Source organism: Maylandia zebra, linkage group LG17 (genome assembly GCF_041146795.1).
Source record: "Maylandia zebra isolate NMK-2024a linkage group LG17, Mzebra_GT3a, whole genome shotgun sequence".
NCBI classification, from domain to species: domain Eukaryota; kingdom Metazoa; phylum Chordata; class Actinopteri; order Cichliformes; family Cichlidae; genus Maylandia; species Maylandia zebra.
This window is the reverse complement of record NC_135183.1, coordinates 10862168-10934256: the sequence shown is the minus strand read 5'-3', so window position 1 is coordinate 10934256 and position 72089 is coordinate 10862168. Positions and strand designations below refer to the sequence as shown.

General features: G+C 39.2%; 1 protein-coding gene across 3 annotated transcripts; it reads right to left on the bottom strand.

Moving 5' to 3' along the window:
• Positions 1-11964: 11964 nt before the first annotated feature.
• On the bottom strand, positions 11965-70637 carry brinp3a.2 (bone morphogenetic protein/retinoic acid inducible neural-specific 3a, tandem duplicate 2). 3 transcript variants are annotated; one of them, XM_004567365.3, is made up of 9 exons: positions 69901-70637; positions 52384-52752; positions 34876-35066; positions 32216-32406; positions 26243-26348; positions 25830-26066; positions 21149-21371; positions 14847-15189; positions 11965-13272 (listed from the first exon to the last, which is right to left on the bottom strand). In XM_004567365.3, exons 2-9 carry the CDS (start codon positions 52602-52604, stop codon positions 12502-12504), a joined length of 2283 nt encoding a protein of 760 aa, XP_004567422.1. In that variant the 5' UTR covers positions 52605-52752; positions 69901-70637; the 3' UTR covers positions 11965-12501. The 3 variants fall into 3 exon arrangements, with proteins under 3 accessions (XP_004567422.1, XP_004567423.1, XP_076732093.1); XM_004567366.2 differs by lacking the exon at positions 69901-70637 and adding an exon at positions 68722-68805; XM_076875978.1 differs by lacking the exons at positions 52384-52752; positions 69901-70637 and adding an exon at positions 36403-36493.
• Positions 70638-72089: the final 1452 nt, after the last annotated feature.

Genomic DNA, 72089 nt, shown 5'->3' with positions numbered 1-72089 from the left:
GATCGCATTCTTGTGTGTCCCGCCGTGTTTCTTTCATCTCATCTGTAAATGTGCGCTTTGCTGACCAGAACGATACGCGTGTTCATTCTGAAGTCTGATCACCTGGAATAATGAACAGCAGTGAAAACAAACACAAACAAGTTGCTGGAATTTATGGGAGCGTATTAGGGTATTGGTGAGAGCAGTCCTTCTTTTTGTCTCTTTTTATCTTCGGCTTTCCGTCTCATCTCTGTTGTTTTATTTTATTTTTTTGCATTCGATGCCATGCAGACTCCGGGGACTGGTGTTCCACTTTCTCTTCAATCCAACAGGGTTCATCAAGCCTAATCAGATGCGTGCTCTGTTGATTCCCCTTCATCTCAACAGATGCGGAGAAACAAGCAAACGTATATTTGTTTGTATACGCAGACGTATAATCCTGCGAAACATGTGGCTGCATTCTGCACGGGCGTTGCAGCCACCACATGTCTAATATTAGCTTACTGTGCAAAAAATAGAGATTATGATAAAGCCTGTATGAATACAGCACTAAAACCAGTGGTCCTTACAAGCAGCACTATGCAACATATGCTGCAACAATCTGACAATTATGATAACACCCTAAAATGAGTTCACAATGTGCTTTTGGTGCCGTGCGAGCAGCATTTCTATTCAAGCATAGTACATTTGTGTTCTGTTGGGTGCATCTGCACAGTTGCTGTGGTGCTGCGTGTGACGTTTGAAAGAATATTTCCATAATAAAAGTAGAAGCAACGTCCGGCCCTGTCTCTCATCCTCCATGCTGACGATTTCATGCTGTTTTCTCCACTCTGTGTGATGTGACAAGGACACATCATTCTGGTGATTTCTCGAGTACACACAGTATCCAGCTTACTTTGGGAAAAGAAATGTGTTAATATACTGGACCAAAAAATAAATAAATAAATAAATAATTGATTTTGAGCCGAGCTGAATAATTAACAGCATTTTTTTGCAGTTGTGGACTGTTTCTGCCTTGTTTGCAGTGTGACTATGCCAATTCAATTTATTATTAATGTGTCAGAAATAGTGCTGTAGTACAATATATACTGTGTAGGGTGCATATAATGCCATAACATTTTGAATAGGCCATTCCTACAGCTGTGTCTGACTCCTTGAGCTCCGTCTTCTTGGACTGCTGTTAATGATTCCAATAACCAGCCAAGTCGTTCTTCTCATATCGTGTGTTGTGCCGCCCAGTGCTTTTACGCGTGATCCCTAAGTACAGTATTTTAATCATATACATGAATTACATATTGGATTAAACACTTTTTAGTGAAATTTTGAATGTAGCTTTTTTACATAACCCAGTGTAGTAAAGTAGTACTGCTCAAAGGCTCAAATTCTAAAATGAAAGCACCTGATTGACTTTTAATAAGCCTACATGAATAGTCATAAATAAGTTATTTCCCTCCTGCTGCATAAACCCTGCAGAATGCGTTATGACAATCTTTCTTTGAAACATATACCGGTATGTTACACTACATTGATTTTCTTCTGTCCAGCTTAAATGTTAAACTTAAAAGCCTGAATCACGAAAAATTCTGATTTTCGAAACTGGAGTATTTTTTTTTATTAATTTGCATATAATTAGGGGAGAATTGCAATGATGATGTAAAAGTCTAAAAAACTGATCAAATACCAGTTAAGGGGTTAATCTTCAAATTAATATTGTCCTCTTCTACGCCTTGTAATCTAGCTTAACACTTATTTCATCCCCAGTACAGATAAATTCAGCCCAAACTCCAGAACTGTTTTCTTCCACTTGCCTATGTCTTTCACTCACTCGCTCTCATTCTCTGCACATCCACGGTCGATGCAGCCTCACCTCCTAATGAATGGCATTCATCTAGCACCCTGAGTAATGTCATTTTACAATGCATCATAGTGGCTAATAAACTCGGGATTGATTTGTGCTTATACAAAAACACATCAGGCGGAAACCATCACATCAGTAATAAATTGATGCTGATCTGGTCGTAGGGACGGAGCAGCCAAATGCCAGGAGAGTTTTATTTATTTATTTATTTTTCTTATCGGAGGCTCCTCAGAGGTGCAATCGATCTCAGTGCAGAGCCTTTTGTTCTCTGAAGTAATAAAGCAGCGTATTGATTTATTGGCGGGCGACAGTTACCTTTTGCCTTCTCCTCCTGTTCTCTGTTTCATTCCAGTGTCGGATCTCCAGGGAGGAAAAGTTTGGTCTTTACAGAAGCTGAAGTCTTACACTATGCTACAGTAAATGCACATCCACACTGACATTGAGATTTAAAGTCTGCAAAAATACAATGGAAGGGATATTGATTTGAACAAGTAGATTTTTCTGGAAAAGGTGTTAGACAGAAGTGTACAAATATGTTTGTTGATTCTGAGTCTCTCAAATGATAAATCACATACCATAGGATTCTCTATTCAGGTGATCTGCTCTAGCAGGGATTAAAAAAAAAAGGGGGGGGGGGGGGATAATACGTCAATTAGTTGCACAACTTTTTACTTTTTAAAGGTTTATTTGAATTTGTAGATGAGAAAGGGAACATTATATTACAATATGCATGTCTTAATCATTAATAAAACTATAGTGTCACAACTTCCCATCTATAGGTTTTGTCTTAATAATGGGTGTATAAAAAATATTTTAAATCATCTGTGCTGGTGTACAGAACAAAACTGGTGTACAGTAAAACTCAAGGAAAAAAACGTACGGATCTAACTGTGGACACATACATATATTAGTACTGTATAACCAGCTCAGTACATGACATTCACTCTCAAAAGCTGAAACTATTTCTTGGAGGGTCACTACCACACAACACAATAACTTAAATTCATTCTAGTATAACTCCAGAATGGGTATTTGCATTTCCCACAGCCATCATGTAGTTGTTATGAAGGGAGGAAACAAACTGGTTTTTGCACCTCTGTAGTTAGCCATCTTATGGTGGGTTTGTAAATACAGTGGGAGTCGGAAATTTCAAGTTCCCTATCAGATTTTTTTTAGGGACCGCTCCCTCAAGTCGGATTTTCCGCTCGGAAAGTCCAACATACCAAAAGTAAGCAGCAGTAAAACTGTAAACCTTTAATCTATACTTCCACTATTGACTCATTAAGTCATACGGAGAGCTCTGTCTATAAGTATTAAGCAATATTCCTATCACTTTTTCTGGAATATAATGTGCACCCCTGAATAAGTCAGAAGTTGGGATTTGAAACTTGAATGGGCATGTAAAACGCCAGTGGGGCCTGACTTGATTTTGAAGTCAGCCTCAAGTGGCCATTAGAGGAACTGTGTTTCACATTAACCAGAGGTTGCTCTTTGGAGTAAACAAGCATGCAAACAAAAAAGGCTTAACTGTGTTTTTGTAAAAACCTTTAGATGAATAGATGGAAATCTATTCAATGTGTTTGTTAAAGCTCAAGGATGTTTACCAAAGAACCCTGAATGCTAGCATAAATTTGGTTTGTTTACAACAAAACTCAACAAGGTACCCTTAACCGAGACCATGATCTTCCCTTGTAGTTAATTTTATTCTGCCACTGCTGCTAGAGTTTATTTTAATAGTAGCAAAAACACAAAAATAATGATGTTGATCAGAACTTTTTAGAGTTCTGATTTTTCATTTTTCAGCCTAGAAAAATTATTTAACAATGTTTGCTCATCACGTTGATAGAATCTGAGATTTAGTGTAGTCCTGACTTCATACCTAAAATTCACCTCACAAATAACCACTTCAGTTTATAGCCAGAATCAAGCAATTTTGTAGAAGCAGATTTTGTAGAAAAACTACTGAAATATACTAAAAACTTTTATCTATAGTAATGAGATTTTCTCACATCTTTGTGAAAATCAACTCAGACACCTCAGATGTAGCTCAATAAGAGCACCGTGTCTCTAATAAAGTTCTCATCGCTCCAGTTCTCAAATATTTGCTCTGGGGTTCATTCTGTCAAAAATTGATTTTAAAATAAAACCGCTCCTTATAAATCACTACTCTAAGTGGTTTAGGCAAGGAAATACAAATCAGACATTGCACAGGGATATTGACCCACCAGACCTCTGAGGATAGATAGCAGAGATCTCTCAGGTGTCCAGAGAAGTACAGCAACACATATGGTAAGAAAAAAAGTTCTCTTTTATCCATTCAGTATGCTCAAAATGTGTTTGCAATTGCTTTTAGTCAACTGAAAGCCTCTACAAATTACCTTACCCGTCTTGTCTGGTTTCTTGTTTTGAGTGATTTATTTTTTTAAAGGTTTATTTTAAATGTCCAAGGTCATCATCTGCATAACTGTTCTGCCTTTGGGCAAATTTCTCTTCAAATTCAAAACAGAAAATGAATGCACAAATAAAGGTGAAGCAAACATCTTCAGGAAACTTCAGATGGAGGCTTTAATCAAGACACTTTACAGTGAATTAGACACGCTTTTCTAGCCTCTGATGCCTCTGACTGACAGATTACTAAAGGTCAAAGCTTCTCTAATCAAAGCGCTCTTCTTGCCACCCACTCACACTGTCACATGGGAGGCTAGAGTCATCTGTGGAATGAAAAAAAAAAGAGAGAGAGAGAGCTATTTACAAGCTTGAGGTAATGAATTATGGCTATAGCTGCCTCTGCTGGATGAGTTTTTAGAACCGAGTGTAGTAATTGCACAATGAGCAGAGTGCTGTTAAACATCATAATTATGGGCGTACTACCTTGGGATCTTTTCATTTTGCTGGAGGAGGAATATGTACCGTAGGGCAGAATTATTTTCACTCCTCCATTTCCATTTTTCTTTGAAAATCACCCTCCAAATCCCTAATTACTCAGGCTGTGTGAATATCTTGTTGCTATTTTATGTATTTCTTTTTCTTTAGTTTGGTGAAGATGGGGGAAATGTTGTAATGCCTTTCCCTCCTGTACACTGGGTTACAACCTATTTAACAACTTCAGGATTGCCTACTCAGTTGAGTCGGTTTTTGGACATTCAACGACCTCAAAGTTGAAACTATGTCATAACCAGAGGTGATGTCTTTCAATCTTTCCGAGCTGCATATTCCGTGCAGTGGTAAGCGCTCATTTCCTGTGTGTAATTGACACGGCTGTATCCAGGAAAAGACATGCTGACATTTGGTAATACATTCCACCACTCACATCTCATCAAACGCTACTCATCCATGTAGTCCTCATCCACCGTAGCTTTTGACACGAGTTGGAGTTGATGGGAGGAGCAGACAAATTGAGGTGATGACTGTTAACCTTCACAGGTGCTTGACTTCCCTTTGGTGTGCGGTGTCACTGACGCACGTACATTTGAACAGATCAGAGATGACATCTTGCACCTGAGATTAATAATGCAGGCAGGATCTTTGACCTAGACTACAGACGCATAACAGGATTTAATCAGCAGCTAAACGTAAAGCCCATATGTTTATTTATCTCTTTAGCATTATTTAATCCCACCTAAACGGGAGACATTAGTAATTAATTAATGTGAGGAAAAGTAAAAAGCCCGAGTCCACTCATGTGTGAAACACAACCTACACAGTGAAGCTTGGCTGCCTAAAATTAAAGTTTAAACTCATAGCTAATGTAACATTAAATTTACAGCATGCTTTCATCACACATCAAGTGATATTTGACTTTCTTAACTCTGTAGTTTTTTTTCATGCTCACTGTCTGCATGTACGCATTTTTTCAGAAGCAGGTGTAGTTCAGCATTTACTATTAACCTGACAGGTGACGGTTGACTGAACCAAATGAGGTCATGCACTATATAGTGTCTGCAAATTATGGCCTCGGTTTTTTAAAAGCCAGAAGAGTTTTACTATTTGTGCATTATTCCAGGATTAATGTTCAGTGCCTCTGGGTCCAGTTAGTTTTGTGTGCAGCGCATATAAATGATGCAGATTCCTGGTTGGAAAACTGTTGAAGGGAGTTGTGAAAGGTTTATGGGAAACGCTTCTATGGCATATTTATATGTGCACTCAATAGGTAGTTTCATATTCATACTAATTTTGCAAATTATAATCCCCAATTAGTGTCAAAATAGAGAGAAATAAATGGCATGGTCACTTAGCTACTTGTCATTCAGCGTGCAGTGTCCACTGTTTCATAGTCAAATCTTCCCCCACATCTGTGATGTCTGGTATTGAAAAACAAAGATGCCCAGACTGAAGGCCCTCCAACACTGAGCGTGTGGCAAAAATATAACACAAAATTTTGCCTTGGCTGTTGGTGGCTGGCACTATCTATCTATCTATCTATCTATCTATGAACTGATCTGAATAGAATCTTCTTTCTTTTTGTTTTTTAACATCAGGTCATTGCTAACAGTCGTTTTAGGTGTGATTTATTATAAGTTTGTCCTCCTCTCTCACAGAGGAGAAAATACTAGCAAAGACCATGTAGAAAAAAACATGTTGTAGTAAATGTGTGAAATCTTAGACTGTTTCCGGTAGAGTGTTCCCAGCTTAACTGAACTTTTGTTGATTAAAACACAAATGGCTACCTGCTGCTGTCGTGTTGACAGCCTCCTACCATCATTTTACACATGCTCTAAAGAGACAGTCTCTCATTGAGCAACAGTAAACTGCCAGCCGGATAGTTCACTTGCTCACTAGCAAGATTGCATTCGGTGTTTAAATAGACAGGTTCTAATTTTGCATCAGAGCGGCCACCCCTTTAATTCCAGCTATTAGTTGCTTAGACCAGAATGTACCCAGCATAGTGGTTTGCTTTGTCTCATCAGGCAGCACTGGGATTCTGCAATTCTCTTTTGAACTGAAAAGAGCAGATGATGATGAGTACATTTCACTTTGACGAGTGTACCTCTAATTCACTAAAGGTCATGAAAAGATTGAGGTTGTACTTAAATATTTTTGAGCGCTGTCTGTACAAAATGGCCCCTGATGTTAAAAGTAAAGCTCTTGTTTTCTCCCCCTTTGCCCTGACACACTGACACAACCCCACACAGGCATTTCTTGCAGGCACCATTTTAATGATGGTTTTGCTATGCACTTTAGTTGAACAGAAAGTGCTGTCTGCTGCCTGAGCTAATTGGTATTTCGTCCCATCACCTTGTCTAAAGCGGCCACACAGCGGAAGCAGCATGTCAACATCACAATAGCAGCATCTGCTATCCTCTGTTAGGGTCTACACTGGATCTGTTCGACAACAGTGCACCGCTGTGCACTCAAGACTTATTTGACAGAGCTCAAAGCCCAACACACAAGCATATCTGTTTGTTTAAGAGGCCTGAAAGTGTTGACAAAGGCTTCAGCTTGCAGTTAAATGTGTAAAGCAGGAGGGAGGCCACTACACAGCTGGTGTAGCCAGCTGCATAGGTATAGTGTACCTCACATCCCATCCATCCACCCATCCATCCATATCAATCACAGAGACAGGAGGAGAGACTGGAACGTTAAACTCACACATCCATTGCTGATGGGATGTTATCTTCTACAGGCGAGAGAGAGATTGACATATTTCTGAAAAACCAAACACACTGAAATATTTATGTTCCTAAACCCGGCACCTGACACTGGATGATTAAACAAAGCTACGAATCCACTCTTTATAAAGCTTAGTCATTGTTTTACACATATGCACATCATTGCTACTCTTCCCTTTAGCCAAAAAATGATCATCATTTCCATTTCAGCAGAAAATACAGATAAAATATAGACCCATAATTAGTCACCTTATAAGAATTGATACAACACGACCTGGTAAAAAAATTGTAGGTTGAAAAGCAGGAAAATAGGGATAATATCACAGTAATAACTGTCTCAGTATAAATCATTTGTTCTGTTTTAACTTCTGTTTATGTTAACGAGCGTATATGTGTACTGAAATATATGTGCGGCCGGCACATTTTTATCACACTTGTAAATAGCAGTTTATGTACATGGAAAGGCACATGCATTGTTTATATATCTGGCCCTCGGGCTTTAGTCAAATACTGCAGTGGCCCTCTGCCCTTGACTCACCTGTGAGTTCCAGTGTTGATTGTGCGTCTCTGCATCTACCACTCCTGTTTTTCAGGAAATCAGCTCAGCAGGTCTACGTGCACAAAATTGCGAGTGACTAAACACACAATTCCTTTCTGCAACTTGAACCTCTTCATTTCAATTTCACACTGTTCCCCCTTGTTTTGTGTTTTTTTAACACACGCTGTTGTTTAAAGAGAAAGTAAATAAGGGATTTTCTTCCAAACCAACCAAATATTGTTCAGAGAAAATGTACTGTTTAACTTCTGCAGATTTACCTACACAAATAAAATAAAAGGGAACACATCCAGCATGGTCTTGGAAAACCCTACTAGACAAGTGACAGCAAGCAATCTAAAAAACAAAGTAACTATATGTATCACCTTTTAACTTATTTGTTTGAAATAATACTATAATGCTAGTAAATGCAGCAGATGTAATCAGATGTGGAGCGCATTTCTCATGTCTCTGAGCTTTAGTTTTCTGTTAAATGAAGTGGTTTCAAAACCTTGAAATAAATAAACAGACATAAATGTGTGGCACACTCTTGGCTTTCTACTTTCTTTCTTGTGTTCTGGTGCTCAAGTCACATGTCACCGTTCAGCCCTGCTACTATGCGTCACGCTAAGATTCCCGGGTGATGGTCATCTCTCTGGCCGCTCACAGTTTGTTCAATTACTCCCTCACAGATCAGTATCTACTCCAGTTAATTCCGGTGTACCCCAAGGCTCTGTCCTGGGTCCTTTACTTTTTATCATCTATCTCCTACCCCTATGTAATATTTTTAGGAAGCATAACATCCAGTTTCACTGCTACGCAGATGACACCCAGCTCTCCTCCAAACCCACAGCTACTCTCCCACCCACATCCATTTCTGACTGTTTAAGTGAAATCAAGCTCTGGTTTACTCATAACTTTCTTAAACTTAGTGGCAATAAAACATAATTCATTTTAATAGGCACCAGATCAAAACTGACTACAATTCCAACCAGTCTTTCGTTATCCATTGATAACTCTGTTGTCACACCCTCCCCTCAGGTTAAGACTCTTGGTGTCATTCTCGATAGCACTCTGTCCTTCACAGCACATATAAATAATATCACTCGGTCTTCCTACTTTCATCTCCGTAATATTAACCATCTTCATCCCTCACTCACACCACACAGTACCGCCATACTTGTCAATGCTCTTGTCACTCTCTGCTCATGCTCTGTCATTTTTCTTATGTTTTTTATGGTATGTTTACATGCTACTGTAAGGTGACCTTGAGGGTCTGAAAGGCGTCTATAAATAAAATGTATTATTATTATTATTATTATTATTGACTACTTTCATTTTGGCAAAAATACATTAGCATTTACAAACCACCTTGGCAAGTAGCTTGGGTGTTCTAATCACAATTGAAGGCTTAACAAGTGTTCCTAGACATTTAAACCCAAAACCGTGGGAATCGCAGGTGCTGAAGTCCATGCAGCACACTCTGGGGGAATTATTGAGGGCCTGCATCTCTACTAATTGACAGCTGAAAGAAAAATTGCAGTTTTTTTTCTCTCTTTTTACATTTTCAGTTGTGTTTTAGCAAGAAGGGCCTGGATTCGAATCCGCCATCTTGCCTGTCTATGTGGCGTTTGCATTTTTTTTCCATGTCTTTGTGGGTTCTCTCCTGGTACTGCAGCTTCCTCTCACAGTCCAAAGACACGCAGTTAGTGGGGTTAGATTAAGTGTTGATTCTAAATTGGCCTTAGGTGTGAATCGCTATCTATCTTTCAGTGTTAGCCCTGCAACAGACTGGCGACCAGTCCCGGTTGTCAGTCTGCCACTTGACCTATGGCAGCTGGGATAGGCTCCAGCCCCTTCCCATGACTCTGAATTGGATAAGTGGGAGAAAATGGATGGATATATTGCATGTATTTATTTAATTATAAGTGAGTGAGTCTTTATTCTTTAATGGTGGATCATGGGTTGTTTAGTTCAAGTAACGTCCCTGACCAAAGTGTCCTCAGTTGTAAGCAGGCACTTAAGTGTACTAGAAATGCCAAAGGTGATTATTAAGTTTCTCATTTAATTCACAGATAGCAAAATCAGTGCATCATCAGAATCAACGTCTCAACCCACAGCCGCTGGCAAAAAAGTAAAGAGCTGCTGTTGTGTAATACTGTATTTATATAATATGCATGTACTTTGTAGCAATAACATCCACTAGATATGATTTGCAAACAAGCAAACACAAAGGGAATTTTTCAGAGGTAACAGATAATTTAATGCATAAATGTTGTTTCCTGTGAGCCACTGGCCAGCTCTTTTGTTTGTGTGTAGATTGTATTTTCTGTATATGTTCTTACATTATTACTTTTTAAACTACTACAATGGACATAACACTTCTGCACACTTTTCAGAACTTCTTTCATCTTACCTATAACTTGTATAATTCAGTTTTATAATCATCTTTTATGGTGTTGAATAATGTTTGCATATCCCTCTTACTGCAGATATGTCAGTGTTTGTCAAAATTAACCAGTCCCATTCAAATCCACTAGTTACGACATGTAACCAATCAGTCAAAGTTACAGATTTAAATCAAATATATTTCAGATGTTCTAGTTTAATTAGTTAGATTTTTCTGACATTTGCTGACAGTTCCAAGTCATAGTTAGTTCTGAGACAAAATCTGCTGAAAAACTTAAGACAAAGAGATGTTTCACCTATCAGCACATCAACTAACCAAAAAACCCAAAGGCTCCACCAGAACAAGTTTTGGAATAACTTGGCAATTGCACAGACCTGAATCCAGGGTTGAGGTGACCTGAGGACTGTACCAAGATGACCCAAATTTGAGATATTTGGGATGTTTTTATAAATAACACTGCCCTAATCCAAATTGCTCCATGTTGATACACTCTCAAGGTTTTAATCTGTTTTTCAATTGAATTTTACAGGTTATAGGTCACAATATAGGTGAAAGAATTATAAAATTATTTTTACAGGCTATACCAAATACACAGCTGTGGGTGCTAAGGGGGCTACCCTTAATTCACATAACGTTATCCCCACAGCATGCCCTGCATGAATTATTTTTAAAGAGGAAAGAATATCTGAGACAAATGGAACATTTTTACAAGTATATTTAAGAGCCCCTTGAAAGAGTAAATAACATTCTAATATAAACATATCACAGGTGTGGCACATTGCACCATGCATAACATTGCACACAATGTCAAATTAATTTGCTGAGTGTTACTGACATATCCAGTGCTAGTACCACCTTGTGTCCTTACAAATTAACATCTTGTGTAGGACGACGTTATGCACTGTAATCGAGTTCTTGGGGTTAACCGCTCTGTTTAATGAGGTCTCACTCACCTGAGAAACAGCCTGAACAAAGGTAAGTCTACTGAGACTGCTGAATGGTTTGTACAGTGGACCACAAGGACAGCCCACCTGCAGCCCACCTGCTTGTAGATATGGCACAGACATGCTGTGTTTCCTTATCTGGAAAGCTGACATAGAAAGTCATTTATGAAGCCCAGTGTAAGATTTGAAATTCAGACAGGACCTGCTGTAATGTATTCTTCCATTCTCCTTAATATCAAGTAACAGCCTAAACAACACTTAATTTTGTAATCCAAGTACTGCAGAGTTGCGCTGGTTAGTGCACCTGTCATTAGCTGTACTTTTTAACCTGCTTACTTACAATTTGCCTAAATGGATGGCGACTGTTGTCTGTAATATCATAGAAATCAACATTTAACTGGTGTTGTGCATTATGAAAAAAGTAATGATTAATTTAACTGACTAAGGTTCTTGGTGCAGACTAACAACTGTCTGGTCAAACTGGTTGTACAAATCCCTAAATACATGGTACTCTGTACTCTTGACTGTCATCCTGATCACCCCCCGAAAATTTGAACCATGCTTACAAAAAGTCTGTGATGCAATTCCTTAATACGAAAGGGACCCAAGAATTCTTCTGACAGCTGGAATGTGTTATAACGTGATGTTTTAATATCAATTTATCTACAAAATCTTGACTGACACCACTGTATTCTGGTTTCCATGGAAAGTGCACTGTCACTAAAGCAAAGGAACATATAAAAATTACAAACAAACAGACTGTACCATTTTTAACATAAATCATTTGTCATTGGTACTTACAGTATAAATGAGCAGAGTCATTTCGAAACAGGATGGTTCAACTTTATGAAGCGATATCTGAATTTCTACTGTAGACATCTTTTGTAAAGAGTTTTTGTTCTGGAGAGTTGTGTATTTCCTTACTGATCCTTCCCATTCATTATACTATAGCACTGAAGGTAGTTGCCACAAAAAAAAACCAGAACAACCAGTACAGTACATTCTTCAGCTGTCCACAGCCAATCAACTCCTGATTAATTGTAGAGTCTGGTAATCCATAGACAATGAGCACAAATATAAGCATCTGTATCACAATGGGCACAAATCCTATGTCCATGAGTTCTCCTTCTAGCCATTTACAGACTGTATTTCCTTTCAAGCAGCTGTTAACTGCACAGCTTGGTGGTCTCGTAATCCACTGAATTGGGCAGACGTGAGCTGAAGGCCTGTAAGGAAGCATGGATGCGAACCACCTCGCTGGCAGTCAGTTTGAGTCTGTGCCGGAGAAGGCAGGCAAACAGGTCCAATCTCTGTTGACCGGGAGGGGACAGCCGGTTGACCCGGTCTCGTATTTCCAAGAGCTGGAGCATAGCTGTGTCCTGGGACCCTTGAGTGTATGGGTAGTCCAGTTGCAGAATCAAGTCACGGATTGCCTCCGGGTCAAAATGCATGCTGTAGCCAAAGACCTGGATACTGTTTATCTTCATGTAGCCCAGGTTCCGAGCAGGATCTGCCATTTCTAAAGGCTCATAATAAATGCTGTCATTCAGTCCATCCTGAGTCTTTATCCTGCTACGAAGGTAGATGTGGATGGTTTCAAAGAATGTCTTCCACTTGTTGCCCAATGTCAGAGTCCAGTTGTAGCAGTCAAAGGGCAGGTCCAGTTTGGTGGCCTGCCAGTCTGGAAAATTATTCTCGTTGACAGTGATGTACCAGCTCTCTGAGTGGCTCCCGCCAAAAGGATTGATATAGAGTGTAAGGGCAGGCTCCAGGGTGCTATTCTTTGTAAGGCAGATCTGAAGGGATATTCCCAGCAGCATGTGGACCATGTTGGTCTTATACTTGTTGCTCTTAAGCGTCAGCAGCATCCTCTTCCTCCATGATGGATCAAACCAGCTGTTGAGTCGCATGTCATTGCTGATGAAGATTGCATGGACCTGTCAGACAAAGTAAATACATACTTTCAGTAAAATAAGATGCAGTGCTAAAAATAAAAATTCGATTAAAACAGATTTTTGATGGTACTAATGTTACTCATACGTTCTGGTAATCTGTGGAGGCGAGGCTTTCACTTCACCTCCATGTCTACTGGAGAAATTCTATATTTATTGGAGAACAACATGACTTTATGTGCATTACTTTTAAAGTGATAGCCAAATAAGGTGTGGAGTATTCTAAAAACTATGAGCTGCCTTTTTAGGCAACTTTATAAAAGGCATATTACAAGGCAAAAGAGCCTGGTTTGAATTGAAGAAGGCACAATGTATTTATGGTTTACACATGATATTAAGATATTAGAAATTGTGACATGCTCAGATGGAAAATTGTCCTCTGTTTTCACTGTATCTTAAGACCAAAATGTAAGATCCTTCATGGACTTTTTTTGGCACTATGGAAACCATCTTGGAAAATGTTGTTTGTTTGTTTTTTACGCATCCACATGCCAAAATCTGTCATTTAATCCACTGTCCACTGTCATTTAATAGAGCTGAATGAACCCGATTAGGGCATAAAGGATGGGTTAAAACTATACCGTGGCCTTTGGATAGAGTCAGTCTGCAATCCTTTTTGACAACATCAACATCACAAAGGAAGGCCGTGAAGGGCATCATACTGTAGTTTCTAGAGCAGGGGTCTCAAACTTGTGGTCCGGGGGCCATCTGCAGCCCACGCCACTTCCTATATTGACATGAGGGAATATAATGCAATTTGGCCCTTGAAGTTACTTTTTTTTTCTCGGGGATGGAGGATGTGTTTGTTGTTGAGTGCAATGTTAAATTAAGTTTAATATAACATTAATAGGATGGCAAGAGTAGGAAGCAGAGAGTACAAACATGTTGAGGGATTGGCTGTGTTAGTTCAGTCAGAGAGTTATTTGTAAAGAAAACAATTTTCACTAGCAGCCAAAAACTAATGTGTACACTTATGTCTGCATTTATATTTTGTTAAATATGAACAAAATTATAGCAGGAGTGCTGCCACATGTCTGGCCAGAAAGAGAGCACCAATTTGTTTATGTGGTAGTTCAATGAAAGGCTTCAGTTAGTTAAGAGTGAGAAGAAAAAAATGTGTTCATGTTTGCAGTTTTGACTTGTTATACAATATCTTGTTTTAAAAAACAAACAAAACATTACATTTTCAGAAATATTTGTGGGTGTTTTCTTGTTTGATTTTTGTACTACTTGAACGCTAAAGCGGCCCTCACATGAGATGACAGTGCCAGCAGTGGCCCACAGCTCATTTAAGTTTGAGACCCTGTTCTAGAGTGACTCCTCCAGGTCACTTTTTCATTCCCATTTCTAGCAAAAGTAAGTAAAATAAAAAGAAACCACAAACTTTCTGTGTGGTAGGACAATAAATGGTATAAAAGAAAAAGTGGTGAAACTAAAGGGTTTCAGTCACCAAGAGGGTGAGATTTTTTACATGTGTCTTTCCAAGACTACTGCTGGGAAAAGACAGCTCAGCTCTCACTGAGCCTGACATGATTACACAAAGGCCAAAAGAAAACTACCTCAAGCCTGCGGTCAGCTCTCTGCAGTAGGTAGCCCAGCTCCAAATCCTGAAGGTCTGTCTCGAACCCCAGATAGTTCTCTGTAGAGTCTGCCACCATAGGCCTGCAGGTCCCTTGTGTCAGGGCAAAGCCTGGGTTGCAGCTCCCACAGCGGGTTTGGTTGTCTGGTGCACAGGCCGCACAGGCCAAGCCTTCTCCAACAGAGCAGGGTGGAGGCAGCTGACAGGAGCTGTGTTCATATCGGCAGCTGCAGCTGTGGAGCTCCTCTGAGAATGCACCAAGCTGGTTGTTCTCTGAGCAATATAGGAGTGACTGGAAATGACTCAGCCAGTAGGACTGAGGCCTGGTGGGGAAAAAAAGAAGACAAAGCGATAAAGGCAAAGAGGGACTGGTTATTGAACTAGCTTTAAGGATGAGCCATTTTAATAGGGAAGTGTTTTATTAAGCCCAGGACACTTGTCTGGGTCTGCAGACAGCTTGCTTGTTAAAAAATAAAAGAAAGAAAGACCTGACATCATTTTAGTGATCATTTAGGTCATTTACAGGTCAAAAGACTTGTGCAAAAAGTTTATTTTTTTACGAAATCTTTATTTCAAGAGGTTTTGACACTTTGTTGTCACTGACTTTGTATTTACTACTTAGAAAAGCAAAACGTCCAAAGACTTTTTTTTTCATTAATTAGGTTATGCGATAGTGACAAATGATCAAACTCCATCAGCCAAAAGAAAGGTTCACAAGAGATGGCTGAAAGTTGTGGAATATTTTGATTTAACTTTGTTCTAACCTAGATCAAGTGGAACCAACTACTGTTTGACTAAAATGAGTACAACACAGTCGTCCCAGTGTCACCAAAGGACTGTCGGTTCTTTGTCAGTCCTTTTCATTATTTTCCCCAATGGGATGGTAAACTAAAACAGAACAATTCATAAGGGTTTCTTAAGGTCAATATGAAAGTTCCAGCTTGTTTGACAGCCTGAGGATGACAAAGAATTTTCGTAACACAAATATGGTACATAAAAAGACAAATATGAAAATGAATTCATTCCTGAGCAAACAACACTAAGAACTGGTATTTTGTACTGAAGGGTACAGAATCCCGAACTGTTAGACCAAACACTACTGGATCTAACAATAGGTTAACACTTATAGTAGGCGTATAACGACCATTAACTCTTTTAACTTTTTTGGCATGTAGATAAAAGCTCTTAAAAGCATAAAATTCACCAATAAGGCAATAATCACATGCCCGTGAGTTTACAACCCATCATTGTTCCAGAGAGAGATTATCATTCTGAGCATTCTTACATAATGCCATTTGGTCAGTAGCCAGCAAAACTGTGAAACTTTACCTGTGTTGACTGAATCAAAATAAATATCTCGGCTAGTTATAAAATCTCCATGTCCCAATAGTTTGATATTTTTGTGCTTTATACTGAAAAGATTTGTTGTTCTATGTTTTCTAGTATAAAGCACACAAAATAATGATATTTTTATATTTTCTTTGGTAATGTGTAGATATGTAGACATGTTAACACTTAAACAAAATACTTATAGAAGTACCTGAGTCGCTCGTATTAGTTTGCTTTACTACACTTTAATATTTTATGATGTAGGTTATGCATGCGGAGACTGCGGGTACAAGCAGTTCTGGAAGGTAAAGCGTGAGAACCTGAATAGAAATCAAGAGAAACTGTCTTTGATGAGTTAGTGACATAAATATTGGAAGTGCACAGCAGTTGTAGGGGGAGTTTAATCTCAGACATACATATAATTCCCCCATGAGCACTTGAGTTTGATTCCCTTCTGTAGGACTTTATGGCTTTTATCCTCTTTGCTTTATGAATGCAATGCTCACTCTATACCGCTGGCTTCACTTGTAGAAAAAAGGCTTCTTTGATGAGGATGCATTGAAGGAAACTTTATGCTAATCTGAAAATGTTTGCTGGATTACATTTAGGGTATTTTCCTCTGTACTCTGCTGTTATTGTGTGCTTGACAGTGGCAAGCAAGCCGGAGCTCGGAAAATCACTGATTTGAATATCAAAACCCTCTAATGGAAAATGCGGTCATGGGAAATGAACCGAAAGGACTCTTCCTTTCCATCAACCGCTACCTGTGGGTAAGGCATTTCACCTCTGACAGCTTCAGCACAGCAAAGCAGTCACCAATAGAAGACTGCGGTTGTGATTATGTACAGGCTTTGTGCTCCCCACAACTCTTTCTCCAAACCGCTGCTGTAAATCACAGAGTTTTGCGCTGCGAGGAGCCAGCAACACTGAGCTTTGATAATACAATCAAGCAAATGCAGAGCTGTGTGAGTCATTTAATTCTATAGATAAAGTACATAAAATATTATAGTCAAGCTTCAAGTAAAATACTGTGCAACATATGGTGACTTGCACATTATATACAAATGTGATAATTGAACTTATTATTCTGATTCCATTGCCATTAATCAGATTTCTAGTCTTCTGGGAAGGAAGGAAGGTTTTGGAACATGGGTGCAGGGATTTGCTACCTTTCAGTCATAAGAGCATTAGTGAGATTCAATAATGATTTTAGACGATAAGGACCGGCTCAGTTCCAATTTATCTCAAAGGTGTTGGATGGAGCTGAGGTCAGAACTTTGTGCAAGCAAGAAATCAGTAAACCGTGTATGTATTTGCACAAGATGTACACATGGGATTTGGCGGATTTAGCTGATGTCACTGATCATCCCTGTACATTGGGTTGTGTACAGTGAAATTTTTTAAAATGCACTGAAAACAAAAGCAGGAGGAAATTATATATTGAGTCTTTAGGGAACAAACATAAGAACAAAATAATGGTGAATTGTAATAGTAGCATAAAACGGATTTATAAAAAAACAAAAAAAACCTCTGGGTTCTGCAGGTACCCCAAGACTGAATCAAATCATTATTATCACTGTGGTATTTTACAATAATAACACTGCGCTTGAAATACTATTTCTACTGCTAATGTTCTATTGTTGGATTTGCAGTACAGGCTCCTCAGAGGAGCACTGTGCTACTTATTTTCAGAACATTTCATCATATTTATCTTCTGCTAGAGGCACTGTATATTATTAGTCAGCCAGTAACAGACCAAGCCATCAAGAACAATCAATATGAAGAACATAAAGAAGTCACCAGAGTCATGAAGTGCAACAATTGCACTTGGGCCATTTTTTTTATCTGTACAAATGAATGTCCATTAAACACTATGATTTTAAAGACAAAGTTGTCAAATCTACCAAATGCCTTGAAAGGGTCATTAAAAAGCTATTCAACACTTTTCAAGTCAAATCTTAATTACACTCTGGAAGAAGTCAAAGAGGAGAGGACTCCACCAGAGAAACATTCAAAAGTGTACATAGAAAAGGAAAAATCAGCACCTTTATATGGGAGAGATCTATGCATAAGAAAGGTATTTTCTAACCTGATTAAAGCATAAGTACTAAAAGCATCACTTGAATGGCAATGTGGAGCATTATGCATAATGGCCAAAGTTTCAGCACAAAGAGTACTGTGCTGTCTCATCATTAGCTGCTGAACAAAAGCTGAGCCGACTGCTGCTTCCACTGGCTTATTTGCTCATAATTGTCAGCGCAGTGGAAAACTAGCCCGCAGGAAGCAAAATCAATCACACATCTCCCTTCTATCGCAAGTCCTACGAACAGGATGTTAAAGAGAGACTAAGGGTGGTTTTCAAGAGCTTCCCTTTCTCTCCAAAGCCAGCTGACGCACACCCCTTTCCAAGTCTCTTTCTACTAAGTATGGAGATTTCTATGAAGACAGAAAAGAAAGGGAAGGCTTCACAGTTGATGTGCCAATAATAACGTAAATAAACAGTGCCTGGACGAGTGCGATGACACTTCCTGGCAAACTTGTGGGAATATCAGCTGCATAGATCAGTGATTAATGTGTGTTTTGGCAATGTGGTGAAGAGAATAACATTGATTAAGAAGAGGGTGCACTGAGAAACAGAAAAGAAAGAACAACAGAGACATGGGCTGGACATTAAACAGAGCAAACTCTAATAGATTAATCTGAAAGTTGATTTATGTGTTGATTTATGTCGCCATTTCTGCAGCATTACCGTGGCGGTTGAATCGAGGTGAGCGTAGTGTGACTGACAGTGATTGCTAGATTCGTCACCTTCTCCAATTGCCTCTTCTGGCAGGTAAAAGGTACCCATTACAAATGTGGATTTCTTTCAATCTTAAAAGACTAGTGTGTGATTTGTCTCCTCCAAGAAAAAGCTCAAACACTTACAAGGGCAGATCTGTACGTTTTACTGACAAATTACCTTTTTATTCTCATTTTGGGTTTCTGTTGAGTAACTTCCTGTTTCCTTTTGTAATTTTTGGTCTGTTTACACCATTATCAGTTTAACTTCCAGCCTGTGTTAGTTTTCCCTCCTCTGTGACTATATGCCCTGCCCTAATTGGTCTCCCCTGTGATATCTCTCACACCTGTTTCCAATTAGCCAATCACACACCTCTGTATTTTTTGAAAAGTGTTGAGTGGCTTGTTACTGCCTCATTATGACTTGTACTCTAGCCTTCTGGTGTTCGCTGGGTGGATCTATATTTTCCTGTGTACTTTTTCCTTTTGTATTAAATTGTGTTTGCTGTTACTTTTCTCTGTAGAGACCTTTTGCCTGCCTTCACTAGCTGTCTGAACTGAAGACTAGATTTTGGATCTTATCCTACCTCTGTGTGTCCTGCGCTTGGTGCCTCGTCCCCCGTGACTGTCACACTCAAGCCATAGAAATAAAAACCTTCCTCTCTCAGCAGCAAATGGTTAAGGTGCATGATGTTAGGGTTTGCCAATGCGTTATTTTTTTTAAATTAAAGGATTAATTTTTTAACAAACTTTTAGATTTTTACAAACTGCTTGGAAAAACATGCTATTAAATGAATGAATATGTGGTTGTGTGAGTGGGAAATCTTCATAGCTTCAAAAAACTAAAGGGAATAAAGGGACTTTGGTATTTGTGCTACAAAAATACATATATATTATGTGTGTACTGTGCTTGTCCTTCCAAGTCTTCAACTATAAAGTAACTCATATTAAGGAGACAAAAAACAGCATCTCCGCAGCAAATATTAGCTAGTGACAGTCAAATCAACACACATTATAGCATTCTTCTGAGCTAGGTGACTAAATCTGGACAATTAAAACATCAAAATATTACGTAATTAAAAAAAAGTGCTTCCCTCCAAAAATAAGACAACTCTCAAACAACTCTGAAAGCAAATAGTGGATACAGGAATATACATTTACTTGCCCATCTCTACATAGATGGTGGATGCTAGGTTGTCATAGCTATCCACCTATGTGTGTGTGTCTGTAATTGTTTCAAAAAATGCAGGTGCCTTTTGCACATCACTCAATAATTCAAGTAGGTTAAACTGAACCACAGAAGTCACACATCAGAAAACATTCTGGAACAAATGTAGTGATAGTTATATTTTTAACGAAATATTGCCACACAAGCATTTATGTATAATAAATGCGTTAATAAGTCTTGGAATGTGTTACTTAATTTGCCTAAAACCAAATTTAACACTGATGTGTAAGTGTAATGTTGTCACTTAATTAGCTTAACTTGCTAATTAATCAATTCATTAATTAAGTTTTAATTAACAAAAGGCTTTATACCTCATAATTCTGTCTTTGTATTTAGACAAATTAGGGATTTTTATTCATTTTTTATGAAGATTTTCAACATTCAGACATGAAACAAGTCAAGAAACTCTGGTTTCAAAAACATTGCAGGGGGATTCAGAGTTAGGAGCTTAATGCTACAGTAATGTATGCTATGTGAACTCCTTTCTTTTGAAATGCAGCTGTAAAAACCTTGGATAAAAAATTAAAGCTATTTAAAAATGCCTGATCTGTTTTAACAACATTTCAATGACTGCAACAAGATGTACAAAAATTCTTAGCAAATGCAGGTGCAAGAGTGATTCCACAGAAAAATCTATTCCATAATCTCCCCCTATTCAAAAAGTAATTGCAAGGGTACGCAGGCTAAATGCCAGAACTACAATGGCAACTTGTTTACTTTAATCAATGTGTCTGGATTAGTCTATAGGGTAAACTTGTGATGTGCAACCTCTATGAGGAAAACCTCAAACAAGAACACTGCACCAAAAGACACCGCTTTAATGTAAAAGGCCACAGTATATAGAGTTGTGTTATGAGAACATTTTGAAGCTGTGCAGAATTATTGAGATTTAATGTGAACATAATAATGGTGAGCATGAGAATGCGTGTTACTGTGGTTGTGCTCACCGTTCTCTTGGTATGCGTACTTGGGGCTGTCTGTGACATCTTTTACTGAGACTGAAGAGTTTGAAGATGACTCTCTCAGCACGTCTGGAGAGGACCCGCATGCTGTTCTCCAGCTGCTCATATCGCCACTGGAACAGGCTATCCAGGGACCACATGTGCTGTATGGTTGACATGTTCAGGAAATAGTTTTGGGGCAGCCTTGCATAGAAGGCCTTGAATTCATCTGCAACAACAGACATAGGAGAAAGAGGTAAAAGGCATAACTCATCACCACTATTGCAGTCTTACTAAGTAAGTAGAAATATTAAGAATTTATCTTGGCAATAGGACTGGGATATGAAAATATAACTGAAATAATAACCAGTTTTGTTCAGGTCAATGAGCAAAACTGTCATGACTGAATTATGCAGTCAGCCCGCTATGAAGCTGGCTTATCTTAACACACAAAATTTAAATCTCTCAATCCTCATTTCATCCACAACCAATCATTGACTGTTGGACAGCACATGATCACAATATTTTGGTTATGATAACAGACCCACACTAGTGGTTGACAGGCCCCTCCCTTTTTTTTAAGCCATGCAGCTCAACTATTAAGGACAAAGACAGCAAAATGAAAAGAACAACAAAAGCTGCTACTTCAACATGAAACATGACCAAGTTATTTCAGTATATATTGAAGATTTTAGTCAAGTGTACAGACAAAAGAAATGGGCCAAATCAGAAAATCAAAGACCTAGCCAGAGTTCACAGCAGTCCATAATAAAGGTGTTAACTGTACCCTATGTAGTGCAATTATTTATTTAGGAGGCACCACTGTTGGGAAAAGTAAAACCATCCATGTATTTAAGTTATTTTAGTCAAAATGTATTAAAAAGATCTTTGAAACAATCCTGCAATACCTTTGGTGACCCTGTAACTCCAAGAGTATCGTATTCGTGAGACTTCATGAGACTTTTCTCCCAAAATCAAAACATAAATAAATTGCACATTACAAGCAATACACTGAAATAAAAGGAGAATGTGGAAAATATAATAAAATTAAACCTTATACATGCAAATTAATATTTAATTTTATTTCAGAAAACATCAGGCCGCATCATATCTTTAAGACATTGAGCATTATTATCATCCCAACAGAGCATCTTGCTCTCAGACTGCAGGCTTGCTTGTGCTACACTCCCGTCTCTTCCATCCCCATGTGATTATACACCATTACTGTCATGGTCTCACGAGTCCAGATCTGGTTTGGTTCCTTGACAATTAATGCATGTCATTAAACTGTGTCTTCGCTCTACCATCGTTTGTATTTTCTCCTGTCTCCCTCACTTGTTCTCTGTGTCCTCACCCCCCACCCGAATGCAGCAGATGGCCACCCCTCCCTGAGCCTGGTTCTGCAGGAGGTTTCTTCCTGTTAAAAGGGAGTTTTTCCTTCCCACTGTGCTGCTCAAGTGCTTGTTCACAGGGGTTTGTCTGATTGTTGGGGTTTTCTCACTAATATTGTATGCTGTTTTTTTTTTGTTTTTTTTACAATATATAAAGTGCCTTGAGATGACTGTTGTTGTGAATTAGGGCTAGATAACTAAAAATGAATTGAATTCAATTTTTAGTGCATTTAATTTTTAAGTTTGCCCAAAGTGTCGTACAAAAACAAATCAAGAGATGAAGCGAAAGACAAAACCAGTCACATTAAATGGCCTGTATTTGTATAGTGCTTTTCTAGTCCCTAAGGACCCCAAAGTGCTTCACACTACATTCAGTCATTCACACACACTGGTGATGGCAAGCTACATTGTAGCCACAGCTGCCCTGGGGCGCACTGACAGAGGCGAGGCTGCCGGACACTGGCGCCAACGGGCCCTCTGACCACCACCAGTAGGCAAACATGGGGTTAGTATCTTGCCCAAGGATATATGGCATGGGATCGAACCACCGACCTGGGATCGAACCACCGACCTTCTGATTAGTGGCTGACCTGCTCTGCCACCTGAGCTACAGCCACCCATTCAAACACATTTTACTAAGTTCATTGCTACACTGCTAGATATCTGATTTATATTTTATTGTACTAAGATGGTCAGTAGTAGATCAAATCATTATGTATTTGAAAGTAACTTTTCATTTACACTCTTCTTTTCAAAAAATTGTGTCAAGACTGTTGTGGCGGGGTGTGGTCTGCGGTGCCGCTGCAGGGGAGGCGGACGCACCTGAGTGGCATCCGCACTCATGCCTCGTCGGCTTAAAGGCTGAACTAGATCCTGTACTGTTGTTGTTGTTGTTGTGGAAGAGTTCAGCTGAGAGCTGAAAACCTGCTGCTCTGTCTGTGTGTGTGTGTGTGCGTGTGTGTGTGTGTGTGTATGTGTGTGTGTGTGTGTGACAACAGCAACTGGTGAATAAAAGTATGCTGAAGAGCATGGAAACGTGGTCCGGTCTGTCGTGCATCTATTACAACTGTGAAAAATGGGGAAAAAAATGAGATGGTGCATATTGTCTTTACCTTTGACATTTTATTGTTTTTTTGTTTTGTTTTGTTTATTTTAGAGATATATAATTTGTTGGCCAAAACATGTTTAAAAGAGAAAAAAACTAGTACCGTTCCAGTTACCATTTATAATGCATCCCTATGCCATCATGGATACTGAAATTTAAAGCATATGCTTAAAGTTAGTTTCCTCCGTCCTCTTTTGTGTAATGAATACACATCCACAATTACATCCACGATTTCCAAAAGTAATTTCATACTTGTATTGATCAGACTGCAGTAATTTTCTTCAGACTCTGTGAGTGAGATCTTGCTAGCAGAATTTCTGGAATGTGTGTATATTTATCTTCTATGCTAGTTTTGTCTGTTTGTTTTTTTTAAACTTGCATTTGTAGATGCTGCAAACCGTGTTTGCTAACAGCTACTTTTGGAAGTACTTCTAAGTATATTCACTGACTTCTACTAGAGAATCATGACTATATTAAATGGATATAGGTTCTATGTATTAAACAGGGCTGTATGTTAGCCTTACCTAAACTGTAATATAAGGATATGTTGCCATTAAGTGGGAGAAGTCTAAAAACTGTATGGTATCAGCTGTGGGATTTTACTTTCACACAGATTAACAGCTTGGATGAAAAAAATTCTGCATGACCTTACTGTGAGTTTTCTGTCCATAATGTGTAGGATGCTAACAAGGAAAACCTTTATGGCTTCCTGCCATAATTGACTTCCTGCAGCGGCTAGTTCGTGTAGGATATTTATCTATTGGTTCCGCAGTTTGAGGCAAACAAACAAGGAGCCTTTTAATGTCGACACATTTTGGCGGCCTTGTCTGTTTTGACTACAAATGTAGACTTTGGAGTACCTGAATAGGGACGGCATCTGGCAGCTGGTGCTATGCAGAGTCACTTCTCACCCTTTCATCATTTTCAGTAAAGCCCAAAAAAAAATTGGGTGCACTTTGGAGCAGAAAGATATATTTCTCTCTCTGTGGATCATGGCTCAAATTTGAGAAAGCAAAATCTGAAAAAGCATTGCGACAAAAACAGTTTTTATTTGATGCTGAAAGCATTGTAATTAAACAATTATGATGTAAACAGCCTTATTGGTGTTAAGAAATGTCTCGTTATCAGCAAAATTGCACATATACTATGTGAATTAAGATCATCTGAGGCCAGCAGTTATAGAAGAATAGATATATAATGTATCCTTTTATCACCTGTTGTTTCAGAATTAGGAGTCTTTATTCTTGGTTGGATTTAGATGGTAAATGTTCTGCACTTATATAGTTATTTAGGCATGTTCTAAAGCTCGTTACAATGCCTGTCAGTTACGCTTCATATACTCAGCTGCCATGCAACGTGCTCCTCTTGGCATTCAGTCTTTTTGAAGGACACTTCAGCAAATGAAGAGGCTGGGGATCAATCTGCCAAACCTGCAATTATTGGACAACCCGCTCTTCCACCTGTGCCACAGCCAGCCTTTATGACTTCTGCTTCTGCTGATAAAGCAGCGAGCTAAAAATCGGCACTTTCCCCTGCTAAAGGACACATTTATGACACCTGTGGGTGTCTATATTCTGGGCACGCTCCTGCCCTAGCTTCACAGCCAGATACTAGAACATAAAGTTTGAAAGTAATTGCACTTAGGGATATTTCAGGCAAATCTCAAGACTGGAAGAAAAAAAAAAACCCATCAATTTTGATTTCATCTGAGTAATAATCACCAAGGCTTGGTGACCGAGCACAGCAATAATAACCAAACATTATGCTTAGAGGTTCCATTCAAACTCTGTTTCACTGGTGATATGAAAAGCTGGACGGAGAATAAATGGGTTTTATAGCTGCTTAATCTGCTCCAGACATATTGTAAACTACCTGAGCCGAAAGCTGTTGATTTTTTTTTTTTTTCTAATCTGGTCATGTTGCGTTGTTAATTTGCTATATCCAGACAGGATGCCAGGATCCCCAGTGCTCAGTCAACTATAATAGTTTACCTATAAATCATAGAATAGGGAGGGACATACATAGAGAATTCTCACTCAGATTTAATGGTGCAGATAAAACAGCTGAAATCATCCCTACTTTCACTCGTATAAATGATTTATATTCAAACTGTCTGATTTTCCTGAATTTAAATGAGGATTGCGACGTGAAAGGCTCCAATAATGCATTTTTATCAAGAGGCCCTCCTCACCTGATTCTTCAAATTCCTTATACAGCATGCCCCATGTCTCGGTGACTCTTTCCAGGCTCTCCTCCATGGCTTGAATGTCCATGTAGGGGCAGTTGCACTCTGGGAACTTGGGGTCACAGCTGCACCAGCAGTCACTGTCCTTGCAGACAAACTCACCCTCTCCATTGCAGGCTATGTAGCTGAGAGCCGCCTGTACAAAACTCTCTCTCAAGTAGTCTGGAAGGATCACTTGCAAGCCTGTAAAACAAAGCTGGGTTTAGTTTTGTCATCAAACTGAGACCTTGGAGAGTCAGTCTGCTGCCAGAGTGTGTAACACACTTAATGCAATCTAGAAATCCCCATATTTCTGTCTTTTCAGATAAAATATATAATATCATGACAGTCACAATAAAAGTGGTAGAAATTCAACAAACCTTGCAGCTGGACTTTATTTTCAGGGCTCTGAACCAGCACCGAGCTCACAGAATCAAGGTTGTCATAGTTACTGCATCCAAGAGGACCTGTGCGGGTCTCTGTCACCTGGGCAACAACAAATAAAAGGCTCATTTATAAATTCCCAACTGCATCCATTTTAGGACAAGTGCATGATTAAGTTAGATTTCTTTATAGAAAAATATGCTTAAAGGTACTTCTACATTTCAGGCACAAATGGGGCATAGTAGGTCACAGAAAATGTACCTTATGCAACATAAATGGCTGTCTCGCCTCTGATTAAATAAAGTAGTTCCTCCATAATCGATTGCACTAGTGAATGTGAAAGGAATGGAAACGAGGTTAAGCTCATTTTGATTCCTCTAAATTGCTGTAAGAGTGCTTTGTTGCACTTATTTCTATGCAAGAAGTCGACTTTTCCTTTTTTTCCCCAACCCCAGCCACTGATTGAAGATGTTTCGATTGACCTTTGTCACAAAGCCTCTCCAACAGAGACTCTGTTTTCACTTCATTTGCAAGACAAGATCCTATTTCAGCTCTCTCCTTTTTTCTTTCCATGACATAGTGAGGGGCACCTAACACTTTCTCATTTTTCTCTCTTTGTGGTTGCGGGACACCATATTTTGTTCAGTGATTTGTCCTGGTCAGGCTTGTCAGAGGACAGTTGGTGTAAAGTGACAGATGGATGAGGCAAGACAATAAGGGTCAGACGATCGGTAGCGCCATCACAGAGGGCTGAAGGGCTTGGGAACTAATATCAGGCCGGTGCTGGAGAGAAGTGAAAACTCAGTACGGGGCTCTTTAATCAAAAGCCTAATCCAGAAGAAAGATTCGGAAGGAAGAATAAATATCCTCTGTGAATGGGAAAAGGAAAATGGAAGATAATTTGAGTGCAATTCTCTGACTATAATATTTATATCACATTATAAATCCCTTGTTTCCCTTATGAGGGATTTTAATGCCGATATGACTGTGAGGAAATGAGATACAATGCTGGCTTTCAGACCCCATGAATATTGAATCCATATAAGGAATTATTTGATATGCCATATGATATGCCATATGGCAAAACACTGAGTGATGAGCAGAGCATTCAATTTCCGCTTTGCTTAGCAGCTGCTATTCACTGTAGATACATTCTGGTATATTAAAAATACTTAATAGGACATTATTGGCCACCTGTACCTCAGCGCAAGACTACATGAGGGATGGAAGCAAATGTGGAAGATGAAAGTGGAAAATGTGTGTCTTTGTCTGGCCATTTTCTTTACCATCTCAAATTATAGTCCAGTGGCAGTATTCACAAACATTCTGCAAAACCCTCCCAGAAAACTGTTCATTTAGCCTTAAAGCGTCCAGCAAGAAGTGTGAGCTTAGGAGTGATTGACAAAAACTTCTTTGGGGGAGCGAGGAACTAAAATTATAACCTTAGTGCAGTGGTCTGGCTGACCAGGCTGGCACACGCTTTTAAAGATGAGGAAAATTGACACCCCACAGGTACACGAATGCTTCCACTAAAGTCAATTACAATAGATACATGAGACGCGAGAGGTAATGATAAGCGTGTGTGTGTTGTGTGAGCATGCTGCAGACACAGTCTCTGCAAACGTAAAAAAAGGAACAGGCCTTCCATTTTTGTTTTTTATCTTTTATGCAAGGTGTCTGTGGAGGAGTGAGGGAGTGTGGGAGTTTGGGCGTGTGCCAGAAAAACAGAACAATATAACGGAAACAATACATGTGCATTCAGATTCCTCTAGTAGCTACTTACATTCTGCCACATAGCTGCACACGGCTGTGCAGGATGCATTAAAAAATGCTGCTTTTGCAGTATCCTTTTCAAATCCTGATATTTGTTTTATGTATTTTCCGTGACATGGGCCACAAACACTAACCGTGCATGATCTAATCTGTAGTGTTGTCATTTCATCGAACCGATCTCTGTGACTTCCCAGTTTTTAGCTCACTTAAGGGCTATTTATGGTGGAGATCGACCAGCCGGGAAACTGAATTGGCCAATTTTCAGTGTTCTCAGCGTGGACCGGTGACGGACCGCCTCACACACAGTGCTTAACACATTTCTTAGATCAAGGTTTGTGCCAAAGCTGTCCTAAATGAACGGCATTAGTAATAATCAAAATCATTTCGTATGTTTCTGTCATTGTTAATCCATTAGTAAACGCAAGCATACTTTTTCATAAAATATAATTATTGGTGTTATTCATCATTTTTCAAATGTCAGTTTTATTTAAAAAAAAAAAGCAGAAAAATAATAAAGCAAATTATTATTTTTGATTAAGATGTAAAATGACAGTTACCACATAATTATTGGCAATAATTATAATAAAAGTGTGAAAACTCTGACTCACACATATGACATGAACCTGAGCTAATATCTGACTAAGTTAGCATTAGTGACTGGCTGTTATGAAATGATGTCTCTGTTTCATAGTTGCTGTTTCTGTTAACCTGATGGATTTCAGGTCCATTCTCACTTCCTGTTTAGTTTTTGACAAATCCTAAAAAATTACAAACTTTATCTCAGAAATTCTGTTTTCTAAAGCTACTCTTCATAAATTGATCCATTCCCTAACAGGAATAGAGATACATGCAAATTTTCCTAACAAGAGAGAGAGAGAGAGAGAAGTGACCGCTGCGCTGCAGACAGCAGAAATGTGCAGGCTAAAAAACAACAAAAACCAGCCTTCTCAATTGCCTCCAACTGCCCTTATGAGTGTGTCAATTTGTGGCTCTGTGTGTGCAGTATGTCTATGACTGATTTATTATTTTTCTCCTTGGTATCTTCATGCTAGACATATCCTGTGAGAAAAAACTAGTTTGAAGGAAATCATAAATGACCACAGCAGCTGCCTATCTGCTCTGTGATAGTTCAGCCACCAATCGATCGAGTCACAAGACTGGGCGCACTCAAATGTGAGCCACAAAGCCCAATAAATTGACTGTCCACAAGAAGGAAATATCAAAACCAGACGATCCTGCTGTTTTCTACTTCGTGACCGGCACACTGTGTTTAGATGGGCTGGCAAATATGGTGTGAGTCAGGTGGGGAACTGACCATTGATTCAGTCTAGGAAATTCTCTAATTGTAGCAAAACTGCTCCCCTCTGTTCTCTAACAACTGCAGTCATTACTCATTGTACAAACAAGCTGGTCCAATCAGACTCTCCTCTGCACTGTGACTTCTTGAATAAAGCCCAGATTTCCAAAGTCGTCCCCCCCGGCAAACCACAGCAAAGTGCTTTTTCTTCGAAATGAGCTTCAAATTTCTCTTTGCATGGAGACCGCCGGAGGGGGCCTTTGCCTCACCTGCAACCCTCTCATTCATTCCTCAAGTTCAATTCATGCAGGTCTGTTCTGCTACTGTACGGGTCAACACCCTGTGGAAATGATGCGCAAGTGTGGAGGAATCTGTCGCTCCTTTGACTCTCTTCCCACCAGCGTTGGAGGTGAATGTCTCCTCATACTACTTCCCACCTGTCAGTTACACCAGATGACTGCCTTTGGAGCATGAAAGCAACACTCTCTCGTCTTCTCTTCGCGTCTGTAGCTTCAGAAGAAAAAAAAAACTGAAAAAAGCCCTGATTCCCAAGAAATGAAACAGACAAAAGTTTCTGCCTCTCCACCTCACATGTGCCTGCCTGATCTGCAGAAAGAAATATCCAATCCTCCCCGAACACAATGTAGCGAGAGGACAGAGCTTTGATATAAGTAGGGGGGATCTGATTCATGTTCTGCTACAGCAAAGAAAGCATCACTTCACAGGACCACCGCCACTGTGTACCGAGAAATGAAAAAGGTAGAAAAGAAGGGTCATCCCTCCCTCTGTCACCCTATTAACCCCATGCTACCTGAAGGTGACAACTGGAGGCAGAAAACTGTCGTGAGGCGTGTTTCACAAGGCTCATTTATCTTTCCCTCACCATATGTGCTCATCACGGAGCTTCCTCCAGACTCGGATGTGCTTGCAGCTGAAGATCGTATCTCATCACAAGCGGGAGGATAAAAAGTATAATCTTCTGCTTTATTTTCATTGGCGTTATCGCCGTGTTTTAACAAGGGAAAGCGTTAACAAAGGAAACAGTACTGCACCCACAACCATTTTTACCAGTTTTCAAAAGCTAAAAGGTTGAAATTAAAAATTATAGATCTCTGATAGCTCATAAGAGGAAAACTTTTATTCATCATTTATAGAATAATAACAGTTATATGCAACTAGGCAATATATTTTTAATGCTTTTCATTTAGTACTGGTCTTTAAAATTTACGAGATGTTTTTATGTTTATCTTTTTGAGAATTGCAGGAATAAACCTACTTTTTGCTATCGCGCATATTAGATGTATTATCATGTATAATCATTTCCTATGTTAACAATTGTCTTGTCTTGTTGCCTAGCAACTGTAGTTGTTTAGACACAATTTAAAACTATGAGCCAAAAAGAGCTTGATTTGATTAATAGATAATACGGAGCTATGAAAAAGTGTTTGTTTTAATTCAGCTGCATTGGAGGGCTGTTGAGTGTGGTTAAGTTTATGTCAAAACATCTCAGATTTATTTCTGGTATTTGATTAGGCTAGTTTTTTTTTTTTTTTTTTGAGCCATTCAGAGATAGTCTTGCTGGTGAGTTTTGAATCAGTGTCAAGTTTCAGGGCAAAGCTATAGCTGACCCAAGCATAGTTCCCAGAGGGTGGAAACATATAGTGTAGTTGATTTGTGTGGGAATCATAGCCATGAGGAGCAAAGCTGAAGAGCTGGAAGCTGTGGATGGGAAAGTGTGTGGCAGTGGTGCAGCTCTTAGTGTTCTTCTTCGAACAATTAGAAAGCATTAGTTACTTTCTTGATGAATTTTAATATGTGTGTCATGTTCAGTCTATTCAGTAAAAAGCTAGCACTCATTGCTAAAAACCCATTTTCATTTTAAAGTTTTACACACTCATCAGTTACAACAATTAAAAGACTGGTATGTGTTAATTATCTTGTTTGTTGAAGTAGAAGTTTTGAATTTCTGCATTTCCCATTCCTCATGAAAGTCTAAAGCAACTGCAACATAATTCAATCACATGAAATGAATCTTAAATTCCTTTTATGTCCAGTTTTGACACTGCTGCGGCAGGTGGTTAAAATGACCCCCATGGTGGTTCCAGTGGGTTCTAGTGCTAAATGGCAACAGTATTCCCACCCACTTCTACCTGTGTTTTCATGAAAATGAACCTTGTAATGCAGAAGCAATACAAAGGAAGGTTTGTTGGACATAGTTTGATGTTTGCAATGAGAAAACAATCCTTGTCTGTCTGTCTGTCTGTCGTAGTATTAACACAAAAATTACTCAATTCACTGAACTGAATTCATATTTTTATACCCAAATTTGATATAAAAAATGAAATCATTCAACTGGTGATTTTTTTTTATCTGTTGAAAGTAAATAACTGTAATTTGACAGGTTTATCACAAAATGATGATGTACTTTAGTATTGTTTCTCATTGTTTGCAAAACTTGAAAATTCATGAATAACAACACTAATTGTAGTTTAGCATCAGAAATATTATTTTGATTAAAGAACTTACTCATGCTAATGGATGAACCATTACAGACACGAGAAATATTATTTTGGTAATTACCAAGTGTGTTATTTTAGTGCAGCTTTGGCATAAATCTTACATTGGGTGGGGCTCTAATACATTTTTAGGCACTATATATAAGAGGAGTCTGATTTAGCTCCAAGTATGCAGCAGAAGTGAAATAATGTTCCAAGTTGAGAAGGAGAGAGAGTGATCTACTGAGAGCACAAGTGTTCTAGCCTTAGATTATAGTATAACCATGTCAGTTTACTGTCATTGTGATTTGACTGATGGATAAAAACTGAACTAGATAGAAGCTTTAATAATGTGTAAAGTTAAATATGTCCCTATATAACTCATAACAAGCACACAAAGATACCTTGATTGCAGTGGAGGCGATCTGGATGTGGTGCAGCTTGCGCAGAGTGCTCTCCCTGTCGATGAAGTAGGAGGCAGCCAGCTGGTGCAGAGCTTCCAGAGTCACAGTGGAAGAGTTGCCCGAGTAATCGCTCACCTCTGCTTTCTTACTCAGTTTTCGCTTATCCACAAATATGGTTAAGGCCTCTTCTCCTGCAATTAAAAGATAATCAAATTTAATTGTTTTCAAATGGCGCTCGGAGTTTTAGAAAAGGGAATAGAGAGTTCACATTGCTTATTGAAATTAAGGCCCTTCAATTTTTTTTTTTAACATAAAGTCAGGGTCAGTAGCTCTGACCCTGACTTGTTTGGGTTTTTTTTTTTAGTTGCTTTTCTTTATCATGGAGCTCAGATCTTTTCACTTGCATTTTGTCATACCTGACCAAAGCTCATTATGCATGTTAATAGATTTTTTTTAATTAACTGAAAAAAGAAAATTTCCCATAAAGTATTTTGAGGGATTTTTAGCCTTCATTAGGACAGGACAGGCTCGGTAGACAGAAAGAACACACATCCACCAGGTGAGCTAAACCAGCACCACTAAACAACCTAAAGTTGACATTATTTGAAATTTTGAAAAGGGGAAAATGTCAGCAGCATTTGAAGCATATAGAACTAGAATGTTATAGATGTTTTCCCGCATAATGTTACATAGGTGGTCTTTAAAAGACACTTAGAACATGAAATAAATAAATGCATTCTAGGATTCAACTTTTCCCGAAGGCATTTATTTCTAGTGTCACAATATTTTGCAGCAGAGCTTCAAAATGAGACCTTCCCCAAACCTCTCTGTTGCCTCTAATAACCTCTGTGTAAAGAACTCTGGACAAATATTATCAAAAACACCAAGAATAAATGATTGTTTGAATAAAATCCACCCAGTGCTGCCTTTCTTCAAGCGCATGTAAGCTAAAGCAAGCATGCCTGCAAATACAGATGAAGATCATGTGCAAGCTCTTCCACATATGTAGCTAAATGCATTAAGTGTCACTGAGGTCAACTACTTCATTCAAACTTTAGGAGCTGATCTTGTACCTCAGCTAATCCTTTCATGATTGCTTTATTAGCTAGCATTGATGCAAATGGTCTTTCAATTGATAGGGTACTTTAAAACCTGCTGAGAGATACATGCACCAAACTCCAGGTGGTTGTGAGCACAGCGACAGCAGGCGCCTCTGAAGCATAAAGACACTTGACCATAATTAGGATAAGTCACGTCACCCCGAATCAGACGGCACTGATCACTGCAATCAGGACTTCATAAGTCTAGGAGCTGTGATGCAGCACACTTGGAGCTCTGAGAGTTCCCAAGACACTGCACATCATATTTCTCATCATAATGCAGTGCTAATGCTTCAGGGCCATTTTCTGCCCACTGCCTTTCTTACTCAGCTGCTGAAGGGCAAGCTCTTAATATTGCAATCTATTTATTAATTTCATTAAGTCCATATGTTTCCGAACACAGAGGCTATCCATTCAGAACCACAGAGGCATATCACTGGCAAAGATCCAAGGCAAACTCCTCATTCTCCTCTCTTCATACCACTCAGTCCTGGCTGAGAGCCAGAGTGCAGGGCTGCATCAGCTCTGGTAGCTGGGAGGGTTGCATTTTATGCATCTACTCACAACAGCGACCTTTTCAAAGCCAGGAGTTGCGTCTAAAGTAATTGACATGTGTTGTTTTGTAAAAAGCAAATGTGCTTTTCAAGACTTGCCCGGGACTCTCCAGCATCTTAAATGACTTTTTTTTTTTTCGTCTCTTGAGTCAGAGAACTATTAGTGCTTATCCATTCATCAGCCGGTAGAAAATCAAAAGTACCGTGGCTGTGACTGGGAGTGGGAGTGGCAGGTTCACGATACACAGGCTTTTACATGTATTCATACATCTCTGGAGACCAATTTTCTGAGCTGCTAGTGGCATATAATTCCACTGTGATGTGTTTTTCGGTTACTCTGAGTGTATTGCATTATTATGTCCCGTCCATCTGTTTTCCATACAGACCACCTGGAAAACCAAATTTTAAAAGCTTTTACCACAAATTGCATACTTTATTTAACCCCAGATCACCTGAGTGAGAACTAGTTCCTTAAAGCACATTTCCCTGTTTATTCTAAGCTGTAATATATGGGCTAAGTAGTTCTACGCTGGAGTAGCAACATTGTTCTTTTATTTCTGTTAGTCATTTGCAGGTGCTGACCTGGGACCAAAGTCTTTTTGCATCATTCATTATTTAGCTCTGAAAGCATGTCAGAGATATGAAAATCAGGATCAGAGCTGTGACTTGAGCAAAACTGCCTAGCTGAATATCTAAATAGGTAGTTACTGCTGATAAGATCTGCCAGCAACAGATTTCATAGAAGAACGCTTACCAAAAACTGTAATTTCATCTGTTAAATCTGTTTTGCTCCAGTGTGTCATTTTGACCCTTCAACTTCAATTTTATTTCTTATTTTGTCTGAAGTTCATGGCAAAAATGGAAATGTGCACATACACATAGTTTCAACAGTTCTTCCAAAGTGTGATCTAATCTAAAAACAGCAGCTACATGGTGGTCCTGAACTGCCCAAGGAAACAACAGTGAATCGTAAAACAATCGATAGAGGATGGTTAATAATTGTTACCTCCCAGGGTAGCTGACAACAGGAAGTGAGTCCCATACTTCCTGATCAGGCTGTCAGTGATCATCTGGGTGGTGGGCCTACGGCCCAAGAGTCGGATGTTCCTGATGAACTCAGGAGTAAGCGGTAACGGAGACTCCAGAAAATCTCTCCTTTCCACCGCCAAGTTGTTCACCTTCCATCTTCCAAACTCCCTGGAAAATGAGAAGTGATTATTATTAATATCCACTAGATTAGGGTTTCTAAGTGATAAGAGAAAATAAGATTACCTGAAAACAAATGAAAACAAGATTTGCGCAACTTTAGACTTATAGCAAACAGCTTGTAGTTCTGAAGCAGACGTGCTCACTGGTTCACACCGATTAACAGATGAAAATAATGTGCCAAGATATGCAGAAATGCACCAGCAAAGAAGAAGACAGCAGCTTAGCAAAGAGAAAGAAAAAAGCACATATAGAAGAGTATAGACAGATTATATTTTGTTGATTAACACTACATGTAAAAGTAATCTTCATTTAAAAGAAAAGTTCACATGACTTTCAATCATTTATGCAGCTAAAATATGTCATAATCACTTATTACAGGTTCTTTAGTATTTTCTCTGTATTCTGGCCTTTTTACATAATGGCAAATTGAATTGCTTTGATTTGAACTGTTGCTACACTTAGCAATGTGATATATGGAAACTTCATGCTATAAAACTCCTTGAAAAGCCTTCAGTTGATCCAAAACGTCACAGCAACATTATAGAATAAACAATTAGGAGTGGAAAAACATGGCTTAAAGTAGTCATTATGGCATCACTTCTTCTAAGGTAAAAGAGTTGACCACGTTTGCATATTAGAGATACAGTGACATCATACAGATAGATCTTCTGCCTAAAACTGAGCTGAATAAATTACACGAAGAGACAGAAACAGCAAAGACAGAGAAATAGTGAAAGAAAGAGTAGTGCATTGCATTTACGTTATTATGTTGTGTGCTATGACAGTGTTCAAAACCTCTCGACCATGCTGACGCAGCCTGAATTAAGGTGCAGCTCAGAGAAAGAGTGAGAAACAAAAGAATGAATGAATTCACAAGAATTTCTTTAGAAATAACATCCAGAGAAAAATCTGCTATCAACTGAAACCACGACTGCCACATGGGATAAAAATGTGCTCCAACTACGCAGCTTCCAGCTGTTTTCTTTAATAACCCTATCATTACAGAGATATACATCAAAATGGACAAGGTACAAGGCAGTAAAAGAAACAATAATGGATGTTTTCTATATTGAAAAAGAAAACAAAGTGAGATGAGCCTAAAGAAAAGACTCTGAGCCTTTGTTACGTCTTCAGATTCTTCCTCTCTGTCATTTCCTTCAAATTATTTTCACGTCAAGTGTAGCTTATGTGATGCATTTACTGTACATTAATACTTGTTATTTACTAGAATATGTATGAACATATTCGTGTAGGATTGCACTTGACAGACGATAATAATTCAAGAAAGAAAAATGAATAATACTATAAAGCAGAACCATCTTACCACCTCTCTCCTCCATACAGCCTATATGCTGCAGAGACTTCATCGACTTCCATGTGAAAACACAGCAAGGACATCACGAGAGGAAAAATAGATACCGTATGTCAAAGACAGCACGATAAACTGAAGCAGAGTGAGACGCAACCAACTAAAGGATACAGATGTTCAATCAATAAAGACCAACCTTGCACCCTGCATGCATTTTCCAAGTATTTGTGTGCAACATTTGCCCGAGGCACAGCTCTTTGTACTGGGATTCCATTTGGCAGTGCTTTGACTTCACACAAAGTTATTCTGTTACCATAAAGTTCAAGGATGATAAATTTCCACATGAAGCGTCCTTCACACATAGTACTGTTTACGTTAGTTGCACTTACACACTTTTCTCAACAGAGTGAGCCTCAGTGAATCAAATGTAGCCTCTTGTGTGCTTTGTTTGTCTAGCATGTGGCAAAAAAGTACTGGCTGAGAACACTGTGTTGTGAGAAGAGAACTTCGCATGGTATCCTTCGTGTAAAAAGATCTCCTTGGAGTTTTGCTATAATGCATTTTTAATTTTGCTACCCAATATATTTGTTTTGATTAAGAACCAAGTCATAACAAAACATAAAGTGATAATAATCATGCATTTTATTTTAGGCACCTTTCAAAGTACTCACGGTCACCTTGTATAGAAGTGTAAAAAGCAGTAAGAATAAAGAAATATATCAATCAAGTCACTAAAGCACATACAAATGCAGTATGTAAAATTTGTAATCCACTATTTCTTTTTTTCCCCCTCATCAACATGATGGCAACTGCCAAAACTGAAATACAAATGTCGGCTGCCAATATCAGTCTAACTGATAGCACAAAGTTTTTCTTATCAGTGTGGTTTTGACCCAAGACACTATTTACTGCTTTGAAAAAGCCTCACAAATGTGAAGTTAATCACCAAAGAAACCAAAGAGATAAAACTAAATAACTTCTGAGGCTCCTCACAGGCTTGTGCTCTGACATAAAAAGCCCAAAGCCTACAATACACAACATTCACGGCTCGTAAACTAAAGCATGGCACAGGAAATGACTGAAAAGCTGACTGCACACATGGGTGAACAACAAATAAAAAACTTTGCTTATACGCACTCATTCACCATATATTGACTCGGTCTTTTGATCAAAGTATCAATAGAAAAGTGTGTCTGCGGGTTCACACTCTCAAACCTATAGGGTACTGTTGCAACATATGCTGTGTACCCACTGAGCTCAGGTGGAAGGTTTTTTATTTCAGTATCTCCAACAGGGAGAAAAAAGTCTGCTAACTTTGATAAAAGCACTGCTACTTGCAGACTTTCAGGCAAGGCTTCAAGTTGTACTCTGACCATTGCTACCCTGCTGTCATAACAAACAGGATAAGAGAACCCGTGGCCTAACTCCATGCGACTAAGGTAGCCGAAGATCAAAACACAGGGTCACTATACAGGAAAGAAGCGCTTAGAAGTGAGTGCTGAGCTCAGGGATTCCTAATCTGTATCGATGTTTAAAGGCCCAAAAGATATAACACGAGGGTGGCAACAGTTACTTCAACCAACTTCAGTATCTATGCTGGTGCTGCTCACATTAAATGTTCTGGGACTTCATGAAAATTATTATTATTTCTTTCCACCTACCAATCAGATTTTGTAAAATTTAGATGATAATCTTAGTTACCTTTCATTTTGTGTTGGGATTTTTTAAGAGAACTGCTTATAAAATCCACTGACAACTCAACAAGCTAAATGTTGAAAAAGGTGTTACTATAAAATCTATCCAACAATACCTGACAGCTGTTTTGTTAGCTGTTGTTGATTTGATTTTGCTGTTATGTTGTTCTTCTTTTATTGTGGAAACTGTCTAATCAGAGAGATTAAACTGCAGTGGATGCTCCTTCATTGTTTTCTTTAAAAGCAGTGGCAGTTGTGGGGTTAACATCAACAGCAACATGCATGACTTTTTGAATGAATTTACCAGTCGATCTACGTCCCTACCCTCACCTATAGTGACCGAAAGAACGAAATCGCGGATACCAGCGGCGGAAATGGGCTTCCTCCGAAGGGTGGCTGGCCTCTCCCTTAGAGATAGGGTGAGAAGTATGGCCATCCGGGAAGGGCTCAGAGTAGAGCCGCTGCTCCTTCACATCGAAAGGAGCCAGTTGAGATGGTCAAGGCATCTGACAAGGATACCTCCTGGGCGCCTCCTGGGTCAGGTGTTCTGGGCATGTCCCACCTGGAGGAGGCACCAGAGCAGACCCAGGACACGCTGAAGAGATTATATCTCTCGGCTGGCCTGGGAACGCCTTGGTGGTCCCCAAAACAAGCTGGAGGAGGCTGCTTAGGCTGCTGCAACTGTGACCCAGCCCCGGATAAGCGGAAGAAAATGGATGGATGGATGCTTTTTCTTGTTCAATTGCTGTCCACCCCACATTAATATATTTTTCCATAACTTCACAAAATCAATATTACTTTAATTTACTTTATCTTTTACTTTCTGTTTATGACAAACAAATCAGCTTCAGGAAGCAGAGCAGCATTTTGACATTTTCAATTTGAAGGCTTTTTAAAAAAAACAAAAACTTTTTTCTGTTACAGTTTTCCTGACAGTTAGATTAAGTATAAAACACAGATATTTAATTTATGATTGGACTTGTATTAATATTATCATGACATAGATAAAAAAAGAACAGATAAACATGAAAAAGACATCCCGCCTACAGAGAAATAACCTAGTTTGCCATTTTGCTAAATTAAGGCTGTTTCCTTTTTAAAGCCGTTCAATGTTTTTGATGTTTAAAAAAAATGTAAAACTTAGTTATTAAGCCAAGAACTGCTGAAGATAGATTTTTTTCGCTCTTTCCTTGCAAATCTACATTGCAATGAATTTCTAAAGAGACATTTATGAAGTCACAGACAGATATCACAGCTGTAATTATAACAGATAGACTATGATTACTTTGAAATTTCTCTTGGAGGGTACCAGAGTGTGGTGCCAATTTCTGCTTGGCGCTGCTCCCAATTTACTCACATAATCACGCTCATGTGAGAAGAAAGTAACGGGAAAAATGTTCTTCAAAAAAACCCTTCTGCCTGTTTTGGAGAGCACTCTATTCATTTAAAACTTTTTTATGATGGGTTACATCCTGATGCAGCGTGAGCATCAAAAGCACAAATGAGCCATGCAGAAATGAATGCGACTGTCCCGAGTGATGGATTATTTTTGTCAGACTTCACTGTGTGGCAGGAAATAACAAACATTTAGTAAATGTTTGTGAGCTGCATTGTCCAATCAGTCAAATGTTGCACTTTTCTGTCTTCTGAGTAAAAGCTTGACTGCTGTAATCAGAATGGGTTGAACAACCTTGGCTGCAGATGATGGATGGAGGGAGTGTGGCCTTTTGAAAGGGTATATATCACATTAAACCAGGAGTAATGAGGAAAGCTCCAACACACAGATGTTTAAATGATACAAAGAGTAAATCGCCAAGAACTCAGGCTGCTGCATACAAAAGTTAGAGCAAGCTGGTGACACAGATTATAAACAACTCATATCATTTTCCTTTTCTGTTATAGAACTATAAAGCGAGACTGATTCGCACAAAATTAAGCAGAAATTGAGGGCAGTGTGCGAAGTAAACATAATGATGTTAAATGGATATGTGGTACCAGTTGACCTTTTTGCTGACACTGTAGTATTCAGACAAAGGCTTTGACTAATCTCTTGCTCAGATATATCTAGTGTAGCTATTAATCTTCACCTCATTTCATGCCGTACAAATAAATGACCTCTTCAAATGGGACACTATGTCTCTTGAGTTCCACTTTGCAGTGTGAAAGCACTACTTCAAAGCCACAGCACGTTCTGTGGGACCAAAAAAAAGAGAAATAGAAAGGGGGAAGGCGGGGGGAGTTACAGGTACAGGAAGAGTATTCGAAAATCCCCCGCTGTTATTCGTTTCTTCAGTTATCGTTGACTGTGATAAGCTAGGCCTGTCTTATCTTAAACCCCCAATAGGCCAAATGGTTCATCCTGCAGGGAAAGGATAAAATGAAATGGGTTTCACTACAGAGTTGATTTTAGGGGCTGCAGTCCTCTCTACACCCAGCTAAGTCATTATTATTATCAATTTCATTTCTTCTTTTTGCAGGGGTACATCAGTTTCATCAGTTTCAACTCTCTTAACACCATTACTGCCAAGTTGTTGATTTTTTTTTCCTCCTTTCAAACGCCAAAAGGTGCTGTTTCAGCTGGACCATCTCTGCATTCTGATGTTCGTATGGATACCGTAGATCTTCAGTGATATGGCGATGAAACATTGTCCGGTTGTAGATGATATTGTTAGCTGCTGTGGAAAGGCTGTGAGTTAAGTGTTGCTTTAATTTTTTTCTCATTGTCATTCCTTTAGTGCCATCATGACTTTGACGTTTACAGTTTCGAGTGAAATATCTCTGTGACTTACAGCTGGCTTGTCAGATATTTTATTCAGATTGCTTGGTTCCAGCCGCAGTTTGTTTTAGGCTAATTTGCAATGAACACACAGCACTGTGGCACTTGACATGCGTTACACCTGCTAAATAGAAACGTAGGTTATTAGCATCAGCGCTGACATTACCATTTAGCTCAAAGCAGTGTGAGAACAGCACAGCCTCACCCAACCATTGCAGTCACAGCATCAGACTATAAGTCCTGTTGAAATAAATTCACCCTGATTGTGTTGCTATGTCACATTAAAGTTATGTTTTCTTGGATGCATTAAAAAAATTATAGAAGATAGTGAAGAGCCACAGTATGTTCTAATGTATTGATACAATAATCACAATACAACACTGTCTCACCTGTTTCTCTTTTGAATATTGGAAACTGTCCTCTATCATGTCAGGAGCTTTCACCAGTAAGTGTTTTTCACCATTGTGCTACATTCCTTTGTGCTCGTCTGTTGCCTCGATAGCCTTAGTATGGTTAACAAAATGGACAGTGAGTCTGTCAGAAGATCACTGGCAGTAATCTGAATGTTCCTGACCATCGTTTTAGGGTAAAAGCCACTAAGATAACTTTATACAAGCCGCTACTGCCTTTGCACATGATATTTCTTTTACTTTAATCAGCATGCAGGATATGCATGCCTACAGTTAACCAATACTTGAGATCTTTTGTCCCTTCAGCTATTAGCTGTTTAAACTAGAAGAATCATTATTACTCTGCCTTCATATGAATATTATTCTCTCTTTTATCTCCACTGAGTGGGTAAGTGGAATAATTAAAGTGTGTTTTTTCTCAGGGCATGTGTACATTTCTGTTTTTGTTGATATTTTCTTTTTTTTGTTGTCTTTGTGTGAGGATATTTGATGAGGCAATCCAAAATGATATTTTGAGTTCATAAACATTCAGTCTACTCTGAAGTCCTGGATAAATATAAAGGACTCAACAACTGATGCACTTTTACTAAACTAAAATACTTCCATGTGTTGTTAATTTTGTACTGCTCAACTACAAATTAGAGGGATGATTGCACTCCAACTTCTAAACCACCCGAGACTTAAAAAGAACACAAAAATGTCAAATATCAGCTACACAAAACTGCAGTTCAGTAACATCCCTACCAGGTCTTACAATTAGGTAAATACAACCTGAGACGAACAGCCTAACATGACATATCACACCATGTCATTACTTCACACACAAAAAAAAAAAAACCCTAAGCCAAAATCCAGAAGCATTGTGTGAAGCTTAATATACCCCATCATTTAATAGTTTATAGAGGCACCTTCAGCAGCAATAGGTCTAGTAATAATAACTAATAACTGCAATAACGTTCCCATATGAATTTATCAGTTTCTCACAGTAGTGTGGAGTAATTTTGGGCCACTCATCTTTCAGTGTTAGGTTCTTTGAGGTGTGCAAGCATTCATTTATGCACAGCTCTCTTAAGAAACAGCCACAGCATTTCAATCAGTTTCAGGTCTTTACTTTGACCATTGCAGCACCTTGAATATTTTCTTTTTCGGTCATTCTATTGTAGGTTTGCTTTTTTTTTGACCAAGCTTTAGCTTTTAGAGAGTTGACCTTGTATTACATTAGACTACTGAATATTTTGGTTTACACTGTTGCCCCAATGACTGAAAGGTGCCAAGATCATGTGGTTTGGTTTTTGTCAAATGTTATACTGTGCATTTTAGCAAAACAGCTCCACTTTTGTCTCATCTTTTCGGAGGACATTGTTCTAGAAGCCTTGTGGTTTGTTAACAACTTAACATAAGCTGTGCTGCCAGTAAGAAGAGGCTTTTTAGTAAGAAGAGGCTTTCTCCTGCAACCCTTCCAAACAAGCCATACTTGTTCAGTCTTGTTCTAATATCACTGTCATAAACATGCTAACTGAGGTCTGCAGAGTCTGAGCTATAGCTCTTGGGTTTTTGCAGTTTCTCTCAGCATTATAAAGTCTGACCTTGGGGTGAATTTGTTAGAATGTTCACTTCTGGGAAGATTGCCAACTGTTTTGAAAGTTTTCCACTTCTGGATAATCTTCCTCTCTATAGAATAATGGACTTCCAACTGTTTGAAAATGATCCTATATCCCTCGCCTTGATGGCCGGCGACAATTGCTTTTGTCTGTGGCATTGAGCTAACAAACACCTGAATACTCCAGACCAGGAAGCTGCCGAAAGGACCAGACTGTTTTTATTGTCCTGAAACATAAACCTTTAGGATTTAAGAAAGGTGGGCTTTTTTCATGAGTGTAAGTGGTTTTACAACCTTTAATCAGCATAATCAATTCAATCAATTCACAGTTAAATTGTAATTTTATTGAAATCTTAAAACACAAAAAATAACCGCATGGATTTTCTAGACGCAAGAGGTTCAGAGTAAGGCCAAATGCATGTCAGCACTCCTACCTTCACCCTGGTGAATTTGGCAGCTTTCCTCTTGGCAGTGTTCGCCATGAACAGGTGGCTAAGGCAGAAGGCCCACATTGTGTTTGCATTGGAAGCAGTGGGGATGCTCTCCAGTGAATCCCCAAAGCAAACAATCACACACACTTGCACACCCACAAAAACACAAAGCCTCTTTCATTTCCTTTGCAGAACTTGTTAAAAAATCTTTCAAATTCAATCAGTAAGAAAAGTGGGAAATTGAGTAGAGGCATAACGTGGTGTGAATTCATTACTCCATCACTGCTGAGCCAGCTCAAACACTGTAACTCGAGCCACCGATTCTGGTAATTCATCTTCTCCTGTCATTGAGCATTTATTAGGATTTAGCAGAAATCTGAACTACACATGTGGAAGAGCAGACCAGAAAATAATATTGTCACTTTCAATCACCTCTGCCCAGCAGTCGGCGCTAAGCAGCGTGTCTTTCAACTAAAAAAGGACTGTCAAAAATTATCACTGGCAACAAACACAAGCGAAAGCCACATTTACTTACGAATGTAGCACGATGGTGAAAAACACTTACTGGTGAAAGCTTCTCACATGATAGAGGACAGTTTCCAATATTCAAAAGAGAAACAGGTGAGACAGTGTTGTATTGTGATTATTGTATCAATACATTAGAACATACTGTGGCTCTTCACTATCTTCTATAATTTTTTAAATGCATCCAAGAAAACATAACTTTAATGTGACATAGCAACACAATCAGGGTGAATTTATTTCAACAGGACTTATAGTCTGATGCTGTGACTGCAATGGTTGGGTGAGGCTGTGCTGTTCTCACACTGCTTTGAGCTAAATGGTAATGTCAGCGCTGATGCTAATAACCTACGTTTCTATTTAGCAGGTGTAACGCATGTCAAGTGCCACAGTGCTGTGTGTTCATTGCAAATTAGCCTAAAACAAACTGCGGCTGGAACCAAGCAATCTGAATAAAATATCTGACAAGCCAGCTGTAAGTCACAGAGATATTTCACTCGAAACTGTAAACGTCAAAGTCATGATGGCACTAAAGGAATGACAATGACAATGAGAAACAGAATTAAAGCAAATGAGCCTGTATTTTGTCCATTTACAGTGGGATCATTGTCTCTTTAATACTTTTACGATTTCTACTGATTTATATAATTGTGAAATGTTTTTTATTTCACTTCCAAAACAACCAAGTGCCAAGAGAGCAACACTTTTTCCAAGACAATCAAAGGGAAGAGTCTTTAAAGGCCTACTATTTATTATGGTTCTTTTACCAGATTATTTACCTCATGGGAGAACTTGGAGTTGTCAAAACCTCTAAGGGGATTTCAGGAGAGGAGATAAGACAGAGAACATCAGTTAGAATGTAGCAGTGGGATGTTGAGAAGCAGCGCTGAGGGAGTTTGCTCTAAAACACTCACCTCAACCCTCTTCAGAGCACCTGCAGTCTCCCTTGTGGTTTAGGAACTCTGCTGTTGTTCATTGTAGCTGAAGTGCCTCTTATATCAAACCGTAAGCCGCTTTGTTGTGATCAAGTTGAACACAAAGAATGGGTGCATCATAAGTACTCTGGCATGTTGAATAAATAAATTAGGAATAATTAGAAGAATCCCATTGTTTTAGTCTACTATTCGTTAATATACAGTGGCGCTCAAAGACACATTGATGCTATCTGTGCTCTAATTAATTCCACTGAAAACTGTTGTAGTAGTTTAATTATGTGTCCTTAATTTAAAGTGTGAAGCAATTATGTGTTGTTGATGACTTCAATATCTATGTTGACAGCAGCTTTAGGAGTGGTAGACTAAATTGACTTCAGCATGTTGAAAGACTGGAGTTTATTTTTAAAGGTTTGATCTTTTAACATGTCACATTTACATGTTTCAGATTGCCTACTTTTTTATTAGACAAAGATACCCATAATAACCAAAAATGAAATTTTTAAATGATGATTCACTTATTACAGAAAAGAAAAAAAGCTTTCTAAATCTGTCTGAGCCTATATGAACAACAAAGGTTAATTTCGCATTAGCCAAAAATGTCTTGATGATCCATGAGACATTTGGGAAAATTGTCTGTGGATTGATCACTCAAGAGTTGAGGTTTTTGGAAGGTTTGAGTCCTGTTACATCTAATCTCTGATATAAAACAAAAACACATAAACACACACATACATATAAAGAGAGAGCAGCAGACAGAAAGACAGACGAAAGAGAGGGAAGGTGATCCGGACTGGGATTGAGTTGGAGTTGCCAGATGGCAGAATAGGAGACAAACAGGAAAGTACCTGATATCCCACAGGCCAATGGGAACCATGATAAAGACACAAGAAGGTCAGCCAGCAAAACACCTCTAAAAAGGTAAGCCATCTCAACAATAAGAATAAGATCCAAGCCATCAATACATACACCCTACACTGCAAAAACTCAAAATCTTACCCAGTATATTTGTCTTATTTCTAGTCAGAATTATCTCATTACACTTAAAATAAGACAGTGAGCTACAGGGCAACATTTCAGTAAACTAAAGGAACTTGTTTCAAGACAGTGAATCTTAAAACTAGAGATTTTTCACTTGTTCCACTGGCAGATTTTTTTTTTACTTAATACGAGGTATTTTAGCTTGAAATAAGTGAAAAAAATCTGCCAGTGGAACAAGTGAAAAATCTCTAATTTTCTCTAGTTTCAAGATTCACTGTCTTGAAACAAATTCCTTTAGCTTACTGAAATGTTGCCCTGTAGCTGACTGTGTCTTATTTTAAGTGTAATGAGATCATTTTGACTAGAAATAAGACAAATATACTTGGTAAGATTTTGATGTTTTGCAGTGTACCAGTCATCGGATACCTTGTTGGAATAACAAGCAGGCCACAGAAAGTCCAGGACCCTGAGGCTCTATGAGCAACAGAAAGAGGGAGTGCAAGGTTTAGTGAGTGTCAGCGTGACAATCAACAATCCGAAAAAATAGATCAGGAAGATGCCCCCTACCCTGAGATGAGCTGCTTCAAGAATGCCCAAGCTAGCTGAAGACAGACTGAGTGACCGATGCACCTGGGATGTACGATCAACAAATAGACGAAGGGGCTGACATCAAGAAATCTTGCCAGTGGCTAGAAAAGGCCCACTTAAATGACAGCAGAGAGGCTCTGATTGTGGCAGCACAGAAACAGACCCATAGAGTCATAAGTCTATCACAGCTGAAATATGAGAAAGTTGATGTCTTAGAAGCAGGAAAACTGGGCAATCATACGAATTTGGGCAACTTTGACAAAAGCAAAAGCATGATGGCCAGACGACTGGCTCAGAGATTCTCCAAAATGGCAGCTCTTGTGGTGCATGCCCGGTCTGCAGTGGTCAGTATCTATCAAACGTGATCCAAAGAAGGAACAGTGACCAGTGACGGGGTCACGGGCGACCAAGGCTTATTAATGCACATGGGGAGTGTCACAGATGACCATTACCTTCATCAGCAACTCAGTGGGAAAGGAGAGGAGCTGTAGACCAACTCCAAGTCAGTGATCACCAAGTGCAAAAAAGATCAAAGTGATGCACTGTTCCCACTGCTGTTCTGCATAGGCCTTAATCCTCTAAACCAGCTCATCACAAAGAGTGGATATAATTACAAGTGGAATGATGATCAGCCACCACCTGCACATTGGAGACATCAAGTTAAGTCAAGAGTGACTAAAAAAATTTACTCACTGATCCACATCACCAGGATCCACAGCAAGGGAATCGGGATGTGTTGGAGTGAATAAATGTAGTTGAATGAAAAAAGAAAGGAATAACCCACACTGAAGGGGGACAAATGCTAGAAAATGAGGATGCAGGAAGGTCACCCAGCTCAGTAGTAAGAATAGAATAAAATAATAATAATAATAAAATAAAATAGAATACATACACTCTACTGGTCATCAGACACCCAGCTGGTATAATAAGCTGGGTATGTAACTATAAATTGGCAACCACCTGGTGAGCACTGTTAACTTAACTGAAAACTAAGCAGCCTCATACTTATCACTGTTAAAATGGTTAACTAAAACCTTTTTCTACTGTTGTTATTAGGAACAAAAATCCTGTCCATTAATTTTCTTCTTCCGCTTTTGTCAAACATCTTGGTCCTCGACATGTACAGGAAACCTATGCGTAATATGGACACACATCTTTGGATCAAATGTTGGTCCAATCCGGACTCATGAGCAAATCAATCTAAGGGCCCCTACATGTTAGCAGTAGCTTGCAACATACTAGAAGAACAGAAAGTGAATATATTGCACCTATTATTAGTCAGCAGTCAGGATATTCAGGCTACACCAGCAACTTTATTTTGTATGTTGCAAAAGTTTTTCATTTAACAGCAAATTTCAAGTCAAGTGAGTTGACACGCCTGAAATCATCCTATGATGACAATGCATTTCTCTCTCTCTCTCTCTCTCTCTCTCTCTCTCTCTCTCTCTCTCTCTCTCTCTCTCACTCCAGCTCTTGGTGTTCGGTCTATTGCTTACTGTAACATAACATGTCAGTAAGTCGGTGATGTTGATGCTCCTATTTTACTCCACCTGTCTTTTGTTCAGCTAACTTCCACATGTGGCATGTTTGTGTATGTGAGAGAGATGCACTCAAACTGGGAGCAGATTATATTCTTGGATGTGTTTATTAGCTACATTTTATTTTACGGAGTAAGAGAGAGATGTTTATGGTAGGTTTGATGTTACTCTAGCTTATTAATTTATGCATAAAGTCCTCATTTTGAGGAAGAGACTAAGGAATGGATCTTTTAATACTGGGATTCAATCAGAAATCACAGCATACATAATGTTCTGGTAATACTTGCCAACACCTCTGTGTTTCCAGAGGTTCTCTGTTATTTCAAAACTATCTGTTATTACTTTCACAACTTAAGTCGAATTCTATTTTGTGTGTGTGTGTAATTGCCAGCTAATCTTTCTAATCTAACACACTCCACATAATACGCATACTTTGAACTCATCTGTCACAAAATCTGGTAACCCACCACAACCCAATTTAAAGGGCTTATGCAGAACTGCTCTCTGCATAGGCAGACAGATGAGTTACATGTGACATTTAATAAAATAAAAATGTTCATCAAAATGAAGCATCCTACTACCAAGACACATCTACAAAATCTCGCACCAAATAAAAGGAGGAACAACAATATTATTTAATCTGCACACTATGGGATCACCAAGATCACTTCACATATCACTGAGCATATTACAGAATATTAAAAAAAATGTTTTTGCATGTCGATGGCAAACTTAGTGCAAAACAGTTTTAATAGCTCCCAAATCCCTTCATACAGCAAAAAGGATTTTATCTGGAATTTAGTGCAATTCTTAAAACAATGAGCATTGAATAAACACAGCTATAATATAATATGCTATAAGGAATCCATTGGTTTTATCTGCTAATGCTACTAATAATAATGATAATAGGCAGCAGATAATGATTGAGCTGAAAGGCAATTTGCTTGTAGTGACAAATATTACAGTAAAAGCACCTTTGGGCTTGTCTCATCGTGAGAGGTACTGCAAGGTTTGTGTTAGATAAGCCAGGAATATTTATCTCCACACAAAAGTCATTTAAATGTATTCAAGTGACAAGGCGGTGTAGGATGACCAGAGCTTCAGCTCAGCAACTTCCAGAACAAACACTAATGGGGTAGCAAAATAATGCTGAGCAGTTCCGAAATATATATATATATATACTGAACCAGAAAACACCAATGTATACTGGCAAAATATGTAACTGCTTGGTGGTGGTGTGTCTGAAGAGTGAAACCATGTGCTTAAACTTGTATTATATTTAATTGTCAGCAATGATGACTCTTCAGGTTACAAAATGACTTCATATAGAAGAAGGAATGACCAGCTGACCAAATTTATACTGGTTACTGGTTCAATTATCACTTAAAGTCATAATGAAAATACTAAGGATTGGCCAGTTATACTTCTACAGCCAGTAAGCAATTTAATAGTCAGGTTTTCCCTCCTACGAGTCACAATAACAAAAAGTTTAATACTCTAGGCTACACAGTGGTAAATCTCTAACCGCGGGGTGGTAGTTCCAACTTTTAAATACAGTCTAATTTAAAAATAAAATAAAGAAATCTGTAATTCCTCAGTAAATTTTTATTAGATTGATTGTATATATAATGTGGTCAGATTTTTCTAAATCACAAAACTATGTTGCCATACAAATTAAACATTACCTTGTGTAGCTGCTAGTGGACAATATTCCAACATTGCATTATGGATATAAGAAATAAAGTAAATTACTATTATACAGCCACAGTTCCAAAAACATTGTGTAAAATGTAAATAAAAACATGTTTTAGTGACATAGTGCAAAAAAATAAGAACTGAAAAAGAAAATACGATCATGAACGTGATGGCAGGAACATGTCTCAAAAGATTGGAACAGGACCATGTTTACCACTGTGTAGCATCCCCTCTTTTTTTAAACAAGTCTTTAGGGAGATTTTTGCACATTGGTGAACCTCTGCCCATCTTTACATCTGAGAAACTGTCTCACTAAGATGCTCCTTTTACCCCCAATCATGTTACTGACCTATACCATTGACTTTTCTCAATTTTTTTGTTGCCATAACCGAACCTTTCTGAGATGCTGAATTCAAAACAAGCTTATTATTTCTTAAATGGTACATTTTCTCAGTGAAAGCACTTAATAAATTTTCAATGTTCTATTATGAATAAAATATGGGTTCATGAAATTTCAATAATTGTATTCTGTTTAAATGCAATTTAAAGTTTAGACAGGATTGTAACTTTTGAGGAAATACCCAGCTCAATTACTAATAAAAAAGCTGAATCAAAACCAATCAACCAATCAACACCACACCTATTTAGGTCCCTTTTATTTAAATAAATGCAAACATCAGTCTTTGAAGATGTGCTCGCTATCTTTTGGTTTTGAGGAGTAGTAAGTAGGATTCATTTAATCTTTCGCAGGCCAAAAAAGGGTCAGTGACTACCTTAACAGTGCATAGCGATCTGTTCTTGTAGTACAGAAATAGCCTGACTGGAAATTTAAGGACATTTGTAACACAACAGGGGCATAACCATGTGGTTTGACCCCCTTGGGAGAAAACTGCAGCGGGCCCACATTTCTTTAATAAAACAATCCTCCCTGAATTTTTTATGAGCTATGTCCAGGTGTGTGTGCCCAAACTCATCACTACACTTCACCCCCCAACACTGGGACTGAAAAGGAAGTTGTTGTTTTTTTTTTTTTTTTTTGCTAGAACAAAAACACGCAGCTGTATCCGCCAATGTCTGTGTCGGTTACTGAAATCAAATGGGACTGAATCCAAGTGAATTCAATTTGGGAAGATTTACAGGCTATTTACTTTTTAGGTTGGTTTTTCCTTTTAATATAATCACTATTAATCAATGCCGCATTGTAGTAATCTAGAGGGCCTCAAACACAACCTTGCAGCTGACAGAAGCCTCTCCAGGGATTCTGTGATAATGCAGAGTAATAAGTACTAAGAGCTCACTAATCACTTGGCCACATGATAAGACTATTAATCTTGCCGCCCATGCAGCTCAGCTCCAGCAGACCACTGCCTTTTGCCGGGGAAGGAAATATTAAAAAGCTCGAACGCAGCAACCGATCACAGAAGCCATAAAGCATCCTTACAACGATCCGTAGATGACAGGAATCCCGTCTGTCCATTTCCAGAAGCCTGGACAACATCCTCCTAAACGACGACGGATATGATTCATGACACAATCTCCACTAATTTGGTCGCGTGGCGATACCTCTGACTGTGCTGTCATGACAAATCTTTCTTCTTTTACAGTGCTAATCAACAGATCTCATTTGACCACCTGATCATGTGACTCCCCGAGGGTTTGGAGAGCAGCAGAATGTGATATAGAACCAGCTGATAGCAGCGTGCGTGCATGTAATACATCATGATTCTGTCTAGGCGTGTCAATTATCCTGTGAGCACTGTGCTGTGAGGATGCTTTAATGCATGACAATGCAAGCCAAATAATACAGTCTGTGTATTAAAGAGCCATGAACAGGGATTTCATAAAGCATACTGCCCACCAAATGCTCTACAGTTATGTTAAATTCTCTCTCCTCCCATACACGTTGTAAAAATAGAAAACAAGGAATGGAAGATGCCCTAAAAACCCTTGGTACCCTGAAACGTGTATTTTCAGAATAAAATCCCCCTGCAATATCTTTCTCTTTAACTTTGACTTGTCCCTTACGTGCATTCTACAACAGATGTATGAGCATGCTTTTAAAAGCTTTTCCAACCATGGCAGATAAATGTTTACTCCTTTCCTTCCTCATCTCCATCATTTCATTTACATGAAGCGGCTTCATTTCATTGCAAGCATTATCATTTTCACTACAGTGCTTTATGTGGGTCAGTAAAGGACTTTTATTTAGCTCTCAGGTTGCCGAAATTCACATTTCACATTAATTATGAAGAGTACATGTGTAAATCTTTCTTATTACACACCACAAAATACGCAACAGCAGACTGATAATCGCCCGGTGGTACCTACAGGAAATAGTCACTGTCAATGTCTCTTTCTTTGAACAGTCCCAAAATCAGTGCATAGGCCACACAATGAATGTATTGCCTACTGTAACTGTGTCTTTTGCTAGATTGTTAGTTGCTAACTGCATTGAATCAAAATAAGCTGATTTTTTAATATATTTTAAGACTTTTAAATTGTAATAATAGGTGCAATATATTCACAAGCTAAATAAGTTTGGTGTCAGCCTTTCTCTGTTAGCGGTTAAAGTGTTTAGCATGTGCATACTGACTGTACACAGAAGCCTGGAGTTAACAAAATGCTGAGACTGTGACTAACCTCAAAATGTAAACACATTAACATCGATATCATGTGGCCTTATTTACACACAGCTGATCTTTCAAAGGACAACCACAGAGACTATTTGATGCGACTGCTGTGAGATCTGTCATGCATATAATAGGGTAGCGATTTGGCAGTAGTAAATACAGTGTAAAAGCATCTCCTCGTGCTGCAGTCACAACTCACCTGTATATCTTGTATCTGGTGGAGAAACCTTGTCGGTTCTTTTCCACAAAGTCGATGTACTCTGGGGAGTGGTGGAAGGGCCCCTTATCAGACAGGAGCCAGTCCAGGGGTCCCCCGGGTTTGTCATTTGGGAGGCTGGCTGATGTTGCTGTTGCTGTTACACTGGACCATAAACACACCCAGCAGTGAAGGCTGAGGCTGAGGATGCCCCATAGAGCCATCAGAGATGGATGGAGGGTAGGAGGGATGAGGGTGGTGGTGATGGTGGTGGTGGTGGGGGGCGTTCAGCAGCCAAAGATACTTGTCATTAGCTGGCTCCTCCACTGGGATGACCGAGGGACCTGCATCGCCTCAATGCCCCCCGAACACCTAAGGCAAAAGCACAAACACACAGTTCAGCAAACAAACAAACACCCACAATCAGCAAGGAAGAAACTTGGCTACAAAGACAGAAATAAACAAAAAAAAAAATCCTCAGAATATGTTGCAGCTGACAGAAGCCTCTCCAGGGATTCTGTGATAACGCAGAGTAATAAGTACGGTGTGGGAATGCTGTTTGAATCAGGTTCATTATGTGGAACTTGAATTAATAAATTTAAAAATGACACCTGCTAATTTCAGCTTGTGAGCGCCTGTTGCTTTAATGGTGCTGCTTCAGTAAAATTTCATGTTACTTTACTGTAAAATAATGACAAGTCATTTTACAGTGTGTTTACTGTAATCTATAAAAACAGTTTCTTACTGTAAAAGAAATTATGCACTGTAATGTATAGAATATAAGATCTGCAGTAGAATACTGTCAACTGTTTGGTTGCCATTATACTGTTGCTTCATTGTTTTACTGTAAAATGTCTACACCTGTGCCCTATTTAAGCATTTTCTTTTTCCTCCAAGTTTCCATTCTTCTTTTATCACACAGATATGGAACATTATGAAACCTGGCCTAATGGAAGTAGCCACTAAAGCCTCTATCGTGGTGTCCCAGTTCTAGTTCAAACCTTCTCACTCCCAGAAGCACAGGAAAACACATCACTGATCCACAGCAACCAAAGCCTAATCCGAAGGAACCATTACAGCATCTCTAAATGAAATCTGAATTTAAATGTAACAGTAGTTTGCTGTCTTAAAGTGAAAAAAATAAACGTTACGGTATAATTATTATGCATTTTACAGCAAACTGTTAAAATGTCTGCAATATATCTGAAAATACTGAAAACATCAGACTATAAAAAACTGTACAAAACAAGGGACTTCAAAATATCATGCTATTTTAAATAAATAAATAAAATGGTCAACAAACTAAAACTAAAATTAAAAGCAGCTACAAAATATCCATTCTGTGTTTTACAGGTTTTTTCAGACATGATTACTTTGATAATGCAAATGCACACAAAAAAAGAGATTGCCAATAATTAAACACACCCAATCATTAATTATAACCCTACTTTACACAAATAAAGAGAAATAATTTTTCTGGAGCATGATGAGAAAGCAGTAACATAGTTTAATTGCAGTATTTGGAAGCAAAAAGACCCAGCAATAATTAGGGATGGACCTATCCGATATTATGTATCCGCATTGGTCTGATACTGAACTAAATTACTGGATCAGATATCGGAGGGAAATAAAAAATGTAATCCGATCCATTAAATATCACGACAGCATCTCCCAAAACTTGCGACATGGCGTAACTCGGCTCACAACCTTAGCACATCGGAGCAGTATGCGTCACGTGATAGAGCGGATGTGGTGTGCCAGACCTGTCGGCGGTGTGGTTCAGCATTTGGAGCTTCGCTCTACCAAGCCGGCATTTCATCTCTGAGAAAGTTATCCCAAAGAGAAGTAAAGCAAGTGTGTAAGTTCATCTCTGAATGCTTGTAAAGCATATATATATGTATATATATATATATATGTATATTGTTAAGGTTCAAAATATTGGGGATGGAGACAAGAGAAAAAACCACAATAACAACACTGGTCCGGCCGGGTTGAGTCAAACGATGATTTAATGATCACACACGTGGGAGATGGACACTGATGCAGACAGCCTCAAAATCTCAAAATGGTGGAGCATTGCTCAAACTTTTATAACCTCTGGTGCCTCCACCTTATCATAAAAAGCCTAAACATTCACATGCTTTCTCTCACACAGCGCCTAAGCTACGACCTTGGCTCCCTGTTTATCTGCTCCTGCTGAAATGGGGCAGAAAACTCCAGCACACTCTGTTCTCTTCTACTCAGACAAATTAGACAATAACCTTCTGCGAACAGTATTTCTTATAACTCAGCAATATAATGCATCATAAAACAATATCATTCATTCACAACAAGTCAGCAATTTAATGTAATGCAAATCAGTTTAACTAATGCAATAGTTGTCAGCTTCTTCTAATTCAGGAGAATAATGCAAACTAAAACTACATAATAATTCACAATCTTTAATTAGGGGTATAACATGGCATAAAATAATATCATAATTTTACAATATATATATATATATGTATATATATATATATATATATATATTAGGGGTGCAACGATATTCGTATCGATATTGAACCGTTCAATACAGTGCTTTCGGTTCGGTACGCATATGTATCGAACAATACAACATTTGTAATTTATTTTATCAATTTTCCTTCTGACGATGCTGTCTGTGTTGAGCGCTCAGTGAATCTGTGTTCGACTACTCCGCCTAGGCTGCACTGTCCAGCGCAGATCCACTGAGCGCTCAACACAGACAGCATAGTCAGAAGGAAGAGCGCAGGGCAAGCTAGCGAGACAGAAGTTAAGCTCTCCTTTTAACATGGACCTCCCCCACTCTCATTCAGATCTGGCGTTTGGAATTATTTTGGTTTTCATGTGACGTATGACCCTGAAGGTAAGCGAGTCATGGACTAAAGTAAAACAGTATGTTGGATGTGCCATGCAATGCTCAATTACATTGGTGTGAACTAGTGTGTTAGCGCAGTTAGCTCGTTAACGTGTTGGCCGTCTAGCCCCATGCACGGAGCGATCGGCGGTAGCTCGTTAACGGAGATTTGCCGTGTTGTGGCGTTAAGGTCATTTCAACGAGATTAACCTGAAAGCACTAGTGGGAACACAACGAATATGACTGCACATTTACGCCGACATCATCCTAGTGCAAAGACAAGTGGAAGCAGACAAAAAAAAGCAAGCATGCTACTAACTTTAGCCGAGTCATTTAGACAGCTGTTAGCACATGATTCTCCTTATGCTGCTGAGAATATAGCCCAGAAGAAGCGGATAGTATAGCTTTTATTTTGGAAAGAGCCATTTCTCTGTAATAAACTCTCTTTTCCAAAGATGAGTGATTCCTCAATCAGATACAGGGCTTGCAATATCGCTAGCCCAACGTCCTGGAGCTAGCGATTTTTTAAGTCGGGCTACCAAAATCTATCTCTTCCCTGCCCGTCAGGCTATTGTAGGAAAAATATATGTCAATGCTTTTGCATTCTTTCGGAAATGTAGCTGGGTAATTATGTCATTGGCATTGGTGAGCCACTGTCAATATGTGACATATTGAAGTCGCGTTTGAATTTGCGCTTGTTTTTTTGCTTTCACTTTGCAATTGTGCGAACTGTGTATAGAGAGCGACAGCACTGATCTGTGAGTGATGATAATTTGTGCACCAATTCCTCTGACATCGTCTTATTAATCGTTAGCTTACTATGCAAACATGACAAGTGAAATCTCCCGCAGCAAGCTTAAACATGTGAGAGGTTGATCGCGCAGAGAATCGTTGAGCTTATGTGAGTGCCTGTGTAAAAGCAGCAGTATATATATTTGACTACGATGACCTGGATGACTGAGAACCTTCACAGACAGATATATATTTTAGTTCTGCTGAGCCAAATAAGAAAGGTCAGGGTGAAGAAGTGACAGCCAAAGAAAAGCTTACCACAAAACGGAAAAGTTATGACAAATCAGACTATAAGGCAAAAATAAAGTGCAGCTTTATGGTTTCATTGACAAAATAATTTCTGTGGCTGCAATATGATGAGCTAAATAACCAGGGCTGCACATAAGTGGTCCGCAGGTGTGCATTCGCTGTCAAAATAAAAAACACACACAAGGGTTAGGGTTAAATTTAAAAACTGTACTTTTGAGTTAAAATATATATTTATTATTTTAATAAATGACAAATTAAAAATGCTTGAACATTTTTTTGTATCGAAAAAATATCGAACCGTGACACCAAAGTATCGAACCGAACCGAACCGTGAATTTTGTGTATCGTTGCACAAAATTCGTTCTTTTTCTTTATATATATATATATATATATATATATATATATATATATATATCCCACGTTAAGCTTAACAACGGCTTTTCTGTTGCGACTGCCGTCTCTCTTGTTTGTTTTTGGCCCACTTTGCACCAGAAAGAGGAAACCAGCAGCTAAACAACAGAAACAACAATTAAAATTTATTCAATATTACTTTCTACACCAGGATCCTTTTCTACGTAGCTGACAGCTGGTAACTGTGCAGGGGTGGATCTAGCAAAGTTTAGCCAGGGGGCTATAACAGGCATTAACAGGGAAAAGGGGGCACAAAGACATACTTTTCTTTCTTATTCTCATTTAAAATGTCTAGATTTTCATAAATAATTATCTTAATCTTACACCCAAAGTTTTAATCGGATGTAAAATGTATAGAAATCCATTACTGTATATAGTAACTATTAAGTCTAATATACCCTAGTAAGCTATAGTACTTTTTCCTTTGGGAAGGTACCATCTGTGCAGTCTGCAATTCTGTTGAAGAAAGATGTTGAATCTATTTAATTATTGTAGAAAAATAATTGATTTTTTTACACATGCATTGAATTTAAGTTGATTGCGTTGATCAAGCATCACAGGGTGGGGGGTGGTTGCCTTTTTTTTTTTTTTGCTGGGAGTTGGCAGCCCTATTATTTAGGTTGCTTAATATTTCTGCTAAGTACTCTTTAAAATACCGGAATAGGGAGGATGGTGTAGGTTTGAGTAAATTAGATAGATCAGTATTGCTGAACTATGTAATATTTTGGGTGCACTGTAATTTTTGCCTACAGAATAGCTTTGGTGTTTTGTGTTTTAAAACTCGAGTGTGAACTTATACAAAATGCAGCAAGATGTATTTTAAAAAAAAAAAACAGTTTTATTCATTAAAAAATACATATTCATATTCATATCGGTATCTGCAAATATCCAAATTTATGATATCAGTATTGGTATCGGACATAAAAAAGTGGTATCGTGCCATCTCTAGCAATAAAGTGCTGTGAATCCATCTTACTTTAGAGAGACACAAAACCATTTAGCCCCCCACCCAAAAAAGGTGTATTTAACTTTTGTTACAATTCGCCGCATTCACTGCTCCATGTGAGCTGGGATTTCCATCAAAAAGAAAATAATTTGAACTGAAAAGACTTGATTACTAATTTTACACACTTCTACTGCAGCCTGGTGCTGTGATTTGCAGAAATATTCGGATGTAGAAGTTCCACCAGGAAGAAAAAAGTCTAAACTGGCATGATTCTAATTATAAATTCATCTCTTTAACTTGGTGAATAATTGCTTTGCTGCTGTTTTTAAAACTATCCCCGTCATACTCGAACACTTTACTGTCACACCGCAACACATCTATTAAGAGCTGCAGTTTCATGCACAGACACACTTTAAGATAAAAAGTCTTGGCTGCTGTGATTTATCAGACTACCTGCTGTTCAGACTGTTGTCCAGAGCTCGCATTAGTCTCTATCACCATTTTGAGTTCTGTCAATCATCTCCCCTGCAGTGTGTGTGCATGTATGTGTGTTGGGGTATTGGGGGTGGGGGGGTCAGTCCCATTACAGTATTGTGATGACAATCTGTCAAGTTAAGTCAGCCATATGACCGGGGGTGTGAAGGTTTAAAAAAAACCCCACTGCTCTCAGACAATGCAGGCGATAGCACTGGAAGAACACACCACAGCTTGAGGTGGGTAAAGGGAAGAAAGAAAAAGAACAAAATTGCTATCAAATACGATGATATATTCATCTACAGGGTTAATTATTGAAAGTTAAACATGCAGGAGGACTTTCATTTAGTCATTTTAATGAGATGAGATGAGCTGGCAATTTGGAAATTGATTTCAGTCTGACATCGCTGTCAGCACTCCCCAGACTCAGTTTGTCAAGCCCTGGTGTGTGTGTCCATTCTCACTTGTGTTTATGTAAACATCTGTATAACCAGCTTTATGGTTTAGTGTGCTTTTAATTAACAGAAAGCACATGCTAATGCCTGTACATGCAATTTGGTTTTTGCATGACATCATTGAACTATGCAAAATGTGTTGTTTTTTTTTAAAAGACATGTATATTCAGATCTCCAACAGGCAGTTAAGTCTCAATTGCACCAATGCAGGTCTCAAATCTAAACTCAAATGTCCAAGTTGGGTTATAAGTATTAAACTGAGTCATAATCCAAGCTGTTAGAGTATTTTGTGGAACATTTTTCTTTCACAGCTGCTGCATGGTGCTTAAAGTACATTGCCAAAATTGAAGAAATTAGTCTCTAGCCTGACTTGGGTCTTGAGTTATTTTACTTTCAAATCTTCTGTGAGCTCAAGACTTCAGGGAGGTGAGTCAAAAAGTCACATTTCAGAGCAGTCCGGAGCAGTCAAGTCTTTGATTCTACCGCTGGGAATAGACCTTAAGTTTATTAAAACCTGCAAAGAGCAGACTCCCTGTCTGTTAGACTCCTCCTAACATGCCAGGGTTCCTCGGTGTTAACAGCTGAAGGGTGGGACATCTGACTCAGTGACTGGAGTTGGGATGCATCCAGCCCCTGAAATCCCACCTTTTACAAAAAAAGACACAGACAAACAGAAAGAAAAAGATGTACTGCTAATGTATGTTACAGCTTTACATTGTAGAGCCACAGACACAAAGGGGAAAGCCAGACTTGGATGAGGCGATGAAAAGCTGGATGTGGGAGGGGAAGAACTCTGCAGGGACAGCCGATGGAGACAGCGCTTTATGAGACTGAGGTGAACTTTGCCCAGCTGTGACCCTGCACTGAAACCTGATGAACTGGATCGGAAAAATTATTTGCTCTCATAGCAGCCCACTGCTTTATCATTTGCATAACATTTTTATTATTATTTTTTTTTGCCGATTGTTGAAAAATCATCTTTATGATAATCTAACTGGGAAAGACTTGATCAAATGGAAAAACTAACTGATCAGGTCAGGTCAAAGACTACACCCACAAGTCTGCAGTTTTGATAAGTACACATTACCTTAAGGTCTTGTATAACATGCAGTAGGCAGAAACGTGGTACAATTTTAATGAAACAGGGCCGAGAACGGTGTTACCCGGTGCCGAAACAGGGCAAATCCTCCCCCGTATCTCTTTCAACTTCTTTGTTGTTGATGCAGTTAAACTGTGAGTGTTTCCTTCAGCAATTTCTCCTCACATTCCAGCAGCGCTGAATAGTTTATTGGACTGTGACAGAGAGACCTCTGTCTTCACAGCATTTCTGTTATCGTCTGCCACGCTCTCCGTTTGAGCTTGAGCGTTTCACTTTTCTTTCTCCGTCCCTATTCCTTCAGCAGAGACGCTGCCACACAGTGAGCAGTTATGCTTTGTGTGTGTTTTGTCAAAAATCTGACACCAAAGTTACGGGTTACTATCCTATAGTGTGAAGTTTGAGAACAAGTTGCTTTGTACTGACAGTGTGCCTCTGCTGCAGTAAAATGGCCCCAAAAATAAGCTGCTAGTGCAGCTCCGTTAGATGAATCCACACCTACCTCCAGCCTCTCATAACACAGATGAAATGCTTTGTTTTTTTCTACTTTACATTGTGCATGTTGTGTATAAAGTGACCTTGCTCAGAGGGCAGTTTCTGGCATGTTAATATCAAAATACAGCTCAGAGGTCACATTTAAAGACTCTTTAATCCTATCATCTAACAGGCAGCTGTCCAAAACGCTGATGCAGGAGAACATGGGCCTCTCTCGAATCTCTTCGCCTCGCTTTCTCTCTTTTTCACCCCACCATACTTCTTTTGTCTCACCTTCCTCACACAACCCACTCTCATCCTCATCTGCCTCAATTACCTCTAAAAGCCAACTTTGCATCAAATCGCTAATGACATACGGACATTTGCTATTTTCAGACAAATGCTTTTCTCTTTTTTTTCTTACTTTACCTCTAGATTATGCTATAATATTCAACTTGTGCACTCAGTGCATTTCATGAAGCCGTGTTAAAAGCACTCGTCCTTGAGTCCCCTGTATAATCTAGAAACAACAAAACAAATGGGAGATAGAAGATGGAAGGAATTTTCATGTGAAGCAGTAAGGAAGCAACCGGAGCTCCAGCAGATCCACTCCAATATGATTTTGCACGACGTGGGCCAGCAGTTAGCTCGAGGCTGTTTGGAACCTCTGTATAAAAAAAAAGCACTGTTTGTTCATGTGAGGTCCTCTCAGCGGAATTGTGACGGGAGTGCAAATGATGGGGGACCACATTTTCCCACACATGAATTTAATGAAGAGTTGTGTCCTCCGGATTGGCAAATACCAAGAACAATATTGAAAGGAGGCGAGATGTGGCATCATATAGCAAATCCATGTTTATGTGAACAATCAAGTGACTATTGTTTTTCCACTCTTTTCATAATCTTTTTGTAAGTCTCAAAAAAGGCTGCTGGGCTTATTCTATGAGGACTGAGGTAATTATAATTTCAATTTACAATCTGAAAAAAGTAAAACATAATATTCCATAAACCTTTTTTCCTAGATTTGTAAACACCTGTCATTGTGCTCTCAAGGTTTCCAGCAGCTCTCTGACGAAATGGACAGTCAGCACGTGCCCCCATGCACAATCACTTCAGCCTTGTCATGTGACACATGATTGTTTTTCATGTAAAAGAAAAAAAAAATTGTCCAAGACATTTGCAGAGGAAACATAATGTTTCTTTGAGCAGCGGGAACACTCAGAGATTGCAATTTATCTTTGAAATGACACCTATGACAAGGTCCTGTTTATTTCTGTGGGGAAGAAATATCCATTTGGAAATGCTTTCCTTTTTTTGTCCTGCTACTTCCATAGAGAGAGGAGGGTGTTAAACAAATGGCCATTCCACTGAAGCACAGCCAACAGTGGATCAAACTACAACATTTTTACGCCCACTGCTCATCATAATGGCAGGCTATATTCAGTAAGCACCGCTGAACATCAAATATTTCAGCTGAAAAAATACTTAACAAGGCATCTTTGATGACTCTCATCATATGCAAGGTTTAATTTCTTGTCATTACGTGACCTAAAGGCCACGTACGTCGATGGCACAGCAAAAAAAAAAGAAAAAAGTGATGCGTAACTCTGTGATACATCTTTCTCATCTTATTCAAATTCTGAATAAAACATTTGTCAAGTTATTTCCAAATACATTTCATCTCTTGGGGTTTAAACCATTCTCTGCAATCACAGAAAATTCCCTTCGCCTCATTTTCATTTATATAGAGTTAGATCACAACAACATTCAAACATTCATTCTAAGGCACTTGATAATCTAAGATAAAGACCCTACACTGCTGCACAGAGAACCCCAATGTTGCAATAATCCCCTCTGAGAAAGCACCTGGCAACAAGGGGGAGGAGGAACTCCCTTTTAACAGGAAGGAAGGGCATCTGGCAGAAGCAAGCTCAGGGAAGGGTCGGCATCTGCTGCGACCGGTTGAGGAGTACGCAGGTAGAAGGAACATAAAAACACAGACAACATGGTGTGTGCTCAATAAAGTCTGAAAGGAGCAAAGAGTTTCTGCAGTATACTTTCAGACAACATTTTCTCATCTGGATTTGTAAAATATCATCTCAAAACTCAGGTTTCCTTCTAGTTTTTTCTTTCTTAATCTTAAAATCCAGGTAGTCACACTAAGGTACAGATTGTACTTATTGACATCGACTGCCAACATCTATAAAAGTGCTTGTATGTGCAGCACTAAAGAAAACCTTGTGTCCTATAAATGAACAAAAATGCAATTATATGATCAGAATCCTTAACCTTCAGCATATGGCGGTGATATAAAAGACCACACTATTTTCTTCTTTTCAGGCTAAAGATACAACCGTTGGGTTTGCTGCTGTATCTCATCAAGCGTATTAAAGGTAATTTGGAAAAAAGAAATATGACAAAGGGAAGAACCTGAAGACTTTTATGATTTGATACCATCAACCAAGACAGGCTTGCTGAGGCTAAATATGATTCTGTGTGCTCTGGAATGTGTATAATGTTAATGCATTACTTTTGCTTAATGGTGGAATTGAGAAATAAACTCCCCAGTCTCTCTCTCTGTTCCTCCCTAACTGTCTCTCAATCTCTCTTCCTGTCTCCACATATACAGCCGTGTCTGAGCCACGACGTTATTAGCCATTAAGTTGATAGCAGTTGGATGGCAGAAAAAAAAGCTCTACAAAATCCCTTGCAGGTCTCATCCAGTATTGCCGTAGGGTTTTCTTTAAAATACCCAAAAAAGCAAATATTTAATTTGCTGTTTAGATATTTTTATTTCCTTAATGTGGGTCAAGAATTTGAGCTCCTAACAATAAATTAGTGACTTACAAATATTGAGAGCCCAACACAAGTAGAGCCATTTAATCTTTTGAATGAATTTTCAGATTCAAATCAGTGATTTCAGTCCCTAACACTTCTAATGCAGGTGTATCATCCATTCTAAATTGCATGTGTATTACTGTGGACTTCTGTTAGATATTACATTTATCGGACTATTAAGTGCCATATCTCAACTGCAATAATGACACGCTGCGGGACGTGCAGTCATTTCACAATGAAAGAATTACCGTTTTTTCTCGGAACATAACTTCAGATTGGAAAGCAGGGTTGGCTGTTTTATTTTTATTTTTGCGAGAACACCAGTCAAGCAAAAATGAAACACATGTCCATAACTTAGTCATCTCTCAAAATGTTCTTCCCTGAGGCAAAAAAGTCAATGAAAAGATGAGACACTGAGTCAAAGCATTTTTCATCACAAGAACTACTGGTGGTTACATTAAAGGTATGACGTGCACAGTGCGGAGCCAGCATTTCCTCCAGCTATTTGGAGCATCTGCGTGAAAACGACAGCTCTCTTTGTTTTGTTTTTCCCGTTTTTCCCAGAAAACACTGAACGATTCAATAAAAACCATTATTTGTAATGCCCTCAGATGGTACAGCTGTAAAATCTCACAGATTAGCAGCCCTGGGATGAAATAAAATGTTTGCAAATTCCTCATTCGGTCAAAGAAATGATTTCATAGAAGCCGTGATTGCCGATATCCTCGACATTATTCGTTGCTCGTTTTGAAAGCGGGTGATTGATTCACAGGCTTCTTGAGCTAAATTAACAAAATTAGCAGTGTTCCACTTTGAGTTAATATCTCAATTGATTTTGCTAAACAGAATATTCTAAACAGCTCATTTATTTCGCCTTGCCTACCAATCTGCTCCATTTGTGATGAATAGATGTATCTGTCTGCACAATTTTTTTTTTCTTTCAGGCTGCGCTGCAGCTCTTCCAGTAACTTTGTGTAACAGCCAAAATTACATGTTTCCTCCAGAGATATAGGGCTGGCTACCGACTGCAGTGTTGGATCTTGACTCTCACCCCGTCTTTTGGAGGATACAGTAAGCTTGATGAGACGAGGGAACTCCCAAGCCTAATCTTTCTTGAGAATTTCAGCAGCCGTTCTAGTCGGAGATTGGGACAGAACTGAGCTTCCAGCCCCCGAACATCTGCTCACTTATTGAAGAATGCCAGAGCTGTAATGGTCACCTGCCTGAGCTGTGTGTGTATGTGTGTGTTTAAGTGTAAATGTATGTATGTGTGTTCTCACAAAGTGTCCCCATATCCATGTCTGGAACACACACACACAGCAGATCTACTTTCTTGGCACAGCAAATATGCAAATTGAAACAAGTCTCTTTTTGTGATATCTCACAATTTGAACACATTTGAAGGAAAACAATAGTAGAAAAATAGATGGAGGGGAGGCATGCGCTTTGCAGGGGGGAGGATTTGATTAAAACATTTCATTAGAATTTCTTCAACAGGATCCACTTTGTAACTTGTCTGCAAGCCAACCCTGAAACCATCCTCAAAGTAGGGAAACAGGAACTGATAAACTTTACATCTTCCCCTCCGTGCTGACTAATGAGGTTTTTGGCCCTAATTAACCTAGTTATCTTCCCCGCTACAACTGTCAACAATGCCTCTCATACCAGTGCCACGGGTAAAACACAGCCTTTGTGAAATTATAATATGACTGCCAGTTGCACTCATCCGGCTGTCTTACAAACAAATAAAAAGGATCAGCTCCCATGGTGTCCTGGGAAAAAGACATCAAAGACCAAAAAATAAATAAATAAATAAATAAATAAATAAATAAATAAAAATGTCACTATCAAAGTGCTTACATGCGCAGCCATGAACACACATATTTACAGATCTACAAACATGCATTTAAAAACTTTAGACATGAAAACCCAAAACAATAATACATGAATAGCAACGCTAAGCTGCTGCGGGGAAGGTCAGTGGAAGTGTGTAGGCAGTGTGGGTGTGTGACTGAGTGCTTTTTTCCCCTGTACAAACTGTTGTGTAGGTGTTTTTCTGTGGACTGTCAAATTTACTTCTGAGACTTCTGAAGATGCTGGTGATCCAATTTAATGATGGAATGTTTAAAAAAAAAACACCCACCATGATGCTCTCGGATACTAAAATCTGAATTAATAAGAGAAGACAACGAGCCCTAATTTCATGTTTTACATTAAACTGCTCTTTTAAACTCATTTTATCCCTGTAAAGCTATCAGACTTTGTGATTTTCTGCAGTTTTCTTTATCTTTACTAATCCTCTTTGTATGCAAATACATTCCGGTCTACTCATAGAAAAAATGGAAACTTATTTACATTTCCTATTTAAACTGGCTGGTGCTGCTATAATCATATATACTACTGTATATTCATGTATTTTTAACTCTAAAGCAACCAAGCTATTTTAGCAAATAAAATGACAGAGTGGGATGATTTATGGCCCCATTCTATTTTAAATTACTCTATTAATGGCTCTGATTATCATACCTAGGCTGCTTTCTTTATTTATGACAAATGCTCCAACGTAATAGTTGTGTTTTCCAATCATTTTACGTAAAAAGGAGTGCAACAAACAAATCATGCAAACAAAATGACATTTACTCAGCCAATCTTTTTCTGTGGCTTACGAAACATTTATTTTTCAACAATACAGAAGGACAAATACATGTTAAAACTTCTGTTTGTTTGATTGAATTGTGTATTACAGCACACTAGTATCATTTCAAGACCAAAATAGAGACAAAATTGTGACCCTGTGATACTTTAATCATCAACAAAACACAATAGCATCATAGTCAGGCTCATGTTTAATCTTACTTACTTCCATGCTTCTTTTATGTAGATTCATGACACTCAGGAAACATTTTCATGATTAAAATTTATAATATATATGATAATAAAAACAATATAGCAGAAGAATAAGAGTATATAGTTTAATATACAGCTGGTTTCATAAATGAGGTGACAAAAAAGTACAATATATCCTATAAATGTTGATAATTATTTGTTGTTTTTGATATGGATAGATCCTCGAACTGAAGATTAAACATATTACGAGCATGTTTAAGCAGAAATATTTACTTATTTTGGAATGGTGCTACTAGAGTAAGCAATTTATATATTTTAAAAAACAGATCATGTAACCGTGCAAGTCATGGATCTGTGACACACAAGAAATCAGGTGAATTTATTCAAATCAAATCTCGCTAAACAGCAATTGTAACAACATGTCTAAAACTCAGCAAACATTAAGATGATTTTTTTTGAAAGACAATGTTTTTTGTTTGTTTGGTTGGTATCTCCTACCTCTACGAGGGTCTGGAGCAACTAGACCCCAAAAACAATGCATTAGAGTTAAGTATGGCGAAGGCAATATACTGTGTACTAATGATGCATTTGCTCAGTGTGGATGCTACTGTCATACAGCAAAAACAAAAACTCTTTGTTCTCCATATGAAATGAATGCAGCTGTGCAACAGTGGAGCCAGGCAGCATATAACCCAATAACCCAGCCCGTGTTATTGTCACAAATGCACGGTGGGACTTTACAGTGAAACAGTGTGTAGTTCTGTTTAACAGGCATAGGCATGTGCCACATAAGACTCTATGTCTTTGTATTAAAAAAAATCCAATTTAATCTTTCTGTGACTATTTACAAAATGAGACAGTAGCTTATTAAGGCGGAGAGACTCGACAGCAGACGTCTTCTAGGCCAACATGGAAATAGATCAGTCCGACAAATCCTTCTCCTCGCAAACGCAGGACGGAAAATTTGGCTGGAGGAAGCAATAAACTGATAACAAAAAACAGCACCCCCCCAGCACCATTCATTTACTACAGCGACAATTCATTATGAAAGATGAATAGCGGCGCGCCCAGTCAGCTCACACACTGACATCAACATTTCACATCACTATGCAAAGAAAGTTAGCTCGCAACACTTCAAGCTCCTCCAAATCAATCCACAGCAAACTTTGATTTCCGAGTGTTGACTATCAATATAATTATGTTAGCACAGGCAGAAAAAATTCTGAGTGTTTCTCCGGCAGCGTACAGTATCTGCATACGTCTTTTCCTTGCGGTGGCTGTCTGTGGAGGCAACGTGAGATCAATCGTTTAGCTCAATCGATGGCGTGTGAAGCAGGTGGAGGTTTTAACGAGTAAAACTCTGTGAGGATTAATCCGCGAGAATATTGTAAATCATTATAAGGTGCTGTGCGTAAAAGTTCAGCTGAAAGCAAACAGGGGGAAAGCTGTCTTAATGATTGCTCCTCAGACTGTAAACTTCTCACTTTCTAGCATTTATATGGCTGCATATCACTGAGTGGCCAAGAACATACAGAGAGGAAGCTTCTATAAATCACTGGAGAACACAAATAGGCCTCTTCTGCTGGTGGCCTTGTACACACAGACACAAAGGTTGCTCTTAAATTAAAGGCACACATTCCTCCCTCACTATTTACTCTGGGCTCTTTTTTCTTCTGGTATTCTGCTGCAACTCTGACTCTGTGAATATCTGTAAATGGAAATACATGTTTCACTGCACGATTCTTCCACTACTGATCAGGTAAGCTAGTTAAAATTTGAAAAGCAACCCCCCTCATGTGTCATCCAGTCACATGCTCAGCCACCTCTGTCAGTGCATATTTATGGGCAGGGTGACAGCGTGACACCTGCCTGTTTTAATGACAGGAAGTCTGTCCTTGATCTGTAAAGAATTATGTGCAATATGGTACAATTTTGCTCTCAAAGCAGCCCTGTGTCCATCCGTTTGTGCGCCTCTACAGAATATGCTCAGACTCAACATTCAATTACCAGTTGCCTCAGAGAGAGATTTTTGGCTTAATGCCCCCGTCGGTCTTAATCTGAGAGATTCTACTTTAGCGCCAAAGTCAGCCTCAAATCCCTCAATGAAACTTTTTGATTTTCTCCTCTTTAGCTTTTCTCTCATCTTCTCATCTCTCCCACTTTTCCCTCTTCTCCTTGCAGCGGCTCTTCTCTGTCTGAAGTGAAACTTTGTCAGTTTGCTCATTATCATAAATTAATGGGCTGAAGATGTTGAGCAGATCCCGGCAAAACTCGACCCTCGAAATACCACCTAAACCAAGATGGGGTGATCTTCTTGTTTTTCTTCTTCTTCTCGTTTCTTCTTTAGCTTATGACTTTACTTCCTTATGTCATTGTGTCATCATGCCAACTGTAATTTGCCCCCTAAAAATAGCAATTATGATCAATTACAGGGTTTCTTAAGCTGAACACTTGGTACCACCCTCTAAACCTCATCCACCGATCCTCCTGAAGTCAGCAACAGAAAACTACTTTACGTTGCATTAACTTAATGTTCTGCGCAGAGCTTTTCTCGTCCTTTTTCCAGTGCTTTCTGCTCTTTTTTTCCCCACTTCCTCCCACCACATCCGCCCTTCTTCAGCCATCACACCTTCAAATGAAGCTGCCTCCTGCCCACCACTAAACTGTAAGAACAAGGAGCCCTCTCAGGCATGTAGTGCCTCCTGTTAGCCTCAGTCTAAAAAGCCTATAGCTGGTTTCCTGCTCAGTCACAGTTGCCCTGTAAAAGTTCTGTTCAAGCTCGATTTGTTTCCTCTCAAGTACACGTCAATCACAGACAGATGGTCCTGTCATCGTCACTCTGACGGACAAGCAAACAGACACGAACACAGAAAATTAGACTTACATGCCATATACAGCCTCGATTGGCATCTCAGCAGTGAAGTAGAGAAAAAAAAGAATCAGACAAGGTTTTGAGCTCCTTCCGTTTTTGTTGCTCAGATGACCGATGCAAGGAGAGAAATCTCTCTTTTCATAGGAGGAGACAGTGTGCCTTTCAGGCCTGGACACGGTTGAGTTCACCAGTCTCCCAGGATAGATGAGGACACTGCTGAACAGTGGCCCTGTTGTGGCCCTATAAACAGTCTGAGGCTTTGGCACTTGTGCCTAACACTGGCAAGTGGCAATGAGAATTACAGCAGTGATTCACTGACTTTTTTTTTCCTACCGTGAAGCTTTGCAATAAAACAAACCTTCCTGCCACTGCAGTTGGGGGTTTTCACATGAAGTTACATTTAAAATACTGCAAATAGAACCTATGCCAGCATGCCCTCGGGCCACTATGATAGCATTTTAAATGTTATTTGTTTTCTTGGAGGGTATTTGGCTCATTATCACAGCCTCCACTGATCCCATAAGGCTGCCTTTGACTCATGTGCCTTTTTTGAGGGTGAGGCTTGAGGGTGCGATGTATAATTATGAAATCAGTGGGACTATTTTTTTTTTTCACTCTTCCAGCCTGAGAGCAGAGCTGGGAGCTTGGCGAGCAGTACTCTGTCCACACATCAGTGTAAGAGATCTGATCCTCCACAGGAGCGAATGCCAATACACCCCTGAGGAATATAGATTAGAAATGTTTGTTGTTAAGGCAGATAAAGAGTGGCAGTGTGGGTGAAGGAGGGAGGGGAGGGGAGGGAGGAGGGGGGGGGGGGTGGGTGGGTGGAGGAGACAGGCAATGAGAAATGAGGAGGAGGAGATGAGTCTGATTGTGCTCATGTATAAACTGACAAGGCATGAAAAGTAATATTGTGTATGCTCTCCTGAAAGTGCCAGCAGATACAGTTCGGGAGTTTGTGTGCATGTATGCAGGGGTGAGACTGTGTGTATGCGTCTGTGCGTGAGAGTTTCACATTGTACTGTGGTCAAGCAACAAAGAAATTCACTGATGTCACAGTCACAGCAGATGCAAAGAGCTATTCGGGTCAAACACGGTGCTGAGGGTGAACATCCACAGGTAGCGTGGGGTTTTTCTTTTACTTTATACTCGCACAAATTCGACAAATTAAGCTAAATTGCAAGAACTCACCGCGGTTTAGGACGACAGAGAAAGTTTAACTCAGTGTGTCCCATGCTCTCGCCGAATCCCGGTGGCTCTCAGCTGCCCAGATTGTGGAGAAACTCATTTCACAGTTTTTCAGGGTTCAACTGCAACTCCACGGAGGGAAAAAAAACACCACTCAAAAAAAAAAAAAAAAGAAAGAAAAAAAAAAAAAAAAGAAAAAAACTCCGAGAAAAAAAAGAGGTAAAGCTGCTCCGGACAAATCCGACGGTCGGTTCTACACCAGTGAGAAACTTTGAGAAAAGCAGTCGGGGGTGCGCTTGGGGTTGACAACCGGCTTATCCCACAGTTAATTCAACGTTCCTGGAAGCAGAGGCTCTGACCTTTCTGGGGATAATGACTTTACAAAATGAAATCATCCAGCAGGAGATGTAGTCAATCGGAGAAACGAGCAGGAGGAGGAGGAGGAGGAGGAGGAGAAAGACTCCAGGAGCGCAGAGGAGCTAACGTTCAGGAGATTAAAAGCTGTCTTAGCGCAGTTACCAGAAAGCAGCGGGGTCCAGCCTCGGACAGATGCGACGGAATGCGGCTACCTGCCACCCCACGAAGATTGTTAAATATCCCGTTGTGAATTCCGCCCCGGCACCGTTTTTCTTTTTTCTTTTTTTTTTTTTTTTGTTTCCACCTACTTGACCCGCCTACTCCGCAGCGCTGTGTGGAGGAGCGCAGATCCTGTGGAAACTGAAGGTATAGGCGCTCAGCAGATAACAGGCATGGGCGCTTCGGCTCTCCCCTGTGCCCCTCTCTCACTTAGTCACATGTTTAAGACACAAGTAGCCCTCTGTAATAGCTGCCAAAGGAGGGTAGACTAAGGTAGCCGACGTGGCGAGAATAATAATGCGTGACTTTCTCCCCCCGCTCACTTCAGATGAAAAGCCCTTTTCGCAAAATGCTCGAAATGGCATTCCTGCCATTAACTTTATGCCCCAATATACTTGTTTTAATGCTGCAGCTATTTCTAAAGACACGAGCATCGGAAGTCATTGAATATCCCTCATAACTGCTTGGCTGCAAACTCCAGAAAAAAGCCCCTCTAGAGAGGACGTCAGTGTTTAAGTCCTTGTGTCTGAGCTGTCACATTAGTTAGAGGAGGAGAAGGTGTTGAGCATAATGCCTAATCCTCTTTGGTTTTGTCTTGTGGAGCATGCCTATGCATGAACCATGAGTCATTAAATGGCACTGCAAAGGCGGCTCTGCTTCAAAATAAAATAAAATAAATATAAAAATCACCATGCAGCAGAGATACAGCAACTGAGTGAATGAATAGATGCTGGCATTTTCATAATGACTGTGACAGCACACATTATAGCAACAGGGATCAGCGCTGTTCAACTGTATGCTGCCTGGGCACCTGATTTCATTTCAGATTGCATTGATCAAAAGCGGCGCCAGAGCGTGCAGGATGTGAATTGGTCAGGGAGGCGGATTCCGTTTCCTTTTTATTGGCTCTTACTACTTTGCAGAAATAATTAACATGCAGGCTGGTGGGAAAGCGTGCGCACTGTGCCCGAATTACATCTGAAATGCAATTTGAATCCTCTCAGAGAGCAGCCCATAATTCCTAAAACATCAAGAACAAAAAAAAGTGAATGCTAAATACTTCACTGCAGAGATTTCATATTGCATGCACTGATAAACGCTGATGATGAGACTGCAACATATACAATTCTGTGTGTGTCTCTGTGTGTGTGTTTGTGTGTGTGTTGGGGGAGCGGGGGGTGCCCGGGCCGTTCCTCATCTCATAATTCTGTCGGCACCCGAATCTACCCAGAAACAGCAGAAATTAATCCGTGGGAGCAATCGGGGTGTGGAATTCTGTGGGCACAGTAGCCTCGGTGTGGTGCTAATTAACCCAGTTTCCCCGTGCGTTCCAGCCTCCTTTTAGTATGCCGTACCGTACTGGAGCTGTCCGTGGTTCTGAAGTTGATTTATGTCGCGTCCCAGCAGAGATTTGTGGCAGATTCAGCGTGACACAGACTCTGATTTTTTTTATATCCCCAACTGTCAATTCCGATCAGACCGGTGCTGCAAAATGTGACAACTTGTTAGAAAAATGCGTCTAATGTAAGCATTTCCTTAAGTGCGTGCATCCATCTGTATGCTGCAAGTACAAAGATGACAGCGTTGTCCCACTATCAGGCTCATTTGTCATTCAT

Excerpts from the sequence above, each read along its gene's own strand:
- brinp3a.2 (XM_004567365.3), bottom strand. The coding sequence starts at position 52,604 with ATGGCTCTATGGGGCATCCTCAGCCTCAGCCTTCACTGCTGGGTGTGT. Across the intron at positions 35,067-52,383 it reads ACCAGATACAAGATATACAG|GGAGTTTGGAAGATGGAAGG; the intron begins GTGAGTTGTGAC and ends CTCATTTTCCAG. Across the intron at positions 21,372-25,829 it reads TAAGGAATTTGAAGAATCAG|ATGAATTCAAGGCCTTCTAT; the intron begins GTGAGGAGGGCC and ends CTGTTGTTGCAG.